Raw genomic sequence first — 60,930 nt, forward strand, 5'->3', positions numbered from 1 at the left:
GGCCAATTTTGAACCGATGGTTTATGAAGGACAAAGATAATTCTCCCTTGGCTTCATTATGCAAAAGAGCATCAAGACACAATAGGCGAAGAGCTGCGTGAGTACTCATGTGAATTTCACGGTGGCTTGCCATGGCAAGATTTGGGGATAAGTACACTATTAGTGCCATAACTTTTATAAGACATTTACTTGAATGTCATAACTTTCAAAACGTTCACTTAAGTGCCATAACTTTCAAAAATCGTTCACTTGAGTGCCATCGCTGATGTGGACGCAAAAAAAGCTGACGTGGCACACTAGAAAGCTGATGTGGTACGCCGAAAAGTTGACGTGGCATGCCGGAAATGTTGACGTAGATGCCGGAAATGTTGATGTAGCACTCAAGTGAACGATTTTTGAAAGTTATGCCACTCAAGTGAACTTTTTAAAAGTTATGGTACTCAAGTGAACGCCGTACATAAGTTATGACACTCACGGTATACTTATCCCCAAGATTTGTGAGGATTGGTATTCAAAGGCAACTATTACGGGGAGTGTCGGAGTAACCGACTCGGATCATTCGTAGCAATTATTTAAACACGGGGAGCAAAGATCGTGGTAGATTATGGCATAAAAAGCAAGGAAGAGAAGAGGGAAAAAGTACACTAGAAGTGCCATAACTTTTGTATGGCGTTCACTTGAGTGCCATAACTTTCAAAACGTTCACTTAAGTGCCATAACTTTTAAAAATTGTTCACTTAAGTGCCATGTTGACGTGGCAGCCGGAAAAGCTGATGTAGCGATCGGAAAAGTTATCGTAGACACCGGAAAGCTACCGTAGCACTCCGGAAAAGTTACTGTAGACTCCGGAAAACCGACGTGGCACGCCGGAAAAGTTACTGTAGCACTCAAGTGAACGATTTTGCTCTAACGTAGCACTCAAGTGAACGATTTTTAAAAGTTATGGCACTTAAGTGAACGTTTTGAAAGTTATGGCACTTAAGTGAACGCCGTACACAAGTTATGGCATTTCTAGTGTACTTTTCCCAAGAGAAGAGCATAACTTTATTAAGGATTATTTGGGTACAAGGCTTTCTTTGTAGAGTTAAGAAGGTTACAAAGTATATACTCAAATCTCCTATTGTGGTTAATACTAACGCTTCTGGCACAACGTCACTCTACTTACGCTTGTGCCATCCGAACACGGCCGGCCCGTCTCTTCTCTTCTAAAGAGGCAAATGACGCCTTAAGTTGTTCTTCAATAGAGGATCGATGAGAGAGCATGGCTTACCATTGGTGTTGAGTCTCTTCTATTTCCCTCTCAATTGCCAACTTCTATTGTTCAAGAGCGAGCTCTTTCTCGTTCAAAGCAATAAGTTCGTTGACGATAGATTGTAGGGATTGTTGCCCTTGATTCACAAGCTGCTCCACTTCTTGAGTCTCAGAGCTAGGCGAGAAGAGTTGGTTGGCGAAATTAGACAGAGCAATCACCTTGTCTCGATGCCGTCGAAAGTGCGAAAAAGTTGAAGGAAAGTGCTTCGAGAAGATCTTTAGTTGTTGGACCAAGCTTGCGGGAAGTTTCACGCTGACCTCATCCTTGACCAACCCTTCCATCACGGATATAATGCCTTGGATAGCTGATGAATCATTGATGAAGGAAGCAACCCCCGAATAAACAAGATCTAAGGAGTAGGATAGCGTAACCTCTAGCTTGTTAAGGGCCTCTACAGCAAGAGAACTATCTATTTGAGGCATGTTCAGGCAATCCGAGGAATGAGAAGATTTAGTAAAGTAGGTTTGAATGTCTTCTATAGATGACGAGGAGATAGGCGCAATAGGAGGATCTTGAGGAATGTCGGCAAACAAAGGATTCGATTGCTGATACCGGGACAATGGCAAAGGCTAAAGAAGAAGGTTCACCCGGGTCTCTAGGGATAATGAGGCTACGATCGAAGCAATATGGGCAGATGACTTTTCAACAACAGAGATATCATTGAGCCTTTCCAAATCCTGGGTAATACTTTCCACATTGTCTCTTGAATAAGTAGTCCGAGAAGTTTTAATATCGTGTGAGACCACGGGAGACCCCATTGAGGGCTTATACTTTGTCACTCTTGTCTTCCACCGTTTAAGCAAGCAAAATGTTTGTTCCTCGACTCCATTATCCGAGTCTTCACCCGATAGAGAAGGCAAATAAGTTAGTCCAAGTAGACAAGTTCAAAAGATATAAGGGAAATGGAAGCTCACCTACGGTAAAGGTCGTCGAACGTTTGGGGTTGCCAATCTGAAGGGCTTTCGCTACACCCTTTCTCCTAGTTTTCTTTGATATGAAGCTGAAGGGCTTTATTCGGCTACCTTTAAGGATCGATGAAATAGCCTCCTCGAAGGGACTCTGGAAAGAAAAAGACATCCACTAGGTTGTGAATCTAGATATTACTCTAGGACTAGATCGAAGAGCTGTAGGAATATCCCCGAAAAACCGTTGATACATCTAGATCGTGATCCGAGCACAGCAAACGAAAGGTCCATCGGCCTTAATGTTGCAAGCCCTCTTGTCCATCAAAGGAAAGTCCTTGAGATAAAGGATAGGCATAGGCACTACTTGTCGAAGGTCGAATTGTCCGGCACAATACTAAGGAGAATATGGTTCGAACCCGGGGTAGAACCTACCTCTGATATAAAGCCGGATTGGAAGATCTCTTGGGAAAAGGACAAAGGTCCAGAAATCACGATGGTTAAATCGTTTCAACGTTCGGGAATCAAATAGGGAATTGAATTCACCCGAACGGTAAGGGAAAAATTCTATTCGGTCGGCTTCACGAGACAAAAGCTGTTGAAGGAAGAAATGAAGAGGCTGAACATTAGTGGGGACTTTCGATGGAGTAGCTCGAAGCAATCGTGCCCGGACTAGAAGGCGCTCCAGTTGATTCGTATTCAGGTACGCTTTCAAACATAAAAGGAAGATAGAATGCCACCCCGGCTTGGAGAATCCAAAGCGGACTTGACAATACACCACCCTCCTTAGAAGTTGCCATCAGCGGAGCGGCGTGGGAAATGCTTCTATACAATGATGCCAAGATGAGAGGGCTGAAAACAACATTCTTCCCTTCTACTAAATGAGAGGCAAGTTCGAAGTAATCTTTGGGTACTTTAACAATTGAACAGATACTTCGACAGCTAGAAATGAAGGAAGGCCGTTCACTCATCATGTGTAATAGCTCTAGAGGTTTTACAATGAGTGTCCAAAAACTTTCCATAAACAAGAGTGTCGTTAGGGATGGAACGATCTTTGATCTTCTCGAGATTGCTAACGGGGGTCCCATAAGGAGTGAAGCTAGCAATAGCAAAACCGTCGAGAAGGGTTACGGACATAGGGCCCCACGAAAAGAAGAAGTAGTTGGTCGAGGAGGACCAGAAACTTATAACAGACCCTAGCAAAGCTCTATTCAGGTCATGAGACAGCAAGCTAACCTCAAGCGCCGACCTTACATGCGTCGTCGCTCAAAGGGAAATGGTCGACATATCATTATGGAGTCAATGAAACCAAGTGTAGAATTTATCATCGAACAGCGGGAAACTCTTGAACCATTGAGATGGGGAGGACCAAATTTCCTTCGGAAGAGAGGCTTGGATAGGAAGCTTTTTGTCTTGTCGCATTGGAAAACATGATTGAAGAGATGGCGGGACACGATTGTGATCTTGAAGGCTCGATCCGAGGATAAACCCAACGTATTCCTGATGAGTATTCAGCAATCTGAAGAAATAGTTGCAAGCATCTTCACTGTTAATCAGCTTGTTGAAGCGGCCAACGAGTTGGTTAGGATCGAGCTTAGACGCCTAGGTCGTCATGTGTAAACTTAGAAAGCTCGAGAGGGTTTAGGGTTTAAGGGACGTTTCGAAAAAAGGAAGACGACGACGTAAACCTTTACCCAAGGATTAAAAGGTGGATCAAAAGGCCAATCCGTCGTATAAAATTTGGTATGACTGCGCTTTGGGAAAAGTAATCAAAAGGCAGAAAGGCGTAATCATTAAGCTACCATTAATAGCTGTCAAAATCGAATGATATTTTTAAAAAAGATAAATCTTCGATTTACCTCTTTTAAAAGGGGGCATGTATTGACATCAGAAAATTATCCAAGGAGAGGCGTGGCGAGCACATGAGGGAGTCATGATTAGCTATGGAGAGGTGTAGTAGAGCTAGATACGGATCGGTAAGAAAGACGCCACGTGTCATGGTAAATTCTAGCGCCATTCCTTTCAGAGCAAGAAAGAAAACGCGTGAAAAGGAGATAAACTTCAGAAGATGGCACGCAAAGTAGGCAACCATTGATGATGACATCAGCATAAACCGTCGAAAGACAGGAAGACATGTATAAAGTGGAGCAGAAAGTGGAGAGCCAAAGGAAATAACCGTTCGACGGTTACCCGAATCATTCTATAAATACTTTGTGTTAGACACAAAAAAAAAAAAAAACACAATACAACAAACAAATCATTATCTTTTCAATTAATTTTTAGCCCTTTAGCCTAGATGTAGTTTTCGGATTCCCGTCGTTGATTCGATTCCGGCGAGTTTCATATTCGGAGTTAGGTGTCGTCAATTAGATTCCGGCGTCTGCTCATCAAGTCCAGTACCGTCGATTTAATTTTGGTGTTGTACCCTTCATCCATCCTATCCAAGACCGTCAATTAAATTCTGGTATTGTGTCCTACATTCCCCCGTCCAGTGCCGTTGATTAAATTCCGGCATTATATCCTACTGTCCGGTTCCGCCTCGCCGATTCAATTCTGGTGTCGTGTCCTAAGTTTTAACACGTCGAAGGTTGTCATACACGGTGGACCATTGAAAAGTGTTAATTATCGAATTATCAAGAGTCTGTATTACGCCTCTAGCGTTAATATAAACATCCCTTGCATTTAACATTATATGTCCAAAACTGACCTGAAACTCCTTATTGGAAAACGAATAGCTTGAGTTTGATAAAAAATTTACACTTTAGCGATCCTTTTGGGCTTCAACCCTTTTAGGCCAAAACTCAAAAGTTTGCTTGGGCCTGGTTGAAGGATTTTAACGCTAACAGCAACAGAGCAAAGTAGTTCACCTGTCCATTAATTTCACTCCCAAAGTCAAACTTTGCATCTTTTTAACCAGAAAAAAAAAAAAAAAAAAAACTTGGTCGAAACTAGTGCAGCTGCAATCTAGGACGCCCTCTAACATTTCACAAGATAGCCTGAGAACTATCATTTCTAATCAATTTTTTTTTTTTCAATTAGAAATTCGTCCTCCCACCGTCTCTTTGGGGATCAGACTGTGTAGCCAGTCCTGGTGAAGCAGTACTTTGTTAGTTTGATTTATCTAGTATTCAAATGGAGCAACCCACACATCATACCCCAGATACTGCCTCCCTCTCTTTTGTCGAACAATATCGCTGTGGACCGACGATCCGAACAGATATCACCCGAGTAAACGATTATCCGTAAGCTAAAACTAGTTGATTCGTGAAAAGCTCTGATAACATATATCGCCCATGAAGATTTGTTTTTCTGAGTTATGGTAGCCGGTAGCACTTAAAAACTAGATATGAAATTTCATTTTGCTGTCATTTTGTTTTTTGTGGTCATTTTTGTGTAGGGTTTTGTTAGCATAACAGTTTTCAGGTTATTGTGAGAATAACAGCATATTGCGAGCTACAAATTCTTGAATGAGTGAACCCCACCGCGATTTATAATTATTTATTTTACTTTTTTGCAGTCCAAAATAGACTATTATTTTCACAGTAGATTAAAAGACTATCACTCTATCATTTCTCACAATTATTTGTTATTATTTGTTTTTTGCAACCCAGAATAGACAGTTATATTCTCACAATAGATTAAAAACCATCACTTAATCATTTCTCTTTCTCATAATAGGTCGATAGAACCGGTGGTGATGAAGAGCAATCTGAGGAAGCTTTACATCAAGTTTTCGAAGCTACGCAAGAGAACATATCGAACCCTTGAGGGGTTAAGCATAAACACGACAGATCAGAGACTCTTCCTTTTGAGTTTGTGGCCTTAGAGGCATGCCTTGAAGCTGCATGCTCTAGTTTAGATGATGAGGTAAAGGGCTCTGGTTTTTTATCTGCATTATCTGCATTATAGAGCAGCATATTGTCCTTATCGTTCTCAAATTATTTGCTGGGGAATTTAGGCAAAAGCAATAGAGCAAGAGGCTAATCCTGCTTTGGACAAGCCAATTTCGAAGATTAGTACCCGGAATCTCGAGCGTGTCCAGCAGATTAAAGCTCAATTGGTCGTGTTGACGGGATGAGTTCAAAAGATTTGAGTCTTCCACCCTGCAGAATTCTGTAGAATTTTCCTCACTACCAGTGAACTTCAATTAGTCTTGGTAGGTGTCAAAAAAACTATTGGTAGAGAAAATGATCGGCAACTTTCCAACCTGAATTAGAGTGACTTACCAACTTTTGTAAGAAGTAGATGATCAACTCTCATTTGAGTTACTTATCAATATCTCATGTTTTATTTTAAGTTACCAGTTAATCTAGCATGTTACCAAATTTCATGTGCCTAGTAATTATTTTTATGGATTATCTGCCGAAATCATATGACACGCCAGCTTTTCTAGATATATGAAATTTGGTAACTCAATATATTGGTCAGTAGCTACTGTAAGAAAAGTAAATAAAAGCGGATAAATCACGAGAATTTTTTTTGTTAGAGACCAGAATTGTCAATGTAACCCATACAAACATTTGCACAATTTAAGTAAGGGTACATCTTAGTTGGCATCTCAAAAATAGGTCATCTAGACACTAGTATTAGTTCATCTAAAGGAGTAACTGAGTTAGCTTTTTGAATTTTGTGAGATCACGACTAGCTAATCTAAATATTTAAGCTGTTAAATGAATGCATTATGTAATATTGAATATCATAACTCTTCCCATCGCTTTTTTAGTCTATGAAAATATAAGATTGGGTTCGGGGAGGCATATAGAGGCCGCCTAGAAAGTGCTATGATACAAATGCAAAAGAGTCACAATCAACTAATTTGAAGTTTAATCTGCTAAATGACAACGTGATTTTGATACTAAATTGTCCGTGACACGATTAATCGGCAAAAGCAATTCACCGTGGATCATTTTTTATCTCTAGATAAAGGACGAGATCGAGCATCTTCTTGAGAACGATGGAGACATGGCAAAGATGTATTTGACCGGCAAACCACTCCAGGATGAAAAAGACAAGTCGTCTTCTTCTTCTTCATCGATCACCGTAGAGGAAGATGAACTTCATGAACTATACGAAGAAGAAAGGCAAGCATTCTACATCTCTAGCATCATGTTGTTGATCACGGCCGAATAATTTCGAATCTTGTTCTATTTCTTCAAACCCTTTTCCACTTAATCATGCAGGAATCGCGACGGAGACGATATAATCATGGCAGATGAGAGTGTGAGTGCTTTGCGCAACTCTGCTGAATGATTATGAAATGGAAGAGGGGATCAAAGTTAGTAACTCACATGGTGGCTTGAGCATGAGCAAGCGCTTTGATGGCTCGAGCAAGCACCTTGATGTGGCCGAATTGGAAATGCTCCTAGAGGCATACTTTGTGCAGCTTGACGGCACACTCAACGAGCTATCTGCGGTACAAATCTCAAACTTTACACTCGAACGCGCGCGCGTGCACGAAGTCTTAACCACGAATCCTATCCAATTCCTTAAAAACATCTTCATCTTGTCTCTGTTGAAAGTTAAGGGAATATATTCAAGACACGGCGGACTATGTGAACATAATGTTGGATGACAAGCAAAACAATCTGCTGCAAATGGGAGTCGTCATATTGACGGTGACGTTATTCGTCACCATGTTCATTATTGTGACCGGGATATTTGGTATGAACGTCAGAATTGCACTCTTTCAGCCTCCGAATCCGACAATCAACAATTTCCTTTGGACAGCAGGCGGATGCACCGTCGGGACGATCGTCTTGTACATTATTGCAATAGCATGGTACAAAAATAAACGGTTTATATAGCTAGCGGGTTGAGTTCAACATCGCTTGGAGAATGTTTTGTGTGGAAACACATATACGGACAGTATGTGGTATGGATACAGGAAAACCATCTGTTTTTACAGTATTTGTTTAAGTTGCAAACACTCATTTAAAATCCACGCATCAAAATTTATTTGATCGATTTCGAATTACTTTTTCTGTTAATGTACACCTTATATTGAAGTTACTGAATTTCATATCTGTTTGTTAACTTTATTTGAGTTATTTATCAACTAGTTACGATTATTGTTTGAGACACTTACGGATTTTGGTTAGTTCGTTTTGATTTGCAACTTTTCTAATAAGTAATAACTTTTTTTGAAATTACCAACTCATATATCAAAATTATATTTGAGTATCTACCGTGTTCCTTTTAATAAAGTTTAACTAATTTAAGGTTTTTAAATCCTTTTTTGTCTAAGTTGTTCTCGAATTACCAATTTTTCTAACAACTTACCAAGTCTCATTGAAGTTATCAACTTTTATACGAAATTACCACTTTAGTTTGAATCACTAAGTATCATAATATTATTAGTTCTACTTTATTAAAAGTTGGTAGTTTCAACAAAATCTATTGAATAACTTATAGTGAGCGGCTCAGATAAAAGCGAGTAATATTAAAGTAGTCGATAGATTCACTAACAGAATTTGTTTAATAACTCAAATTGTTACTGTCATGTAATGTGGCTATACTTCAACTTAGGGAAATGGGTACAAAAAGTTATGAACCTTTTGCATTTAAGCCAATTTAGTCCTAAACATTTTTTATTGCGCTAATTTAGTCCCAAACTTTTTACATTTGTGCCAATTGAGACCATCCGGCCAATTTTGTCTGGAAATTGCTGACGTAGATGTTGGTCGTCCTACGTGACACGGCCGGAACACCAGCGCTAACATAAACATTTTTTAAACACATAAGTAGACACTATAGAATATGATAGGTCTCGAAGCTGTGAGATATAAAAGTGAGCCAATCATGCTGTGATAAAGATTTGGGTCAACTTCTTTTCCCTGTTCATCTTTGTCAAGTTTGGAAGAATGTGACATAGGAGTTTCTGTCTTTTTGCAATTTTTCAAACCAAACTTTTTGACAATTTTCAGTGCATATTTCTCTTGATGAATAAATATTCCTTTCTTTATTTGATGTATATGAAGTCCAAGAAACAATCTTAGTTTTCCCATCATGCTCATCTTGAATTCATCCCGCATCACTGTTGAAAACTTCTTGCACAAAAGTTAGTTAGAGGAACCAAAAATAATATCATTAACATAAATCCGAGCAAGAAGAATATCCTTACCTTGCTTCTAAATAAAGAGAGTAGTGTCAACATTACCTTTAATAAACTTTTGTTCAGATAGAAATCTACTTAACCTCTCGTACCAAGTACTTGGTGCTTGCTTTAATCCGTATAAGGCTTTCTTCAATGTATAGACAAGATCTTTCCTCTAGGTTCTTCGAAGCCAGGAGGTTGCTCAACACAAACTTCTTCTTTAATATATCCATTTACAAACACACTCTTCACACCCATCTGAAAATTTTTAAAATCATTGTAACAAGCGTAAGCAAGATGTAGCTTTATGGCTTCTAACCTAGCAACCGGTGCGTAAGTTTCGTTGTAGTTTATTCCTTCTTCTTGGGAATAGTCTTTAGCCACTAATCTTGCTTTGCTTCTGATGACTTTTCCTTTGTCATCCAGCTTATTTCTGAATGCCCATTTTGTTCCTATTCTTGGACGATTCTTGGGTCTTGACACCAATTCTCGGACATCATTGATTTTGAATTGATGAAGTTCTTTTCGCATTGCGTTGATCCAGTTTTTACCAGCAGGAGCTTCTTCAATCTCTTTTGATTCAACTTTATAAACAAGTGCTATGTTACTCATTGCTTGCTTGAACTTCAATCTGGTTTTGATTCCATCATTCAAGCTTCCCATTATCAGCTCCTTTTGATGACTGGATTTGTGTTTCTAGTTTTTGTTGAATCTTTCATCTTGAGTATCACTCGGATCTTAAAATTCATGATGCATCTCCTCCGGTGTTTCTGTGGTCTGATGATCTGTCTCTTGATTTTGAACTTCTTTAGAACCAACATTCTCTTTAGAAGTTTCATTCCCTTCAGATTCTCTCAATGGTTTTGAACTATGAAAAAATGTGAAAACTTGTGCATGTTCATATTGACCATTCTGATTCTAAATATTCTCATAAAATTTGACATTCGTTGATTCTTCGACAACCCGAGAGTTTTTGTTATATACTCTATAGGCTTTGCTTGTCATTGAATATCCTAAGAATATACATTCATCTGATTTCTCATCAAACTTGCCAATACGATCGTTAGCATTCTTCAGAATGAAGCATTTGCACCCAAACACGCAAAAGTATGTACTATCGGGTTTTCTTTCTTTGAAAAGCTCATAGGGGGTTTTCTCAATAATTGGTCTTAAAGAAATATGATTTAATATGTAGCAAGATGTAGAGACTGCGTACGCCCAAAAAATGGGAAACAATTTTGCTTTCTATAAAAAGAATCCTTGTCATTTCTTGCAAACAACGATTTTTCTTTTCCACTACCCCATTTTGTTGAGGTGTGCAAGGAGTAAAGAAATCATGCTTAATTCCAAACTCACCATAGAAATTCGAAAAATTTTGATTTTCAAATTCTCCCCCATGATTAGTTTTTATGCAGGAAATAATATATCCTTTCTCATTCTGAACTTTCTTAGTAAATTTTGAAAAGGATGAGAAAGCATTGTTTTTGTGTACATGTAATAAAATCCATGTAAACCTTGAGTAATCTTCAACAATCACGAGACAGTATTTCTTACCTCCAAGGCTTTAGGTTATGTTGGGTCCGAAGATATCCATATGAAGCAGTTGTAATGCATGTTTGGTCGTAACCTAGTTAATTGACTTAAAAGAACTTCGTACCTGTTTATCGAGAGTGCAGGCTGAATAAAGTTCTAATTTTTTAAACTTTGTCTATGGTAAGCCTCAAACTAGCTTTTTGGCAGATAGCTTTGATATGTGCTTGATACCGATATGGCCTAACTGTATATGCCATAATTCAGATTCATCTTTGATGGATATAAGGTACTTCATTTCTTTAGAATCAACATCAAGGAGATAGATGTTTCCATGATGTCAACTAGTAAAACTCTGCTTCTTGTTTTTGCTAACACTTGAGCATTTTATATCTTCAAAACAAATTTGATAACTAGAGTCATAGAGTTGCCTTATAGTGATAAGATTGTAATTTAGCCCTTTGATTAAAGAAACAACATTTATTGTTAAGTTTCGAATCCTCACAGTTCCTTTGCCAATGACTTTTCCTTTTTTATTTCCCCCAAAGAGGACATACTTCTACCATTGTGTTATGATAGTTGAATGAACTTTTCTGGATCACCAGTCATATGACTTGAGCATCCACTGTCCAGAAACCATTTGCCCTTTTTCTTTTTCGGTACCTGCAAATAGAAAGAAGCTTACTATTTCTTTGGTACCCAAACTTTCTTGGGTCCACCTAAGTTAGTCGTAATTGATAACTTTCTATTATTAGGTCTCCAGAATTTCATACAATTATCTCTGATATGATCAAAGCTGCCACAATTTATGCATACTTTTCGCACATAAGATTTTGTAAACTGTTTATGAAAGTGCTGTTGATACGCAGATCTGGAAGGTCATCGCAAAATTCTGTAATTTGTTTTAGGAAATCTATTTTTGAAATTGCTTTCCTTTTTGAAACCTAGACCAGATTTGTCGTTGAAAGGAACTTGTTTGGAAATAATGTTTTCAAAATATTTTGAGCTCTTTCAAAAAAATTTTTGGAATGCTTTCAATTTTGATTTTCAAGGAATCATTTTCTTTTGAAATCAAATCACGATTTTCCTTGATCTAATGCAATTCCCTCTACAAGAACTCAATCTTGTCTTTTTGGGAAGTATCTTGTTGTTTCAAAGAGGAAACTTCTTTTTTCAAATAGAAACCGTTTTAAGAGCTTCTTTTTAATTCTTGGATAAATCATCAATATACTCTACAACTTCATTAGGTCTTTCGGAAGAACGAGTCTATGTCTGATTCTAAATCTGATTTTGCCATTATTTGGACAATCATCCTCACTGCCTTCAGAGTCACTCAGAGTTTCTGCCTTCAACGCCTTCTTGTATTCCTCGTACTTAATTTTGTCTTTCTTCAAAAGTGGGCAATTGGGTTTGATGTGTCCTGCCTTCTTAAAATGAAAATATATTACATCTTTGTTCTCACGTTTATCATTGCTTGATTGTCTTTGATCATTCTGTTTGAATGATTTCTTTCCTCTAAAGTTTCTACCTCTTCGAGCCATTTTTCTAAATTTCTTTACCATGAGCGCAAGCTCCTCATCATCTTCATCTTCATTATCCGAGTCGGACAATTCATGGGTAATCTCAGATTTTAATGCAATTGATTGTAGAGTTCCAACAAGCTCATCAATGGACAAAGGTCTGATTGTTTGACATTCCTGTATTGAAGGCTTGATGTAGTTTCAGTCATCTATAAGTCCTCGAAGGATCTTTCTGACTTGCATTGGTTCAGCAACTGGAGCACCTTGCATTGCAAGACCACTTGCTAGTATTTGAAACCTACCTATCATTTGAGCAATCGACTCATCAGGCTTCATCTTGAATGGTTCATAATCACTCTACAAAATGCTTAGATTCATTTCTTTCACTCTATCAGTTCCTTGAAACATGATATGAAGTTTGTCCCATATAGCTTTTGATTATTCTTCTTCTGCAACTCGATTATATAAGGGAGTGGATAGTGCGTAGAAAAGTGTGTGAACAGCCTTGGAATTGAGTCCTTGTCTTCTTGCTTTATCAGCATCTAACAATATTGCTGCAGCATTCGTATTGTTATTATTCTCATTTCCAATAGAGGGAGTTGCTGTAACAGTAGAAACTACTCCATTCCCACATCAGATCGTCTGATGCCTTGAAGAACCACTTCATTAATAACACCACATGTTGTAATCTTTTCCATCAAAGTACGGTGGTTTCTTGCCATAGTACAGTGGGCATGCCAGTGGGCTCATACTAGCTTCCATGTAACTGGTTCTTTGTCAACATGTATTGGTGCTCATTCTCTGGCGGAGTTCTGTCTCATTTTACAAACTTGATAATCAATGCAAGGAAATTGTCTCCTTGTGTCCATATGCTTCAAGATTGATGAGCTACAAGTTCAAGATTATAGTTTTGCAGTAGTAGTAGTCGTAGCACACTATCCATGGAGCGTGTCTACCTAAACCAATCCTGAACATTTCGCGTATTTTGCTGGTGACACTGAATTTCTACGTGCCCTTAATTTAACAATCCTTTGTATCTGTACCATACAACTATGCTGACATACAATATGATGGTCCCGATGGTGCAAGTGCCGACGGTCCACAAGAAGTGTTCCTGGGACTGATATGGGGAGATGGTTATGTTCATGCCCATCACGTCGACGATAGTTATGTATGAGCTGATCACCAGAATAGCGGTTGTTATCAGCACTCCCATCTGCAGAAGATTGTTCTGTTTGTCGTCCAACATTATGTTCACGTAGTCTTCTGTGTCATCGACGTACTCCCTTAGCTTTAAAATCAGATAAAGTAAGGAGAACTAAATTAAGCTATCAATTTGCAACGAAAAGGTTGTTATGGTATCATAAGAATATTCAATTGTCACCAGAGAGTTAGTTTGAGATTCATACTGTAGACAGCTTGTTAAGTGTGCCATCAACTTGTACAAAGCATGCCTCTAGGAGCATCTCTAATTCTGCCACTTCGAAATGCCTGGCCAAGGCGCCGCGAGAATCGCTGCTCGTGACCCTTTCAATTTCATCATTCAGCAAACCGTGCGGAGAATTCAAGCCGTCATCAGGTAAGATATCAGGATCTCCATTGTGATGTCTATATAATTCAATGACAAGACAACAGTAAGAGGATTGAGATTAACACAAAGCAAGAGATTCGGTATGTGCCTGTCATTGTTTAGCTCAGGAACTTCGTCTTCTTCATCGACGATAGCTGAGGGAGAAGAAGAGTTGTCATCTTCTTCTTGAAGTAGTTTGCTGGTCAGGTACATCCCCGCCATGTCCCCATCATTTTCGAGAAGATGCTCAAGCTCATCCCTCACCTAGAGATACATGGAAAAGGCCCGTCCTATAAAAAGTAACCACTGGAGATATGTCTTTAACACAAGCAATATTTGTATGATGATTTAGTTTGTTGAAATATCCCACATCACTTTCTATTAGAATTTATATGCTCTTTATATATATGTGGTCTCCTTCTACTTATTGATCTAAGTTTTTGAATAAACTTTTCTACACAGTATCAAGGCAAGACGCATTCATCCTTTTGTGTTGAACTTTCTAACATAGTTATTAGGTGACTAATCATATGTAAGTGTACTTCTTTTCTTTTTTGTTTTTTGACAACCGACGGACATGGGCATGGGAATAACGGCAATCGGGAAGCACATCATATACCCTGTAAGCCCAATGAACCAATTAGCTTAAGGCCTTTGGTTGATAGTGGTGGCCCTCACCCAAAAGTAGTTTCTCTCTGATTGACGTGACTACCATTCTATGCCGAATCCAAGTTTCAAGTTAGAGGAGGAACATAGAATTTAGGATAGATAGGGAAGAAAAGTCTCAAACCTTTCGAACGCGTTGAGTTAATGCAACCAAACGGCCCTTAATTTGACGAACCCTTTCGAGGTAGAAGCTACTAATCTCCGAAGTTAGCCTATCCAACGCGGGATAAGCCTCTTGCTCTAATGCTTTTGTCTGCATTTTCACATACGTTGATCGGTTTTGTGAGAATTAAATACTGACTAATCACATAAAGAAACCCTAATGATGGAGAGACTGTGCACCTCGTCGTCCAAACTAGAGCAAGCAGTTTCAAGGCATGCCTCTAAAGCAACAAACTCAAAAGGAAGAGTCTGTAATCTGTCTTCTTGTTCCTTCAGCACTTGACTGCGTTCCACACTCTCTTGTGAACCTTCAAGGATTTTTGCCACCTCTTCCGCAGTTTGCTCATCGCCGCCATTTCCGCGAATCTAATTAGAAAAGCAAAGGTCAATCATTTCTTACTAAGCCAAGCATGGCATGGCTAGCTGAATAGGATGTTAATTGTTGAGAATATCCCTCTCCACAAGTTTCTCACTTTTTTAGCTACCCATGTATCCCAATGACAATTTTGTTAGGATTCAGCATAGAACCACAATGAAATAGAGCGTGAAAGCGACAAAGAGAGGAAAATGAAACGCGTACGTAGTTCAACTAATATAATCTATTTGTGACTCAGATCTCTTATTATAGTTTAATTTATCTAATCAATTTAACATGCACTAAATAGAATTCCAATATTTTATTGATATTAATTATTTTCAAAATAAGCTATACTCCTCTAAAAATATTTTTTGAAGATATTTTCATTTAATATGTTTTTTCTGATTTTGGGCTCAACAAGAGGTGAATGGCTAGACACAAATAAGTTCAAGATTTTTGTTTTTTCGGTATGTCCTATCTCTAACTCTCCTTTCTTTATCGGATTTTTGCTTTGCCTCTTTGCAGAGCGTGGAGTCGAACCCACACCGTTTATTGAGTACAGTAACCACACAAAGATACCACACACTGTCAATAGTGAAAATAAAGACACTTAAAATGAAAAGAGAAGTGAAAGGAAAAAAGGTAAGTTTAGATTATTTGATTATTTGCTTCATTTGTGGAGGGTATTTTTGTTTTTATAATTTTCAAGAATCCTCATAGAGATTGTGAATGAATTGTTAAAGGAAGTATTAGTCCAATCAAAAGAGGATAGGAAAAAGTTGTCGAAGAAGAGTTTATATGTATATATATTTAAATAAGGAAAAATTTAAAAATGACGTAGAAATATAATTTGTATATTTCAATTAGAATTACGTTCACTAAAATAAACTTACCACCATATGTAATTTTTTTAAATAGTCATCTAGTTAATTTTAAATCATTGCTTACAGAATAGTTATTTGATATGTTTGTTCCTATTCTAAAATTAACATACATGTTAAGTTAGTGGTTGAGGACAATAATGCAAAAAGCATGTGTCACCCTGTTTGATGTAGGAGAAAAGATCATTGGACATCGCATACATGAATTTGGAACATCAGACAAAAAGGTACGTCCATACTCCGATTTTGTAATCGATTTTAATTTAATATTCTTATTGATGACATACAATTATATATACAATAAACAATACACATAAGCATATATAATTTTCATTATAAGTTACACATTTACACCAGCAACATTTTTTTTTGTTATATCTCTAGCTCTAGTCTCTCTGACTTTTATTCTACCTATCTGCAAAGAACGGAAGTTGACCTCACACCTATGATACTAGCATCCCTATCCTTGCAATCCCTTACCAGCAGGGCCACATGCATATTGGTACACCGGCAGTTCTTCATACAAGCAACAAATGCGAAGATTTTATGCCAATATATTATCAGCATGAATTAATATGCCCTGACTATGGAAGGATATGTAGTCCAACTATGTCTTGTAAAAGAATTTTCATTAACGTGATAAATACATCAATTAATCCAAAATGAACACAATACTAATTCAACTAAATATAAATATCTATTTTGATGCAAGGAAAGATGGAAAACCTTCATTGTGTTGGCTTCATGATAGTGCAAGAACCGTCGCTTGAGCTCCTCCACGAAAGGAACCACCGCTGGGTCCCTAGAGTTCAGCAACAAAACATCATGTGCAGTGATTATCCCCTTGATGTACTCCAACTTGATCACAATCGCTCTCTCGCAGCCCGTGATGGACGATGGGTACGAGAGAAACGGGTCAAGGATCCGGAGGTTGCGGGCTGAGAGCCCCGTCCGGCGCATGATTGACTGCTTCCCGGCGTCGATCTGCTGGACCCGGCCAATCGAGTCAATAACAAGCCAGGTCTTGACCTGCACTGCCTTCTTCCGGTGCCGATGGTCATTCATGTTTCCTACATCGATCGGCACTGGCTTCACTGCCGGGTCATTTCAGGGCATTGTCGAAGGATGATCGCGCGACGCTCCCATTAAGGGAAGGTTGCTTTGTGAGCATACATTGATGGAGAAGGTTCTATTCAACTCTCTTATGAATAAACTATAGAGCATGACTGTTAGGTGCTATGGATGGAGTGGAATGTGCTTAACGAGCCAGGTGATACGCAGTGACGGCCCTCACTGGGTTATCCATGAACACTGTCCTAGGTTGTCTTGTTGGGTCACTTTTTTTAGGTACAGAACAGTACGCACTGTCAAGGTCATGCCAAAAAACTCAATGGATAGAATTATTTTACAAGGGATTTGGCGGAAATAGCTTATCATGTTGTTGTAATGGTGCGACAATATTCAGACGATACATGATGGATCTCTCGCGGATAGGAACATTACTATAAAAGTCCTAAGCTTATTATATTTGTGCCTATTCAGTCTTTCAATTGGGCAATTTAGTCGTTAATCTTTTGATAATTTGTTAATTTAGTAAACCTTTCAATTGTGTCAATTTAGTCTTAAAACTTTTGATGCTTTGCCAATATAGTCCTTCCGGTCAATTTTATCCATAAATCGCTAACGTGACGGTTTAGTCAGTGCCGGTCATCTTACGTGGTATGTTTGACATTAACCTAGGCATTTTTTTAATAATAACTTATTATTATTATTATTATTATTATTATTTCAGCTTTTGAAATAACTACAGTCGTGGAAGAAGAGACACGGCGTGCTTTGACTTCCCTTAATGCCTGTTCATCAAATTGCTAAAATATCCGTCATAATTGAAGTGACCAAATTTTGATGAAGTAGAAAAAATAATATTACCATGCTAAGTGATTCAAGATAAAGTGGTAATTTTGTGTAAGAGTTGATAACTTCAATAAGAATTGGAAGTTGTTAGAAAAATTGATAATTCGAAAACAACTTAGTCAACCATGATAAGTGACTAAAAAAACAAATTAATAACCTCAAACTAGGTACGATGTATGCACATCCTCCGCCTCTCCACCCTCCCCAAATCCTAGCTGCCAGTAAACATTTTTTGAGGGAGAGGTCTCTCTCCCTCTCTTTTTTCTTAAGTTGTTTAGATCTTCTATATTTTTTCGTGCTTTCCTCCCATTTGAGAGTTTTCTCTTCCAATTTAGTCTATATCCAGAAGCTTTTTTCTCTCATTTTTGGAAGATTTCTATCCTGATCTAGTTTAAAATTGGGGTTTTCTGCGTGTATGTTTATGGGGATTCACTCTCCTCAGGTTGCGTTGGTGAATAAGTCCGATTTCGAAGGAGATCAGAGGAGTTTCATGAATGTTTTGCTGTTATAGATGCCAAATCTATGCTCATTCAACCTTTTTACTTTGCTCAATGATGGTGTTGGGGACTCCAAACTTAAGTATGCACCACTGAAAGGCAAAGCCGTAGCAACAGATGGAGCTATCGGTGTGTGCTCATTACTGAAGACCGATTCGGTAATCGGCCGCCGATTATGGTGTGAAGAAGTCATAGAAGTGCTCTTTAAGCATGTAACCCATCATCTTGTTCTGATGATTTCTCTTGATATTTGGAGCTTATTTTGTTTTGAAGTTGTGTGGGATGTATTTTGGTTTGTAGTGGGATATTTCTTTCTTGTATCCCGAGGAAGTGAATGAAATGAAATGTTATTTTTTACAACAACAAAAAACCCCCCTTAAACTAGGTAGTAACTATAATAAAAAAAGCACTGGTAAATACTCAAATACAGTTTATAGTTTGCTATAAGAATTGGTAATTTCAATAAAAGTTACCTGAAAAGTGTGTATATTATTACAAAAAGTTGCAATTCCAAATCGATCAAATAAATAATTGCTGCGCGGGCATTTGTCAATCAATTCAATGTGAAGATGCCGATTATGCAAAAAAGTCATCAATTTGGTGGACAAGTCGTTGATTTTATGATTCTCGATTGGCTACCTAGATGTCAATTTACAAGATTGTTGTTGATTCCGAGACTACCAATCAACTACCTAGAAATCGAAAGTTGTTCTGGACGATTTCATTTGCTATTTGTTGATCTTTCAAGGTGTTTATGCGTCTGTCAAGGGTGGTGAACGAATTTAGAGTCTAAGTTTAATTACTTTGCATTTGGTCAAATGTATTTAGTTCTAACTTTATGAGTCTTAGGCTCCGTTCATTTCGCAGAAAATGAAGTGTTTCTGGAATTATTTTTCACAAAATCATATTTCAAGTAAAAGACAATATTTTTTGGTATTTGGTTGAAATCTGAAAATAAATTGAAAAATATTCCTCCATTCGATAGGGAAAATCAATTTTCTCCATACACTCCTTTTAATAATTTTCTACTATCAATTTTTATTTTTAAAAAATTTTGAATTTTTAATTATTTTCTTTTTTTTCCCTTTTCTTTATTTTCTTATTTCCTCTTCTTCATCGGCCATAGGCCGGGAAGGCTAGCCTTGCTAGGTCCAGCGATGCTCGACCTAGGTCGAGGCTCGCCTCGCTTGTGGCCAATCACCGATAGAGGAAGAAAAAAAAGAAAAGAAGAAAATTATATAAATAAAAATGTTAAAAATATAAAAAAAAATTGAAAATAAAAAGAAAGAAAAAAAATTATCAAAAATAAAATGAATGTGAAGGAGTGGAGGGAGGAAATATGAGGGAAAATGTTTTCCTCTTCTCGTAAAGAGGAAATCAAAGAGGAAATCATTTTCCTCAATTTCGAATGTGTTTTTCCCTTGGGAGGAAAATATTCTCCTTAACTCATTCATTTTCCATGAAATGAATGCTGAAAAATCTAAAAAATATTTTTCTGGAAATTATTTTCCGCTAAATGAACGGAGCCTTAAGTGTGTTGTAGGTTTCAAGAGTCAATGTTTAACTCTTTTGGTGATTCAATGAATGTTCTAGTTCCTTAGACTTTATTGTGTATTCTAGTTCCTATGTCAATAATGCTGGGTAGTTCTCATGTCTTTAATGCATAGTCTATTTCCTACATATTAGTTCTTTTATAAAAAAAAAAAGGTGAAATCTAAAATGTAAGGAAGTCAACTTGGATATTGAGAATATATGCAATTCATCTCTGTGTGAAAAAATATCTATCCCAATTTATGTATTCTTGGAAGGTACGCTCTTCCTTATCTAGTGATTTTTTTGTAGACCCTAGTAGTGAGCTTCTCCTATCTTGAGTCCTGTATCTTATGCAGGTGGATCACCCTATAAGCATTGTTGGTGAACTTTGTCTATCCTGATATTGATTCTTGGTTGGTGTTACATGTCTTGTATGCCTCGATTCCAATTGTATTTTATCCCACATTTGCATCCTTCTAACAACATCCATTCTTATACACTCTAATCTATTTGTACTTCCTTCGACATCACTCAAAAGATCACCGGCTCGCCCTGGCAACACACAAAATTAGTAGCAGAGCCCAAGGTTGAATTCATTTTGAGTGATTCCATCTGTAACCTATCTTGCATCCCATTTGATACTTCCATTAAAAGAAGGAAAAAGAAAAGAAATGGCTGGTCATTGTCAATGTGGGTCAAATGTTGAATCTTCTATAGCTCGAGAAAGAGATCTACGAGATGTGGAGTTGGATGATTTAAGGAGACAAGTACAACAACTACAGGAGCGTTTGGAATGCTTCAAATTTCAGAAACATGATGTTTCATGTCATGATTCAAAAGATGCTCTATTTGATAAAGAGGATGTCAACCCTTGGTAATCGAAGTCATGTTTCAAGTCAAGAAGGACTACCTTGACGTTAGTATAAAAGGCCCCATGGAATTCGACAAGATTCTTATGTGAATGTTGATATTCCTGAATTCAAAGACAAAATGCAATAGGAATAATTTATGGATTGGTTGCACACCGTAGAAAGAATATTTTATTACAAAGACATATCAAATGACCGAAAGGTGAATCTTGTTGCCATTAAGCTAAAAAAATGCTTCTATTTAGTTGAGCACTTGAAAAAGCAAAGAGCTTGTGAAGAAAAGAGCTTATCACAACTTGGGAGAAGATGAAGAAATAATTGAAAAGGAGGTTCTACCGGGGAACTACCTTCAAGATACCTTCTTCAAGTTTCACAACTTCAAACAAGGAACTGTTCGTGGAAGAATATACGACAAAATTTGATCATCTCATGATGCATCGTCATGTTTCTAAGCCAAAGGATCAAACTATTGCCCGCTAACTTGGTGGACTTCAATCAAAAATCGGTCATGTTGTCCAACTACAACCTTATGGGACTTACAATAATGTTTGTCAACTTGCACTTAAGATGGAACGACAACTTTAAGAAGCACAAGGTAGTAGCTCTTGGTCTTGGAACAAAAAAGGCTATTACAAAGGTGAAAATGCCTCTACTCCAATATTAGGGCAACCGTTTCAAATTCTGTTTTCTAAGAATAATGGAGCATCAAGTTCCAATCACCCTAACCCTATTGGTTTACACAAGTATTCCAAATGCCAAGGGTTTGGATATTACATTTGATTGTCCAGCTGACAAGATTGTCTCTCTATTGAAGGAAGAACTTGGAGAAGAGAAACATGAAGACTCACCTAGCTCCAATGATGGACTAGAGGAGGGAGATGAAATTATTTATGCAGATCAGGGAAAGTCTCAATCTTTTATAAGATCTTGAATGCTACTCCTAACATGGCTCCGAAACAACATTTTTCACACTAGATGCATTTCTTATGGAAAGGTGTGTGATGTTATCATTGATGGACGAAGCTGTGAGAATTTAGTGGCTACAATAATGGTGGATAAATTGCACCTCAAGACAAAGAAACACCCACAACTTTACAAGCTTTCTTGTCTTGGCAAAGGGAATGAGGCAATGGTCGATAAAATATGTCTTGTTCAATTTTCCATTGGGAAAAAAAATATAATGATGTAAGTATGATGTGATGTTGTTCCCATGGATGCTTGTCATTTGCTTCTTGGGAGACCTTGACAATATGATAGGAAAGCTGTGCATGATGGCCCAAAAGACACCTACTCATTTAACAAGGACTAGAGACATATCACCAGTGTTCCATTAAATGTATCCACGACCCACAAAATTCAATATGGGGAGGGAAACACGATTGAGGAAAACCTTTTCTTGAGTGAAACATGGGTTGAGAAAGCCATTCACAAACAAAAGATTGCTTTTTACTTGTGGTTAAAAGTAAAACAAGTGAGAAAGAGAGTTCTCTATGTCATGAAATGTGTTCTTTAATGAAAAAGCTTGAAGATGTGTTTCCATCATTGAAGAATTTCGTGGGGTTCAAGCTAATTATCTAATTCATTGGAGAGGCCGTCCAAGAATTTTATCAGAATTAAGTTCCTTTGATAATGATAGTTATGGCAACTCATCTACTTTCAATTCTGAAAATGAAGCAATGACAACATTTGAGGACAAATCTTCAACGACCTAGGGAGATTGATGCAGGAGTGCCGGCTTTGTAGACTGATTCAAGTTGAAGATGCCAATTATGCGGAAAAACTATCGATTTGGTGGACAAGTTATCAATTTCATTGTTGTGGATTGGCTACCTAGATGTCGATTTACAAGGTTGTTGTCGATTCCAAAACTACAAATCGATTACCTAGCAACCAGGAGTTGTTCTAGACAATTTTCTTTATTGTTTGTTGATCTTTCAAGGTGCCTATTGGTCTGTCCAGAATGGTGAACGAATTTAAAGACTAAGTTTAATTACTTTGCATCTGGTCAAATGTATTTAGACATAGTTTATGAGTCTTGAGTATCCTGTAAATTTCAAGAGTCAAAGCCAAGTCTCTAAGTGTTTTAATGCATTTTCTAGTTCCTAGGACTTTATTGTGTTTACTGGTTCACATGTCATTAATGTTGCGTAGTTTCCATGTCCTTAATGCTAATTGTATTTCCTATGTATTAGTTCCTTTATTTCCTATGCAAGGAAGTCGACTTGAATATTGAGAATATATAAGATTTATCTCTATGTGAGGAAATATCTATTCCGATTTTTGTATGCTTGGAAGGTGGGTTCTTTCTTGATGGTGTGCCAAGAAGTATTGTATCCTCGGCTGGTGATTTTTTCCTAGTGGTGAGCTTCTCCTATCTTGAAGCCTTACATCCTTGGCAGGTGGCTTGTTTTGTCAGCCTTGGTGGTGAATTTCTTCAATTCCAATCTTAATCCTTGGTTGGTGGCACGTCCTGCTTGCCTTGGTTTTACTCGTTATCTATCATGTACTTTCATTTATATTCCAATCACTCAAAACAACAATTGTCCGCCCCCACAACCGCATCAATATTGACACGTGATTTAAACAAGTGTTGGCAACCTAAAGATAAACACAAATGGGAAAAGCATTCTCCGAGCCACGTTGATCTTGACCCGCCAGCTATATAAACCGTTTATGCTTGTACCATGCCATTGCAATAGCATACAAGACAATCATCCCGATGGCGTATCCGCCTGTTGTCCAGAGGAAATAATTGATTGTTGGATTTGGAGGGTGGAGGAGGTTAAATCTGAAGTCCATGCTGAATACTCCGGTCACGTCGATGAACATGGTGATGAATAACGTCGCGGTCGATATAACCACTCCCATTTGCAGCAGATTGTTTTGCTTGTCATCCAACATTACGTTCACATAGTCCTCCGTGTCTTGAATGTGTTCCCTTAGCTTTCAACAGAGACAAGATGAAGATGTTTTTCAGGAATTGAATGAGATTCGTGGTAAAGAGTAAGCAGGCGCGTGCGTTCAAGTGTAGTTCGAGATTTCCTACCACGGATAGCGTGTTGAATGTGCCATCAAGTTGCACAAAGTATGCCTCTAGGAGCGTTTCCAATTCAGCCACATCAAGGTGCTTGCTTGAGCCATCAAAGTGCTGGCTCATACTCAAGCCACCATGCGAGTTGCTATCTTTGGTTCCTCCTTCCACTTCATCATCGTTCAGCGAGTTGTGCAGAGAACTCGAACACTCATCTGCCGTGATTCTGTCATCTCCTTCACGATTCCTGCAAAATTAAGGGTAGAAAGCTTGAGGAAAAGATTTGAAATTATTTGACGGTGATCGATGACATGATGCTAGAGATGTAGAAGGTTTGCCTTTCTTTATTATCTAGTTCACGATGTTCATCTTCCTCGACGGTGATCGAGGAAGAAGAAGACGACGACTTGCCAATTTCATCTTGGAGTAATTTGTTGGTCAAGTACATCTCTGCCATGTCTCCGTCATCCTCAAGAAGATGCTCGATCTCGTCCCTTATCTAGAGATAAAAAAAAAAGTCACGCTGAACTGTTTTTGCCGATTAGTTGGGTTACTGAAACGTTTTCTGATATTTAGATCTTTGAAAAATAATTCAGTCTCATGACTTTTATCTCAAGAAAAAAATAAAAATCATATTTTTAAATATTTTATATATTCTTTTTTCATTTTTTTCTCTTTTCTTCTTCCTCCACTGTGATGGTTAGCGGCGGCCAAGGGCGAACTCATTGGCCAAAGGCGATGTCAAGGCTTGCTAGATCCGAAGGGCTATAGCTTGGCTTTGGCCAGTGAGCTCAGGCTTGGCTTCGACCGGTGAGCTAGGGGCTTGCCTTTAGCCAGCGAGCTCGAGCTCACCCATAGCCGCCGCAGGCCATCGTAGCGGAGGAGGAAGCAAAAAGAAAGCAAGAAAAAATAAAAAATAAAATTCAAATATTAGAACATTAAAAGTTCAAAAAATTTAATGTTAAAATACAAAAAGTTAAAAAAATCATGAGAACATATCCGGAAAATATTTTCACCTCTTTAGGTTTAGGAATTTTTTTTTTTGTTTGGGTTGGAAAATTTAGGAATTCACTTTCCTAATTTCATCCATGAACTTCCATTGACTAAATTATTTTCGAGGAACCAAACGGGAAAAAGTGTGGAAAACTACTTCCAGGAAAAACCTTTCCCTGAAACTAACACACCCTGATTGAAGTTTACTGGCATAGATGACAATTATATAGAATTCTGCAGGGTGAAGAACTCAAACCTTTTGAACTCGTCCAGTCAACCCGACCAAGCGAGCTTTAATCTGCCGGACCTGCTCAAGGGAACGGGTACTAATCTTCGAGGTTAGCTTGTCCAAAGCAGGATTAGCCTCTTGCTCTAATGCTTTTGCCTAAGGTTATTCCAGCAAACAATTTGAATAAGGATAATTACAATATGCTACTCTGCAATGGAAAGGAAAAGCTTATAAGGTTTATAATGCGGATAAAAACAACCAGAGCCCTTTACCTCATCGTCTAAACTAGTGCATGCAGCTTCAAGGCATGCCTCTAAGGCCACAAACTCAAAAGGAAGAGTCTCTGATCTATCATGTTGTTGGTTAACCTCTCGATGGTGCGATACGTTCTCCTGGGTAGCTTCAACAACTTGAGGTAAACCTTCCTCAGATTGCTCTACATCACCACTGGTTCTGTTGACCTATTATGAGAGAATGAGAACCAAAGAAAAACGACAGAAAAATGAAATCTCGTATCTATTTTTTAAGTGCTAGCGGCTACCGTAGCTTAGATAAGTAAATTCTTCACGGGCAGTACCTGTATCAGAGCTTTTCACGAGCGTACTAGTTTTAGCTTACCAACACTCAGTTTTCACAAGCGATATGTGTTCTGATAGTCGATCGACGCCAATATTGTTGTACAGAAAAGAGATATCTGGGGTGTGAATGTGATGTGTGTGTGGCTCCAGGTGAATGTCACGACCTAAAAAATAAACGAGTTAATTTTCGGGCTAATGGATTATTAGGTTAATTAATTAACTAACCTAACTCGGATTCTCCCAAGTCCATACCAAATCGCAACTTAAGGTTCAAATAATTAACATGCAACGTGTTTTGAATTTGGAGTCGCCACTAATCATTTTCGGTAGGTTGATTAGAAACCTAAATAAAATAGCGGGAGAAAACTATCTTATTTCCGCGAACCAGAGATTTTGAATTCGGGGATTTGGTTACGCTAGATTACTCTAACGCCCTTTCGGTACCATTTTCATGAAAAATATTTGATTTGGCAATTTTGATGGATTTTACTTGAAATTCAAAGATGCAATTTTTTTGGTTTTTTCTTCTTTTTTATGGGGATGTAAAACATTGAACTTTGTACGATATACACCATGGATGATTTAGAAAGAAAGAAAACGCAGCCAATCACGAGTATTTACAAAAATAAATTAACATGTAATAATGCTAAATTTTGGGACACGTGACATGTCTAAAATAAACAAACAAATGTTCACACCAAACGATTACATTTTTGTAGATCGAGATGGAAAGGGTTACCTTCTATTCCACAAAATCTTACTCACGTACACGTTATGGCTTCCTTCAAGATCTCGGAGTTGGAAGAACGTGGCTATCGTCGAAAAAAAGGCAAGCAGTGGCGTTGTTGGATGGTGAGAGGCGAAGTACGTGCCGGGACTCGTCGAAGATGATGCTCGACTAAAACTCTTTTCTTCACTCTCAAATTTTCTCTTACGATTTTTCTCAAGAACTCTCTTTTTTCCTCTCTAAAGAATTTCTCTCACAAATTCTCTCAATTCTCTTCCACTCTAAAACTATCTCAATTCTCTTTCACTCCCCCCTTCAATTCTCAAGAACTCTCCCCCCTTTTATAGCCAAATTTCTCCATCATCTTCCCTTCTTCATCTTCTCTTCATCATCTTCTCTTCATCACCTTCCCTTCATCATATTCATCTTCTCTTCTTCATCTTCCCTTCACCATCTTCCTTTCATTATCTTCTCTTCTTTATCTTCTCTTCATCACCTTCCCTTCATCATCTTCCCTTCATCATCTTCCCTTCTTCATCTTCTCTTGGTATTTGCAATGCAGTCCCTGAAGTTTCAAGTATTTGCAATACAGTCCCCCGAAGTTTTAAGTATTTGCAATACAGTCCCTGAAGTTTCAAATCTTCTCGGTATATTTTTCCATCCCGTGCCTAGTCTAGACGCATGCTAAATTAAGTGTTCTGCTTGCCCAATTATATGCCAATGCAATGTACGCTAAAAATAAATATATGAGATGATTTTTTTATAATTTTTATGCAAAAAATAGATTAGTCAAAATTTAGGCGTCAACAGCTGCCCCTCTTTGAGTGGAGGCTCGTAGAGGTTCCGCTCAAAGACAAAATTGAATCCTAAATTTTGACAAGTGCAAATTATGGATGAACTTTTTGGCGGGAGTTTTAATCCCATTTTTTATGTAATGAAGTGATGCATGATATGCAAGATCTGTAAATAACATGTGTCAAAACTTCTCATTTTTCATGTTAGAGAAACTCGCACATGGATCGCATACAAGAATACCTGTTTTACCAAATTTCTCGTAAGCTAATGGTTCTCTTAATTTCCAAGCTTCTTTTTGCAGATGCAAGGATTTTAAGGTATCGGTGCCTTATCCGTTATCAGAGACTTCTCCCTAATGCAAGACAGCGCAAGATATGTGTGTCGTTTGAGATCACAAGAGCTACGTCGTTGTGAGTCGAAAGAAGTGAAATCAAGTTCACAAGAGCTACGTCGTTGTGAGTTGATTAAATGTCGAAATCGCCAAGTGCATATGTCTTCACGATTCGACAAAAGGGAATCAAAATCATAAGAGCTACGTCATTATGATTTGGTTTGGATCAAAACCATGGGTGCTTATGTCTTCATGATTTGATAAAGGAGCCGAAAATCATAAGAGCTATGTCATTATGAGCCGACTAAAGGTCAAGATCACCCAGTGCATACGTCTTCGTGATTCGAGACCGAAATCATAAGAGCTACGTCGTTATGATTTGATAAGATGTCAAGATCGCCAATGCATATGTCTTCACGACCTGACTGAAGAGGCATACCGCCTGAATTGAACAATGTTTGATAGGAGCACCATTGAATGGAATCGATAAGTACAAAAGGGGCATATTGCCTGAATTGAATCATAACAACTATCATCAGAAGAGTTGTTAATTTGAAAAGGGGTTCGGAAAACTTACCCGGGTTCTCCAAACGATTAATCAAGGAACGAAACAGATTGTTTGTATCGTACCTGGTAGGCATTTGCCAGCAAAACTTGCTCATTCAATAATCCTTGGATGAATTTCGAGACCTTGGGAGGGAACTCGAACATCGGGAATGTATTACGTATCATAGAATGTCGGAGGTAACATACACAAACATATTCAACAATGAGTATAATGCAATCACTCATACTATGGTTCATGCATAACCATTCCGTCAAGTTTGCATTACCAATTTTGTCCAGGGAGGTTCTCACATGACGAATACCTCGAATGTGAGCTGAATGGGGGGACTTCAGTCCGAAAGGGCTTTCTCTCACTCTCGAGAAAAGCTATTTATCCTGTCTGCAGGATTCAAGAGAAATCACTCAATCTTTCCATCATCGCATTCGATAAGGATCCAAGTAATCTCGCAATTGATACGACCGAGCCGATCCGGGAGGTCTTGATTAGGACCGTAATGAGGGCTAGGTCAAAGGTTTACAAAGGGGACTCTAGTTGAGTCAAGGTTGCTTGAAATGAATTTCTTCATCATTTGCTCCGGATTTACAAGTCAAGAATCCTGCAAAAATGAGAGAGAAATAATCTTGCTCGAACTTCTTCGAGTGATGCTTAAAATCATTTAACTCTACGTTAACTCAAGTGCCCTAATCAGAAGAGACTTTGGATGGTTATAACGTAGGCTAGGATTGGGGACCGAGGAACGAAAAGGCTCGTTTTGGCTCATAAATTAAATGAGAAGGGGCTTGACGTTGGTGATCGTCGCCGACTAGTCACCGATCATGGTCTTCCTGGAAATGTCTTCGTAAAGAATTCCATCATTGAATGAGGGATGGTAATTTTCTATTGAAAATTGCACTTTACAAACCGATTTCTTGGGGAGTCTTCTTCACAACAAGTGTCTGTCAAGGATTTGCAAGAGACACAATGCAAACATATACATGGAATTTACAACTTAACATGCAAAAATGTACATTCAAAATTCAGAAGTACTTTACAAATGAATGTGCATTGGCCTTACTTTTGGTAGGGACTTTGCTTTTCCTATGCTCGAAATTTTCATATGAGATCGGCCTTTGCTTTTCTTACTCCCGACTCTCATTTTTCTTTTTTTCTTCTTTTTTTCGAGAAGAGATTTCTTTTCCTTTTTCTTTGAGAGCTCTTCGACATCTCTTTATTTTGCTTTTTTTTTTTTTTTTTTTTTTTTTTTTTTTTTCGAGAGCGGGCCCTTCTCCTTTAAGTTGAGTTTGCCTTTTTTTTTTTTTTTTTTTTTTTTTTTTACAATCCAATGATTTTTAACCAGGAATTACAACAAACATAAACATTTACAAAGAAAAATTATGTAAACATAAAAAATCTAGCATACAAGAAATGAGTCCATTCGGGAATTCTCTGTTGACCCGACCATCTCCAATTCTAATCCTTGGGAAAATGCTATCTTCGTCTTTGGAATGAGCAAATGATCACCAACAGGGGTTTAAGAAATGAATTTGCAGGCTCAAGTGGGCTATGCAAAGAATGAAGTGTATAGATAGAGAAGTGAATGCTCTTCATCATCCTAAGGCACTTGAACTAAAATTCGAGTATAAATGCAAAGAAACACCCGAAGATTAATGTTAGTCCGAGCAAGAAAATTTCTAACCATTTACCTCGTGTTGCTGCTAGAATTAACCCGTCCGGACCCCGATGTGGAGTGGTTCTTGACGGGGGTAAAGAAATGAAACCATCGCTCAAAAGGGGTAATCAATGGATCACCCGTAGTGTTTAGATAGAGAAATGAACGCCTCCGTCACTTCGGTTATCGTACCTTTCGCGAGAAAACTCTTTACCTCGGGGAATGCGGAATTTTGCCACCGTTCATCTCGCCTGAAAAAAATTGGACGTGTTTGGGAAATGATTGCCTTTCATCATCCTGTCATGCCCCATTCCATACATCCGATGTATCTTATGTAGTTCATGTTCCTTATTCAGAGTTGGTAAATTAAATATGAGGAACAGTCATGCACAAACTATGCAATGTATGAGTGTTTTTGAGCATATAAAATGTAGCAACTTTTTATCTTGGTGCAAGCACGTAAGAAAATTTTTAGGGGCGTGGATCGTGAGTTGCCCCTGCTCATGCAAATGAGTTGCAAAACTTTATTGTCTACTTCGAGACATGAGATTGTCAAAGGCTTCAAAAAATTTCTCGGTTCATTAATTTTAAAGAGAAGGGATACTTCCCTATCCGGAAAGGCAAGTGACCCCCGTAAAAATCAAAAGGGAAAGCGTCAATGTACGTTCTCATGTTCTAAACGAGTTGAAACGATACCGCTTTACCCTTGTACGAATTTCTTGTGAACTTTGAATTGAAAAGATTAACTCATCTGGATCAGATTGTATGTCCGGGATGTTATATCTCCGATTTTGTAACCATTGGGCTGAGCTTCAATCGACATTGAACTGCGAAGCAAAAAGGTTTTTATTAATCTTTGTACATTGATGCCAAATCCCAGGATCGAACCCGGGACGCCTCGGACCACTGTCATTCCCCCAACCACTAGGCTATGGTGATGTTGGCGTCCATGGTTGGTTCGCTTTTTGCTATATTGTCCTCAAAACAGTTGACAATCCCCGTTGAGAATGAAATAAGATTAAATTAGAGTTTGAAACGACTAAAAGCCAATTGGGACGATACGGAGTTACCCATCTTTGAGCCCGCTTGGTCTTTTACTCGTATTCTCCCAAGTAAGGCTATTCGGAATCTCTCTTTACGGATGTTCAGGGGCGTCGTCCACAAATTGATTTGCTACAGGCCTAGCTTAGTAAGGAACTTACGCATTTGACAAGAGAGGAGAAAATTCGTCCTTTAACTCTAGGCAAATTCTAGACAGTTAGAAAGTAAAAAAATATCCCACGTAGGGGAACTATACATGGAATTAAAGGAGTATTCATGCGAGATTGGTTCCACCTCTCTTGCTGGCCACTTCAACGATCAATCGATTCTGTCTTGGACTAAACACCAACAATCGTTGTTTGAAGACCCATAATAACTTGCTTCGGATCACGGCTCTGGAGGTCCTTCATTTCCAAACAGGCTCATCAAGGTAGCAAGCTCATCATCAAAGTAATCTTCTGATTTTTCGAGCAATTGATACTCGAATTGGGCATTGTTACTTGCTAACACCGGTGACAGATTGCTTGTGAGCGATCGACTCCTTAAGCTTGAGCCTCCGTCGTTGCTCGGGAACTTGTAGGGATGATCAACTCGGTCCGCTACTAGAACCACCAGCGGAAGGTTGGTATGACCTGTATTCTTGATTGGGAAGTGGCCGGGTACCTTTTGCTCTGTAGATTTTCCCGAATTGATCTTCCAGCCAACTGCGGTCCGGTCGCCTTGGTCCCAAGCTGCATCGTGCTTCCTCGCCTTATCTCTAACCCTTTGAAGGTGATTTGTGACACTTTGCATGGTGAGTCCGTCTATATTCATCATTTTATGTACAGCCGGTGGTCGTCTTGAATTGATTCCTAGCTGTCGAACCGCCTCAATGAATATAGAATGAAGCTTGGCGGACCAAAGGGGCCTTTTCTTTTGGACAAAATCGTCGTCGTCGCCTTGGTCGTGGTTTTTTTGTACAAGTAATTGCTTTCCTTACAAGCATGCTGCCAAATGTTTTGGAGCACTTGAACGCAGACCGGCTTCGCAGACGTCTCGAGCACCATGCGATATGGCCCTCGTTATGAACTCGCTGATCATTACTTGCCGATACTACGATGACCTGTATGTCCAACTCGGAATCAATGATCTTTAAGAGATCGAAACCGTCCATGTCGATCCCTACGACGGCTGTGACGACGATGTCAAAATCATATTTGTACCGCCTCGCACTTGTAAGGCATCCGTTGCTTTCGCATTAGCAAAAACCCCGTACATGCAACTTCTCAAGCATAGCAACGAGGATTGAGAGGGAAACGGGGTTGCCATCAATGACCATGACTCGCATGGATCTTCGGGATAGGAAGGTTCCCATACTTCCTTTGGAATGAACGTGTTTTTCTTTTAAAACCTTCCATATGTAGATCAAAAATGGCTGTTTCGACCGGAGACCGAGCTTTAGATGTTCTCGGACTTGCAAAACAATCTGTCCGAAAATCACAAAAGTGATGGTGGTCTTTCGTGACGAGTTCGGTGGTCATTTATAAATTTTTTCTGATCTCGTTAGTCTCGCATATAGGTTCTCGCTTTTTCTACGAAAGAGGACAACTTTTTCTCTCCTTTCCGGTCTTAGTGCCTTGGATCCATTTCGTAATAACTCTTGCCTCTCACTCAATCTGTCATCTTTTTCCTTTTCTGATATGTAGGAGCCCTCAAATCTTTTCGCTTTCTCTATGAACGAGGCGGTTATTTCCTTCCTCGGATCTTTTCGGTTCCCCCTACGAACGAGGCGGTTATTTCCCTCCTCAAATCTTTTTGCATCTATCTATGTGAAGGCTTTTAATGCTTTTCCTTTCGGCGTTCATCAAATCGACAAAGAATTCACGCATTTAAGCATGAAGATATTTGCGGATAGTAATCTTGTTCTTTGCCCCTTGATTAACTCTAGGCGTAAAAGGAAGAATGTTTCACATGGGGACTTTGTAACAAACAGTACATTCATTCACGCATGTCTCTACTTCTTTTGAGAATTCATAAGGGCTAGCTAGTAATGCTCAAAAGAGTGATATTTTGAAAGCCCATAATAAAAACTCAAGCTTCATGTAGGCTACGATTCGGAGTTTCATCGGTGTTGAATTGGCCGACGCGTGACATCGTGGAAACTCCAATTGTAGTGATGCATGTCACTTCCCTCGAAGGGCATCGGTTCTGTCTCCGCAAGGCCGACTTTCCGGGATGTATCCCCAACGAAATCCGATTGTGCGAGAACTTGCTCGGGGGGATGAATCGATAAATGAGCATTTTCAATGCTCGGATGTGGCTCATCAAGGAACATGCCACCAAAGGTGATGGGGTTGCTTGCGAGACATGGCAAATAGCGATGTTAAGAGCATCCCTATACCTCTTGATCTCCGCGCGAAGCTCTTCATTTTCTTCCTTTAGAGACGCAAGTTCATGACTTTCACTTTGAACCTTCACTCGGGCCCGCTTATTTTGAAACCAAAACCTGACCTTCAAGGGCTCCATTCCTAGCTTCCGGCTCAACTCATTTTTTCGTTTCCCGTTCACGTAAGGGCACTCCTTGAATGCAGCTTCGAGCTCTTTGATTTGATGTTTTCTTTTTCGGGGTTGACTACGGCTGCCATCGCTGCTATTGTTGTTGCTGTTATCGAGATCTTGAACTTCACCGCCAAGGGAGTTGGGTTTTACGGCTGTCGTTGGATCCGGCCTCGAAATTCAGCAGTTCATTCTCGGGCATGTCTAGGTTGGTTGCCTCCAAGTAAGTCTTGGTAGCCTCCAAACATGTTGGATTGAAATACTTCTTACTTGCTTTTTGTTCACTCTACTCTCCCGTTGTATGCTTACTCTCTCCAAATTCTTTTGAGTAAACATGCATGTTCCGTAGCCTCCCTTTTAACGTGGATGAAAACCACTAAGCCGAGTGCTTCTCCCAAGATTTTGTGTTTCCCGCTCTGTCTTCTTCATTTCCTTCGACACGGTGGGACCCTCAAATCTTTTTCGCAGTATGCTTGTCCCTCTTTTAATATGGCGGAACCTTTAAGTCATTTCGCAACTTTTTCGAATTCGTGAGCCTCGAGATGGTAGATCCGTGATTCACGGACGAAACGTCCGTAGTTTCACCCGGATAATTAACTCGGCCCCCACAATAATTATTGCTATGACTTTTCCTGCCCTTTAAATTAGGATTTAACGCCGAGATGATCATCGCTTTCATATCTTCATCTCCAACCTTCTAAGCACTCTTTCGCATCCATTCTTTTTCGGTTGCTTCAACAACAATGGCCTCCCTCCCCGCACACGTCTTCTCGGGCTGAGGTTTTGGCCAAATGGGAGAAACTTTATAATCTCCTAGGCCAGGGCTACTCTTATATAGCCAATCATCCGGAGGTCGAAACTGAAATTCGTCTTATGTTTAGGGATATGGACACTACTTCTATTCAAGGTACCAAGTTAGAAGAGGAATATAGGATCTTCCCTACCCTCTTTACTAACTTCCTGGAGGCTTACAATCACGCTCATCAAGATGTTACTTTGGCCTATCTTGTGAGGGCACGCTATCGGGATCGGACAGATAACTTGGTGTTGGCCGATCTTGTAGCCGACAATTATAAGAAGGCCCTTGACTACGGTAATGATCAAGTCTCCTTGCTGGTTCGTGAGAGGGGAAACTTGGTGGAACGTTTGGCCATGTCTCGGACCATCTTTGAGCGTGATCCGCTCAATATTGTTTTGAAATTCCAATGCACATGGCTGGAAGAAAGGATGGACGATCTGACCCTGGATATAGCCCGCGGGAGAATGCTGATCCATGACTTGGAATCTGCTGTCGAGTATCACGAGGACAAGGTAGCCGAGCTTAAAGAGAAATGTGAGCTCCTCCTCTTTAAGGCGGCGGATCTTGATTCTCGAAGCGATCGGTGTAGGCGGAGCATCAATTGTATGGAGGACCGGTTAAGCTCCTTTGTGATGCTCATTAGGGCTCGGTTTGGCTTTTCGTTCCCACCTCGATGATCTATTTGTAAGGCTTTCTGATGGATGAAACGAATGCAAGTTTTTACTGATTTCATCTTGGTCATCATATTTTTTCGCAAGATAACCCCTTTTACTACGTGAATATGTAAATCTCACGCTACCGATGGCTGATTCAATTGGGCCGGAGAGACCCCCCATTCGAAACGATCTCTCGGCGAAAATTGGTAGCGATGAAACAAACGAATGCCCAAATGTGAACAACTTGTGAATCTATATTAATATTATAACTCGATTATGAAAACATCAGAGTAAATCAAGTATAATATTTCTTTACTGAGTCGAATTCACTGGGTTGGTAAATACACGACCATCCATCTCGGCCGAATCAAAGCACCACCAGGGGAGCACCTTCTTTACTATATATGGACCACCATAGTTTGGAGCAAACTTCCCTTCCGGGGAGTGGGACTATTGGCAACAATTTTCGCAAGACCAGGTCATTGATCCGAAAATATCGAGGCCGAACTTTTTTGTTGAATGATTTAGCAACCCTCTCGCTGATAACACCGGCCATGACATACAGCCTTAAGTCTCTTTTCGTCGATTAGATTCAATTGGGCCGTCCTCTGCTGGATCCATTCGGCTTGATCCAACTTAGCTTGAGACAATATACGTAACGAAGGAATTTCCACTTCAATTGGTAGAACAGCCTCCATTCCATATACTAGAGAATACGGGGTTGCTCCCGTAGATGTCCGGATCGAGGTCCGATATGCCATAAGCGCAAATGGCAACTTCTCATGCCAATCGCGATAATTTTCAGCCGTCTTTGCTAAGATTTTCTTAATATTCTTATTGGCGGCTTCTACCGCTCCATTCATCTGAGGACGATATGGGGAAGAGTTCGGATGCTTGATCTTGAATTCCTTGAACAATTCGTCCATTAACTTGTTGTTCAAGTTTGAGCCATTGTCGGTGATTATGGCTTCAGGTGAACCATATCGAGCGATGATATCTCGACGGATAAATTTCACGATATTTCGTGCTGTGACCGCTAAATAGGATGCGGCTTCGATCCATTTAGAGAAATAGTCAATTGCTACCAAGATGAATCGATGCCCATTGGATGCTTTAGGATTGATAGGGCCAATAACATCAATGCCCCACATAGAAAACGGCCATGGTTCGGATAATCGATGCAACTCATTCGGAGGGACATTAATCTTGTCACCATGAATCTGACATTTGTGACAACTCCGGACATGCTGAATACAATCTCTTTCGAGCGTGAGCCAATAATAACCCATCCTCATAACCTTCTTAGCTAACATGTGGCCATTCATGTGTGGACCACAAATCCCTTCATGCACTTCCATCATCGGACGAACTGCTTCGGTTGAATCAACGCATCTTAGCGGGACGTAATCGAATGATCGCTTGTATAAATTTTCTCCATTTAAGAAGAACTTCGAAGCCATCTTCCTTATGTACTTTTGGTCGGATACGGTACTTTCTTCGGGGAACCGCTGCTTCCGAATATAAGTTTTGATGTCATGGTACCACGGCTTACTATCGGGTTCATCGATCACGGCCATACAATATGCCGGCTTTTTTAACACCTCGATTTTCAGTGGGTCAACCTCAAGTCCATTGGTGATTTGTAACATTGAAGACAAGGTAGCCAATGCATCAGCGAATCGATTATGAGTCCTGGATAGATACTCAAATGAGATATCCTCAAATTCCTCCACCGGTTTATCCAAATACTCATGGTAGGGTAGCAATTTAGCATCTCTCGTCTTCCACTTTCCAACGATCGAAGGATAATCGGAGCGGAATCTCCGAACACCTTGAGTCGGCCTATCCCCATTTCAATCGCAGCCTACGGACCGAGGATGCATGCCTCATATTCCGCTATATTATTTGTGCAAGGGAATACCAATTTTGCGGCCACAGGATAATGCTGACCACCTGGAGATATCAGAACCGCGCCCGTGCCTGATCCCGATAAATTGACAGCTCCGTCAAAATACATAGTCCAGATGTAATCTTCCACCGACATGATCCGATCCTCAGAATAATAGGCATCATCATCTCGCCCCGGATTTTCAGCTAGGACATCCGCTATAGCCCGTCCCTTGATTGACTTTTGGGACAAATATTGAACATCAAATTCGGAGATGAGGATCTGGTAATGCAAGGTATATTGCCGAAGCCTGTGCAGTACCCGGACTAACGCCGCACATGTTTTCTCTGCTTCGGTGTATTTCATTTCGAAGCGGTGAATTTCTTGCTCGGATAATAAATGGCTCGTTCTTTTCCATCCTCCCCGCCTCTCTTGTGCTAACATAGCACCCAAAGACTCACTAAGGATTGTGAGGTAGAGGATTAAAGGTTGCCCCGGTGTTGGAGGAATAAGCACGGGTGGACTCATGAGATGCTTGCTTCGGTTTCCCAAAAGCTTCTTCACATTCGCTATCCCATTGGATTAGCGCATTCTTCTTTAACGGCTTGAGGAATGGCTTAGCGGTTTCTGATAACCGAGAGATGAATCGAGCAATATAGTTTAGCCTGCCCATCGGACTTCGAACTTCTTTAACCGTCGTCGGCGGCTTAAGCTCACGAATAGCCTTGACTTTAGAAGGGTCGACTTCAATACCCTTATTGCTTACCACGAATCCGAGCAGCTTGCCCGAGCTGGTCCCAAAGACACACTTGGCGGGGTTGAGGCGTAACTTGTACTTTCGGAGTCTATCGAACAATTTCTTGAGCGTTTCGACATGATCTTCTCCATGCCTTGTTTTTGCTATCATGTCATCAACGTAAACCTCAATCTCATTATGCATCATGTCGTGGAAAAGGGCAACCATGGCTCGTTGGTAAGTAGCTCCAGCATTTCGAGACCGAACGGCATCACCCGGTAATGAAACATTCCCCATGGTGTGGTGAAAGTGGTTTTCAACTTGTCATTGACATTCATCGAGAATCGATTGTACCCGGAGAAACCATCCATGAATGAAAACAATTCAAATCCTGCATGATCTTGTCAACAAGTACGTCGATATGCGGGAGGGGAAAATCATCTTTGGGACTGGCCTTATTCAAATCTCGATAATCGACACGGACCCGAATACGCCCATCCTTCTTCATGATCTGGGACTATATTGGCAACCCAATCGAATATTATGTAGTCTCAAGGAATCCGACGTCAAGCGACTTCATGACCTCCTCTTTGATCTTCCGGACCAGTGCAGTCCGGCCCTCCTTGACTTTTGCACCACGGCTTAGCCGAAGGATCTATCGGCAAACAATGTTCGACAATGGAACGATCAAGACCGGGCATATCCGCATAGGACCAGGCGAAAATATCCCGGTAATCCTTCGGGAGCTTAGTCAAGCGATCGGTCATCTCTTTGGAAAGGTTTGCCCCGATCTTAACTTCTTTAGGGTTTTACGCATCGCCTAGGTTGACCGAGACGGTTTGTTCACCGGTCAAGGGCTTGATCTCCTCATGTCGTTCGAAATCCCGACGAATTTCCTCATAACTGGATCGCACTCATCTAGGTCGTATACTTCGAATCCACTAGATTTCCCTCCTCATGTATTCCCCTGAAACATAAAGTAACAAAATCGAGAAAAACAAACAAGGTTTAATTGCGGTGTTTTTTTTTTTTTTTTTTTTTTGAAGAACTTTATTTATTTATTTTTTGTTATTATTTTTTTTTTCAAAACCGTGGGACATGAATTCTTGAAGAAGCCCAACCCTCGGTTCTTACCATGATGACAAACTTGTTGGTCGTTGGTTATCGTCATCGGGTTGGTTTGGGATACTTCAACAAGATTCGAAAAATAGTGCAATTTTATTGATATGAAATTACATCTTCTAGGAAAAAATTCAAGAGTGCAACACGGAATAGAAATCCCAATGTGATCCAAAACCTAAAGGAAACGTAAAAGGTCCCACGCGGGGATTGCATAAACATAAAGATGTTACTCGAATCTAAACCCTCCAAGTGGATCATCACATATGGCATTGACGAATGATTTGGAAGGTTTAGGTGCTGGGTAAGGTTCCTCCTCATGCGCTCCGTCTTCGGATATAGCAGCAATGGTTACATCGTCAAAACAACCAGCGATATCGAAGACTCCTTCATCTTCTTCGGACTCTATGGGTTCAACTGGAATACCTCGATCCTTCGGTGTGTTGGGGAACACAATCCCCAAGTCTTCTTCGAATTGGGTCAAATTATCGTAACCTCCAACCACTCCAGCTGATCGGAAAGTGGTATATAGAGGTGGGGGTAAAGGATCGCATGCCCGCTTACCGCGACCCATTACGCCTCTTTTATGTCCACGTCCTCGACATCCCGCACCGGCTGTATGAGATTGGCCTTTGGGTTCAATTGGGGTGCGAATCCCTTGGCCATGTCGACCTAAACCCATACCGGGTTTGAAGTCATTGCCAACCATTATCTTAGCCACCATAAGAGAAGTGGCTGATATTTCGGGAACCGGCAAAGGACTTTCTGGTGATGCATGGATAGTGTGTACTATCTCAAAAGCGTGGTAGGAATCTTCTTCAACATGAGTCGGCTCGATGTAAGGGATGGCCGTCTCATTGAAAATCCGGTGATCTTCCTCCCCATGGACAGTCACCAACTTCTGTTCGACCACGAACTTAATTTTCTGATGAAGGCTTGATGGGACAGCTCCGGCATTATGAATCCAAGGTCGGCCTAAGAGAAGGTTAAAGGCCGAAGGAATATCTAATACACGGAAGAGAATGTCAAACAAAGAAGGCCCGATCTGAATCTCCAAGTTGATCGCTCAAAGACATCTTTCTTTACGCCATCGAATGAGCGGACGGAAGTCTTGGCCGTCCGCAACCTGGCCGAGTCGATTCCAAGACGATTCAATGTGGCTAATGGGCAAATATTTAGTGCCGACCCGTTGTCAATAAGTACCCGAGCTACGTGAGTTTGCTTATGTTTGATTGTTATGTGCAAAGCTTTGTTATGACCTCGCCCTTCAAGAGGAATCTCATCGTCGCCGAATGCAACCTGATCCTTTAGAAGGATCGTCCCCACAAAGTTCTCTAGTTTGTCATGTTCAACATTCTCGGGTACGTGAATTTCGCCGAGTACCTTCATCAAGGACTCCCGATGCTTCTCGTGATCGTAGAAGTTCGAGTAGGGATACCCGAGCCGGTGACTTCCGCAATCGGGTCGACAACGCTGTACTCACTCGCCTTGATTACAGCCAAGAATTCCTTAGCATCTTTCTCGGTGACTTGTTTAGTCGGTTGGTCATCACTATAAGCGCGTCCCGATCTTGTTATCGGGGCAAGATCGTAGGACCAAGGAACCGCCTTGTCATTAGCGTACGGAAAAGGCCGAGGCGAGGCAATGACTATTCCAAGTTCGTCATCCGCTACATCTTCCAAGGCGGGCATGTCTCGCTACCTCGGGTCATTTTTGATCAAGTTAGTCATATCAGCATCTTCCACCCGAGACTCTTGAAAAGTCCCGGGTTGGGTCAAAGCCGCAAGCTCCCGATCCCGATCCCAATGACAATGGGATATAGTGGCCACTGTCCCGGTTTGACTTGCCCGGACTATGAATCCATTCTTCATGAGAGCGGAGACCTTTTCCTTCAACCGATCGAGTGATATTGGTTCACCGACCTCATAATATCCTCGCCCGATCAGAGCATTGAGAACATCGGCTACTTCAACTTTAACAGCACCAACCTGTCTAATCCCCGGCCCGAATATAGCATTAACTTTACTTGAATGATCTGGCAAAGGATTATTCTGGACATTCGGCGGTTTGTTGCCTTGAAACGAGAATGCCTTAGAATCAAGAAGATCTTGAATCCGATGCTTCAACACGAAACAGTTGTCGGTGTCATGTCCAGGCTCCCCGCAGTGGTAATCACATTTCTTTGATGGATCATATCTTGGCGAGCTCGTGTTACCGGATCGTAGAGGCTCGGAAGTCAGTAAACCTCTCTTACGTAGAACCGCGAGTACTGTGACGGGGTTCCTGGTAGAGGAGTAAATTGCCGAGGGGGCCGTTGATTCCCTCTTTGTCGTTGCACGCCGAAATTAGCCTGCTGCTGATTAGGAATCTGCACTGGCGGCGTCCGGGTCATGGGTTTCGGCTGTAGGTCATGTTAACTCGTGGAGCCGGTTCCTTATCTTTCCTTACCGCAAACCTCTTAGTCATCGTGGTGACATCATCGTACCAACCTTTCTTCATACCGTTTTCAATTTCTTCAGCCATTGCGATGAGATGGCTGAATGACGTAGCAACGGATCCCGCAATTCGGGTTTTCATAATTCGCGGCAGAGTGGAAACAAACAACTTCATGAGCTCCCTTTCCGGAGGGACCGGTTTCAGTTGAGATGCCACGTTCCTCCACCTGGTGGCATCTTGCTTGATTGTTTCTCCTTTCTTCATCTCAAGCTGTTCAAGATCTTCTCGGTGGTGAGTACGTCCAAGTTAAAGCTAAAATGTTTGATGAAAGCATTAGCTGCCTTCTCCCAATCATCCATCCGATAGATCTCGTAGTCCGTATACCACCTCATGGCGGCTTCTTTTAAACTAGCCTGGAAAGTCTGGACCATTAGGGGGCCATTGGTCGCATGCTTGTTCATTCTTGCCTGGTACATCCGAACGTGCTTTGAACCGGGTTGGAAGTTCCATCATACTTCTCAAAGTCGGGCATCTTGAACTTCTCCGGCACTTGTGACCTTTGAAAAGACAGACAAGTCAATCGGGGTATGTTGTGAGTCCCCTCAACCTCTCGGATCCTCTGTTCCATTTGGGCCAACCGCTTGGCAGCCGTATCACCATTCAACCCGGGGGCCACGGGGCTGGCTTGGGGGATTGGGACTACGGGCGGCGTGCTCGTGCTCGCGCTCACGCTTGTGAAGATCACATCTTCTAGCGGCATTGTCGATAGGGAGCAGGTTTCCGGGGCTTTACCGGAGTTGTCCATAGGAGGAAATGGAGCGGGAATAGTTAGCGGTGGGCTGGTGGTGGATGATTGAAGTTTGGCGGCGAAGGCAGCCATCATTTCTTCCATCTTTCGGGACATCATCCCTTCGAAGCGCTCGGTCAAGGAGCCAAGTTTCTCGTCTAGGGCAGCACCGACGGTGGCGTTGATGTCGGCCATCTTCCTCGCGGCCCGATCGAGTAATATGTGGAGGATCCGTGATAAATTACCTGTACGTAGTAATAAACGCAAAATGAGTACAGAGAGCAAGAATATCGAGCCGGTCCATGGCATCCTTCTAGACTCAAACGAACAAAGTGATTATAACCAAAGGATTGAAACATGTAATTTTCAGTTTGTCCGCTTTTACGAAAAAATCCGTATCAATTTGCGCGTTGATCAAAACATGTCCAAATTTTACGAGCTTATAGTTGAGAAGATGATGAACAACTTTTATGTTGGCCAATCGGATTAGAAATGCACGGATCAAAGCAGTTTAATGTGTCTTTCCAAAAAATCACGTTCAGAAAACTATTATAACCGCATGTTGTTGAAAAAACGAAGGGCCATATTAAATTATGAATTTAATTCTGAAATTTTGTAAGACATTAGTTCAAACATAGGTCTACAACTTTCGTGTTTGGCACTTACTCAAAACTCGATCATAGAATTTAGTAAAAATCGTACAACAGGAACAAGCCAAATCGAATTAAGGACAAGCGATGAAATTGTAAAAACTACATAAGCAAAGTGTGAAATTGGAAATAAGACGATGAGATTCCTAAACAATCAACCTATGAAAGTAAATACATGACTCAATTTAAGCAAACCAAGAAATCAAACGGTTTTTCTTTTTTTAGAGGCCACGTGATCTATAGACGAATGGGCCTTCAAGGCGCGCCGCAATCGTGCATTCTCCTTTGCCAAAGCATCTGCCTTTTCTTGGGCCTTCATCGCCTTCTCTTCGCTGGCTTTGAGTTGAGCTTGACGGGTATGCTGCATTGTCACGATCGGGATCTTCGGGAGTATCTCAGCGGGGATGGCATGAAACCGAATATACCGAGTTGTGGCAAAGTGACTCCTCATTTTTCCGGTGAGCTCCTCTATGGGCCAAATCAGCTTCTGATTAGAACACTCTCGCCAAGCCTCGGAATGACGTCTCGGTTCCGCTCTGTAGTTCTCGTCCTTCTCAAATTGAACTTGGAATTCGTTGGGCCCAAGTGAAGGCGGGATATCCTGCAGAACCCGAAATTGTCGTGTAACCCGAAGAGGCCGATAGCTGGTTGCTCCATAAATGCCCATCAAAGGCACGGGTTTCGGGTCGCCATGGCACAATCGAGCTTCTACCACTCGGAACCATACAGCTTGCCAAAGGAAAATCTTAGGATTTGGATTCTCGAATAAATGGACCCACCGCGTATAGTGCAAGTTTTTAGTTCGATCCTGTATTTGTTTAAATCTTAAAATAGGGTTGTTAGTCATACCCATTTCAAATACGATCATGTTTTCCCCGAATTGAGAAAGGTGTGAGAAAAACCAGATTTGTAAAAGCTCAATTGGGGCTCGAAAAGTCTTATCTTTTTCTTTCTTGTTTTCTTTTTTGGAATGAGCGAAACATGTTAGTGAAATGAAAGTTTCAGCAAGGATGGTGTTTACAAAATTGACCCCACCACAAACTTGTTTTACCGTCCATGCTATCACGGGATCTATAGCGTTCTGACGGAATGGAAAAATGATAAGTCCAAAAAAGGTTAAGATAAAAATCTTAGATCTCATGAGGTCGGAGTTATTTTCAAAACATTCAATGAGGAAAGATAATGGGCATGCCCCGTGATTACCCTTGAGCACTTTTTCAATTTCTTTTTAGTCGAACCCAAAAATTCAGCAAGCACTACCACCGGATCTACCCGAATAGGTGGTTCAACCACATCCAACTCAATTGATTTTCCGATGGCAATCTTGTATTCTTCCGAGTGGGTGTGAGCTCAAACTTACCTCCGAACACAAACGTGGTCGTCTCGGGGCACCAAAAATGAGCAAGTGCTTGCATGATCCCGCTTTGAACATCAATCTCAAGAATTGGCAACATGAACCCGATACGCTTGAGCACGTACTGCTGGCCATCCGACTTCAACTTACCCCATAGCTTCTTGAGCTCTAGCTTCGGAGTAGGCACGAAACGGATATCGTTGCGACCCATTCGTATATAGATCACGTGCCAATTAAATCAACCTAAACCATGGACCAGCCCAGAATAAAAATGAGATAACAAGGCATAAGAGACAAGAAATTACCGCTCGTAGGAAGAAAATGTCAATCACAAAGACATGCACATGAAGTGTGGATTCAGATTTTAGTTCTTTTAGCAAAATGAAATGAAAGACGGAACGACATGTCGCGGCCTCGCGTACGTTCATCATGACTAGTTGCTGCCTCGCATACATAGTCACGACTAGTCGGGTCCAATCATCTCGGCTTGGTTCGGTCGACAAGAGCAACTCTCATGCATCATAGCCTTACGTGCATGAGAATAACTCTCGAGCCATTTTTTTGAAGAATTCGGGATCCAAGCGGGATAACCTTTAGCGAAGCCTTACCGCCAAGGTTAAAGAACCACATAAATACCATCCTGAAACTATCGGGTGACCCGGGTTCGGTCACAAGTCAAGGTGGTGTAGTGCAATTATATAGAGGCATGCACGACATTTTAAAAGCAATCAGCACTCCGATAGTTCAAAAATTAAAATTCTCATCACCAAGCTCGCAAAACAAAGATTAGCCACAGACTCCTCCCCTTATAACTCCCTTTCCTGCAAAACCATTTAACACCTAAGGATTAAAATTCAAAAAAGATTGCCGGATCAAGTGATTTTATTTTTCATGAAATTATTCTGGCCTAAGTCCTCTTTAGTCCCCGGTGGAGTCGCCAAGCTGTCACGACCTAAAAAATAAACGAGTTAATTTTCGGGCTAATGGATTATTAGGTTAATTAATTAACTAACCTAACTCGGATTCTCCCAAGTCCATACCAAATCGCAACTTAAGGTTCAAATAATTAACATGCAACGTGTTTTGAATTTGGAGTCGCCACTAATCATTTTCGGTAGGTTGATTAGAAACCTAAATAAAATAGCGGGAGAAAACTATCTTATTTCCGCGAACCGGAGATTTTGAATTCGGGGGATTTGGTTACGCTAGATTACTCTAACGCCCTTTCGGTACCATTTTCATGAAAAATATTTGATTTGGCAATTTTGATGGATTTTACTTGAAATTCAAAGATGCAATTTTTTGGTTTTTTCTTCTTTTTATGGGGATGTAAAACATTGAACTTTGTACGATATACACCATGGATGATTTAGAAAGAAAGAAAACGCAGCCAATCACGAGTATTTACAAAAATAAATTAACATGTAATAATGCTAAATTTTGGGACACGTGACATGTCTAAAATAAACAAACAAATGTTCACACCAAACGATTACATTTTTGTAGATCGAGATGGAAAGGGTTACCTTCTATTCCACAAAATCTTACTCACGTACACGTTATGGCTTCCTTCAAGATCTCGGAGTTGGAAGAACGTGGCTATCGTCGAAAAAAGGCAAGCAGTGGCGTTGTTGGATGGTGAGAGGCGAAGTACGTGCCGGGACTCGTCGAAGATGATGCTCGACTAAAACTCTTTTCTTCACTCTCAAATTTTCTCTTACGATTTTTCTCAAGAACTCTCTTTTTCCTCTCTAAAGAATTTCTCTCACAAATTCTCTCAATTCTCTTCCACTCTAAAACTATCTCAATTCTCTTTCACTCCCCCCCTTCAATTCTCAAGAACTCTCCCCCCTTTTATAGCCAAATTTCTCCATCATCTTCCCTTCTTCATCTTCTCTTCATCATCTTCTCTTCATCACCTTCCCTTCATCATATTCATCTTCTCTTCTTCATCTTCCCTTCACCATCTTCCTTTCATTATCTTCTCTTCTTTATCTTCTCTTCATCACCTTCCCTTCATCATCTTCCCTTCATCATCTTCCCTTCTTCATCTTCTCTTGGTATTTGCAATGCGAGTCCCCGAAGTTTCAAGTATTTGCAATACGATCCCCGAAGTTTTAAGTATTTGCAATACAGTCCCTGAAGTTTCAAATCTTCTCGGTATATTTTTCCATCCCGTGCCTAGTCTAGACGCATGCTAAATTAAGTGTTCTGCTTGCCCAATTATATGCCAATGCAATGTACGCTAAAAATAAATATATGAGATGATTTTTTTTATAATTTTTATGCAAAAAATAGATTAGTCAAAATTTAGGCGTCAACGGTGAATGTTGGATAAATCAAACAAATGAAGTACTGCTTCACTAGGATTGGCTACACCGTTTGCCTTTGAAAGTGAGATTAATAGACAGGTGAACTACTTTACTATGTCGCTGATTTCACATATTTAAGAGTTGTATGTCTAGTTGTTTCTCACTTATTTTCCTTCTTTTCTCAATCACTTCAAATAGGACAATATGAACAAGAAAAGTAGACATTAAATCCCACTAATTTATGAGCTGTTTTTTTTTCCGGGCATAGTAAACAATCATCCATCCATTCCAGTTCTAACACAATCTCAATTTGAAACTTGAGTAAGACGATGACATTACTCGTGCTAGACGAGTGATTCCGTCTCTATTTTGGAAGCTTTTTTTAGGGTTCGTTTTTTGTTTGCAAAAAATAAATGATGGGAGAAGCATTTTTTTAAAAAATGATTGCTCGTGTCGCTTACAATTGAATTTCACAAAAATATATAGACATAAATGTTTACCTATAATAATACATTTTTTTATCAAATTATTATTATAAACGATACAAGTCATCATTTTTATTTTTTTAAATTATTTATTTTCCTTGAAACAAATGAACCTTAAAGTAAAGTTTAGACTGGACTAATTAAAATCACTCGGGAACTAAATCAAACCAATTAAAAGTTCAGGAAAAATATTGTATGCTGGACAAAAGTCCAAGGTATGATCCAGAGGCAATCGAAAATTCAGATGCAACATTTAGTGTTAAACCAAAGGACAAGGACGTCTAATATAACTCCAAACCTTCATGGCGTTGGCCTGATAATGATGTGAGCACCGGCGCTTGAGCTCCTCCACGAAAGGAGCCACCGTGGGAGCCTTGGGGTTCAGCAGCCAAACGTCCCTGGCCGTGATCACTCCCTTTATGTGCTCAAGCTTGATCACCAGTGCCCTCTCCCGCCCCGTCACGGTGGACGGGTAGGACGATGACGGATCCAGGATCCGCAGGTCCCGCGCCGATAGCCCTGTCCGCCATATGATCGCGTGCTTCCCCATGTCGATGATCCGGGCCTCTCCTGTCGAGTCGACCACAAGCCAGGTCTTGATCCCAATGCCCTTCTTCCGGTGACGATGGCACGTCAAGTGGGCCACCGGCGTCTGAGGCGGGTTCGGATTGAGGTCCTCTTTTGGGCTGGTCGAAAAATGACTCCTCGGCATTATGTTCTTTCTTCCGTGTAGGATCAGAGAGATGATAGATTCGAGATTGAAAGAATGTTGATGTTAATTAAAAATAAGAAAGGGCTTTTATATGAGAGAGAATAACTCATCGGAGAAACGACACAAAGACGGTCGACATTGAAATGCACGAATTAAGATTAGCTTTTGTCGTAATTGCTGAGCCTGTAACATGCTTTGCACGGCAGGTGATTCTTACGGACGGCACTCCTTGTATAGGCGTGGAGAACCACGATGCATTGGAAGGACTTCCATAAATGGTGAAAAATTTCTTGCACGAGGTGTCTTTGTTAAACTCAGAGGAGCGCCTCAGATACCAATAGTTGAGTAAGACGCACAAGAATATTCTTAACTTGCATTTGCATGTTAGGAGCGCTTTTCATTTAATAATATCTGTTAAATCATGTCTCACGAAACCCGATCTGATTGGAAGATGTAAATTGATCCGTATTGTGAGGAAAATAAAAGAGGCGCTTAAGAAAGTGCAACTTTGGACTTTGTTTTGATGTATCCTTGTTTGCCTATTATAGTTTGCTTTATTCTTGGATGTATATAAAATCCAAGATCCGGTCGACAAAGTTTTCAAGGCCGTGGTTTGTTTAAACTTGGAGATAATCGTTGAAGATTGACCGCATCTCTTAAGATGCAAGAGGACAGCTGCACAGGACTGTCTCAGGGATCGGCCGCACAAGGAAAAACGGAGAAACTCTTTGGTGACTTCTTGGGTACTCTATTCATGCAGTGATTTTTTTCTAGCCGTCCAATATATTGAATACCATGATTGAGTGCTGTGAGTTTTATATCCAATTAAGTTTGTTTATTTGTAAACACTTTGATTTCGGTATAATTTAGGCATGAGAAACACTCGAGCTTGCTATCTATTGTAACTCTGATTCTTCAGTTGTAGTAGACTATATGTTCTTGGCTCTCCCTGTGGATGTAGGTACCGATACTTAGATCGAACCACACCGAACCACATAAATCTCTGGTGTTCTTATAATTCTTTGTTTTTTTTTTTTTTTTTGGTGATTCCCACTGACTTATTTATAATATCCATTAGTAGTTCCCCATTAATATCTCCAATTGGTATTATAGCTACGAGATAGCACTATCTGGATAGTGATTTGGGGCTTTCACTTGTTCGATTATTATCTGAAAATTTTGTTGTTGCAATTTTGTCTAGAGTAATAGTAGAAATTGACAAGTTTAATGGGAGGAACAACTTTAGGTGGTGGTCCGTTAAGATGTGTAAGCTGTTGACAACTCAAGGTATGGCCCGGGCATTGGATGACAAAGATGAGTTGCCGACTTCGCTGAAGGAGGCTGATAAAGTAGAGCTAATGGAGAAAACAAATGGTATAATCCTATTGAATTTGTTGGATGATGTGTTAATAGAGATGGCCGAGGAAACGGATGCTATGCGTTGTGAGCAAAACTTTAGGCACTCTATTTAACGAAGGTTTGAACAATAGTTTTACATGTTGAACATGATGTTCAGTTTAGATATGATGAAGGTACATCTATCGGATCCCCTAAACCGATGACTGATTTAAAGAACATCGATATGACGGTTGTGATGAAGGACATGGCATGATGTTGTTAGCTTTTTTGCCGGAGTCATGGGATTACTTTAATGATTCATTGCTGCAGGGGTGTACTATAATTACTTCGGAAGAGGTAAAGTCCGCCTTGCTCTCTAAGGAGTGGTAGAGAAAGTTCTGAGATGACGGACTAGCGCGGGACGTAACATGGAGACTAGTGATTCTAGGTGCGGATAAAAATCAAGGGTCCGGTAGCAGCAAAGGTAAAAGTAGGTTGAAGTCACGCTATAGAAAGTCCGAGGGACGCGTAAAGTGCTTTGAGTGTCATGAGAAAGGGCACATCTGGAGAGATTGTCCTAAGCTGAGAAACAGAGATAATAGGCATAATGCCACAAGCAGTATAGCGAGTATTGCAAGGAGAGCACTAGTGATATAGAGGTATTTTTTGTGTATGATAATGGGTTCATCGGGAGACGAATGTGTGCTAGATTCAAGGTACTCTTATCATATGATGCCTTGTAGGATCTAGTTTATTACTTACCGGATCGTAGACGGTAGTAGAGTTTTGATGACAAATAGCATGGCCTACAAGGTTCAAGGGATAGGGACAACTTGGATTCGAATGTAAGATAAGGTGGTGCGCGCACTACGGATGTGAAGCATGTACCAGAGCTCAAGAAGAACTTTATTTCTCTAGGGATACTTGATGATATCAAGAGAAAGCAGGCCATCGAAGGTGAAGTATTAAAAATCTCTCGAGGTGCCCATGATAGTGATGAAACGAAAGAAAGTGAATATTCTCTATCATCTACTAGGAGAGACCGTGACGGAAGTTGCTACGGTTTCATCGGGTGACTCAAACACTACCTTGACTTGGTTTAGCATATGCATTTAGGACACATGAGCGAGGTAGATATCACAATGTTGAGGGAGAGGGGTGGTTGAAGGGTCGGAAGATAGGGGAGTCGGACTTGTGTGAACCTGCATATTTGGGAAGTAACGCCTGATTAAATTTACCATAACTATTCATTCTACCAAACAATCGGTTGAATATATTCATACGGACGTCCGGGGCCTGTCTCCGGTTCAGTCAAAAGGAAGTGTTCGATGCATGCTGATATCTATCAACGACTATCCGAGGAAGGTATGGGGTATAATTTTTGAAGCACAAATCTAATGTGTTCGTTCGATTCAAGAAACATGAGGCATTTGTTGAGAAGCAGCCAGATAAGCAAATCAAGTGTCAAAAAATCGATAACGACATGGACTTATATGGTAAAAATTTTACTGGATTCTACTAGAGATAAGGGATTGTCATACAGCACTTGTGTCAACACCTAAATTTTAGCCACCATTTTTAGTCATTAATCGCATTTTAAAATCAGGGACTAACCTTAATCCCTTCCAAAAATATTAAATCATTTTCATATATGATAATTTAATTTTCAGCATCCTTGCATTGCATTTGCATTTGCATTTAATCGGACTAGCAGCGGAAACGAACCCAAAACAGACACACGGACTAGGTCGGAACTCATCAAATAATTCAATAAGCCATAGGGAGTAGAGTGGCCGAAATTCACAAGGCACTTGAACTTAATTGAATTAAATTAAGCCCATTAAAGTTCAATTAGTGAATGGCCTTGGATTATTACTACCCATGACATTAATAAGGCCGATATTTAAGTCCATGATATTAAGATTAGAACTAAGATGTTCTCCTATACAAGCATCACTAGGTCTTCACAGCAGAAAGAAATCGTGAGAGAGAGAGACATCGAGAGGGGGGGAGGGGGCGCGGCCTTGAAGGCTTTCATCGAAGATTTGAAGGAAAGAGAGAGAAGTCCTCTCTTTTCATTAAACGTCCCCCGGGTGCTCAAACTCGACTTTTCATCTGCATTTGCTGTGTCTTTGTGCAAAAGTGGGTATCTCCTCGCCGCCATGGTCTTGCCTTCCCTCCGTGAGCGACGAGCACCACCGGGAAGTTCCCCCATTGCCGCATCGAGCTCCATCCGCGAGCTGTCTGATATGAACCGTTGAGTTCAAACGGCAAACATTATCTTGCAGAATATTCAAATTAGGTAAGAAATTCCTATCCACAATAATTCAAATATTTTGCTTTCTATTTTGATTTATTCGATATCATGCATATTTTATTAGAATTAGAAAACTAATCCAAATTGGGTACTATCCCCTATGACAACACATGTATTCAGACTAATCTTGACCATGAGATTTGTCTCGATTGTGTGGGAATCGAAACGTCTAATCTACAACCACGTATATATGATTCCTCGATTCAATTTGTTACCAAATTTGGATTGGATAATAATTTCAAAATCATGCATTGCATATTTATCAGATTATTTCCCTACTTGGAAAATTAAAAAGATTTAGAAAGACAAGGTTTATTAGAAACCTTATCTCATTAATTCAATTGCCTTCGTTATATCAGATTTTCTAGAAATCTTATCTAATAGGATATGTATTCATTTGGAAAGATAAGATTTCCTAGGAATCTTATTTTACAGATTCGATGTATTTTAATTTAATTTGCATGTAGATTAGGATTGCATTATCGTAGAATAGGGTTAAAGATTTTCAAGATATTTTTAGGATTTAATTCAAATTATTTTCGTGACATTTAGGGTATGTTTGGCAACGATTATGATTTTCCGACTCTATTTCCTAGAATAAAAAAGGATCATAAACATGTTTGGAAATATAAATGATTCTCATTCTAATTCTGCTCCCGAAACTGACTTTGGAGCAAAAACAATAATAAAAAAAATTGATTCTTAAAAAAAGAATCACTTTTGAAAATCATAAAAAAGAACAAAGTATCGGTTCTTTTAAAAAGATAAGTCCAAGTGGGCTTCCACGTCGACTTCTGAACTTTTAAAAAAAATTAAAATTAGATTTGAAAATTTACTAAAAACTAATTTTTAAATATATTTTTTAAAATTAAATTTAAAAATAAGTTTTAAAATTTAACAAAAAAAGAGTTAAAAGGGGGTAAAAATGTCAAAAATGAAAACAATTAAAAAAATTAAAAATATAAAATGGGGAATTTAAAAAAATTACAAAAATTAAAAAAAATATTTAAAAATATTTAAAAAATATGAAAATTTTATAAAAAGAATCCTTGACACCTGGTTGTTCTCGTGAATAGAAATTTTGTATAGTTCTTGAATGCATTTCTGTTCTAGAAACAAAAATTTTATGCGATTACCAAATGCATTCTGATTATCTAAAAATCATTAGGGAACAGAATCATAAAATATGATTCTAATCAAAATTACTTTTTTGGATAAGAATATTTGCCAATAGACCCATAAGAAAATCTTCATTTAGGATAGTTTTAATTTCATTATTTATTAATTTCAAAATTCATTAAAATACCATAAATATATCATGCATATGTCACGCCCCGCACCCTTCGGCACGTCAACATCCCTACGTGGTCATTAAGTTGTGACGTCCCAAGACACGTCACCGACCCATTTAAAATTTTATGTTTCAATTAAAAGCACGTGGAAGTGATTCACTTCCCCAAACAAAAATAATAATATGGATAGATAGCAAGACATCCCACCAATTCACATCAGCAAAAGTTTATTTTATTAATAGTTACTCATTAACCCCGAGAAGTACGTTTATACATATAAGCCGGCTTAAGTACACCCCAAGTGTCATAAGTTGTGTACGGCGCTCACTTTAGTGCCAAAACTTTCAAATCGATCACTTTAGTGCTAAGTTTTTGTAACTTCGATCACTTTAGTGCCAAAACTTTCAAAACGATCACTTTAGTGCTAAGTTTTTGTAACTCCGATCACTTAAGTGCCAACTTCTTTTAAAAACGATCACTTTAGTGTCAAATTTACCGAGCCACGTCATCTCAAATATTAATAAAAAATACCAGGTGTCGAATTTTCAACAAGCCACGTTAGCTCTGGCACTAAAGTGATCGTTTTTAAAAGAAGTTGGCACTTAAGTGATCGAAGTTACAAAAACTTAGCAATAAAGTGATCGATTTGAAAGTTTTGGCACTAATGTGAGCGCTGTACACAACTTATGGCACTTGGGGTGTACTTAAGCCCATATAAGCCCCACTTTAAGGTTACTTCCACAACCCTCAAATGTACCGGATCAAGGTTAGGAGTTAACACTATTCTCAACTACTCCAAAAGAGATCAATGTCCTTTTCAAAACCAAAACTGCTCTCCCAAGCTAAGGGCCTGAAAATTTGTTAACAACAACGAGTGAGATATAAAATCTCAGCAAGTTAACGGCCTAAGCCTCGATTAGGAGGTCAAGTCGGCTCGGATGCATTTAGAACTTGCAATGCAATACGGTATATATATACAAGTATTCTATCACACAATTATAGACAACCTTACGTTACTATGGCATGCGTCTTGTATGTTACAACTTACTGTATGTAATATAATGCAATACATAGGTGCATGGTTAGAAGACATGCCAACTCTCTCGTGCACTATGCGCTCAAGTATACTTTCATCATTATGGCCACTTATGGCACGTCCGTTCTCACATGGAGGTCTTTCGGTTCTGCCAGCATCTATTCGTTCAATCAATTACGACCGATCGAGGACACGCCCGTTTTTCTACGAAGGTCTTTCGCAGGAATTTACCCAATTGATCAATTACAGCAGATCGAGGGCACACCTATCTTTCTACAAGGGTCTTCCCGCTTATCCGAGAATATTTTCAGTCGATCAATTACGGTCGATCAAGGGCATGCTCGTCTTCATACGAGAGTCTTCCGACTCATTTGAGTAGTTGATCGATCGAGGGCACGCCCATCTCGTTCGGTGGTCTTCTGGCTTATCCGGGAATTCTCGAATTAATGCAACTCTCATGTCGTGTATGCAGTAAATAAATTGCACGTGATCACATACATACAATTCAATCACCAATTCAGCATACTTTCCTATGCTTACATCATTGAGAATTGCCAATCAATTAATTACATAAATCAATTTATATGACTATTCTCAATATCGATATCTACAAGAGTATATTAACAAATAAAATGTCTAATTATCGAAAATTAAATTACTTAATTACAGAATAATATTAGTCAAAGTAATTCGATGGCTTATCATAAAAATACCGATAACTTATCATAAAATACTTGATAGCTTATCATCTAAACCTCAATAGCTTATGGATAAAACTTCGATAGCTTATCATTAAAACCTCGATAGCTTATCGCCAAAACCTCGATAGCTTATCGTCCAAACCCCGATAATTTATCGTCCAAATCTCGATAGCTTATCGTCAAAACCTCAATAGTTTATCTTATAAAATAACGATAGCTTATCACATTTTCGATAACTTATCAAGTCCATTTATCACTTATCATAATAGCTTATCGACCAAGGTTAATTAACCCAACCATGATTAACAAAAGTAACTATGGTTAATTAACCTAACCAAGGTTAGAACTCAACCATGGTCAACTAACCCAACTATGTCTAATTAGATTATTACTAAGCATATTTAGACTAATCTAAATATATTCTAATTAAGTTTAACATACTAATCAAGGGATTAGGGTGATAACTCACCCGATTACAAATCCGAGGACACCGGTGTGATGGCGACGGCGAGGGTTACGCATGGCTTGGTCCGAAATCAACACGGAACCACCGAGGACCACAAAATAGCAGCTACAGAGATCCGGTTGTGCTGATTTTGCTTGATGAAGCTCGAATCAAAGCAAGAATGGACTGGGTCTCCACCGACCAGCCTCCGTCCAGCACAAATTCATGAAAATAGAATGGTTTCTTCAACAAATAGTCTTCAAATCTGAGTTGCCCTCAATCTTACGATCGCGTAGGAGAAAACATAGCTCAATTCACCATCCGAACGAGCTCAAACTAGCGATTTTTCCTCGGAGGCATGCAGAAAACCGGAGAGAGAGAGAGAGAGAGAGAGAGAGAGAGAAAGCCATAAGATATTATCTCATTTTTTGTTTCTTGAGCAAGCCTAACTCAAGATAAGAAACCCTCCATAAATGCATGCCCCAAAGTCTTCACCTCATTAAGACTTCTTATCTTTTGCTAATAATGCAAGAAGGACAATTTGGTCATTTCACAAGGTAAGGGTATTTTGATAAATTCACCAAGTATAACATGATGTACTATACGTGTATCGGAGCTAGTATTTTGTACGAATTCGTATAAATTGAAATTGGGCTCAAATGAATAGAGTTTGGGCATTATAATGGCTTAATGGGCTTTAGAAAGCTTATTGGGCTTGCCTTGGGCCCAATGGCCGAACCCTAGTTGGACTTGAGGCCCAATGTGTCCTTGTCCTACTCGCTTCCTCGTAGGCTCCAAATCTCGGCCCGTTGATCCTTAAACCGAGAGTCTCCGGAAAATCGATAAATTGACATCTCAATAAGGAGATGCCCAAAAGTTTAGTCATGAGACTATCGAAGATTCGATACGCATATTCGGATTCTAACTCATGGTCAAAATCGATTGATCGCAACTATAGTTCATCTCGAGATAACGGGCTGCTTCTAGGAGTTACACATAGTTGACCCGTAGTTGATTCGATATCAATCCACGTTTAAGCTCTCTCAAGCTATGGACGACTTCGGTTGTCATGTAATTATGAGAGTTCAATCACTAGTTCCAATGTACACGATCTTTAGGAATTGGTTTAGGGTTGTTCTTAATCCCTACAACGGTCAAGTGGATTCACCCGCTATTTGATTGTATTCTATTGTCGAAACATTCTATAACCGTTGCTTGATCGGTCTTCAATGGCTTAGAATTGTCCGTCGTCAATCTTATGGTTGAATTATCAGTCCATGGTTGAGTTCTCGGGTCGAGCGTACTTATATCCTTAATAGCTTTTCCCTTTTGATCAGCCTATCATGAGTTATCAATTCAGAGCGAGATTTACTAACAATGCATCGATTAAAATCGTTTATTCGTTACATCCCGAATATGGTTGAATTTGAAGATGTCACAGCATATGCATATCATTTTTCCATGTCATATTCACATGTCATCCAGAATCATGTTTAGGTTCATCCATATAGTTTGCATGTCTAGGTTCATTGATCTATTGGTTTGTTTAATTAGCCAAATGTTACATGTCGTTTAAGTTAAATTCATGACATTTTTGCATGCCATTTAGACTAGCTTCATTTAGTGAATTTGCATTTCATTAAATCAAAATTGCATGTCGTTCTAGTTAAATAAACATTTTCAATTAACTCAAGCTATAGTTTGTAACAGCAAAATAGTTAGTAATTTAATCAGAGAAAGTTGATAATTACACCAATATAGATTGGTGATTTCCAAAAAGAGCCGATAAAATTAAGAAGGCGGCAAGCTAAACAAATAGAAGTTGTAATACTAGTAATAGGCAACTCATATGAAAGCCCGCAACGTACTAGTCGATAACTTAATCAGAGAATATTAGTCATTCGAATAAAAGTGGGTGATTTTCTTATAATAGTCGGTAAATTTAAGGTGGGCAAGAAAAGCAAATAAAGCATGTAAATGACCTGGTTTATAGTTCTATAATATAGAGTTTGCCTCTCTTTTCTGTCCTTCCTCATTCCCATGGATTGCAATTGAAACGACAACTTCCACTTTACTCGCTTGAATAAAGTGGATGAACGACTTATTTCCTGCGTACGCTTGAATAAGTTTGATTGGAGTTATGACGTATTTCAACCAATATCTTCATTATTGAGTGTTCATAGCTAATTATAATGCAGTGTTTTGGGTAGATTTGATGTCAATGTCCTATACATTATTAAGTGATTTGGGTCATATTCTTGTTGATAGATTTAGTTATTGAATCTGCCCACCACCTGTCTGTGTTTATTCCTAAGATGGGCAACTCCCTTTTCTTTCCTTTTGTTTTTCCATTGGGGTTGACTGAATTTATTCTCTTTTTTAATCCTCCCACCACCTGATTGAGTATATTCATAGTCCTGTCAATTCCATTTCTTTTATTATATTTTTGCATTGAAATCGACCGAATTTATTCTTTTATTGGATCTGCCCTCCATCTGCTTGTGTTTATTCCTAAATGATAGAAACACGAATCTCTCCATCAACTACTAGTCTTCGTGCAAATCGAGCGCATAGATCCCAATCCGCTTGCGTAAGAAAACAACTAAACACTTGGGTACTTGTTCATGAATAAGATAATAATTACGTGGAGGAATACGATGGCAATAGTCGTAACAACTTTAAGGGTGTTTCTTGGATTTGTTTGGGTTTCAAGCTTACTACGTGGCGTTAATACCTTGTGGTTATCTTTTCTTACTGATTCATGATCCGACAAGATCACTTGTTCGTAAGTTGAAGCCCTCTCATATACCGCCAAAGTCAACCGCCAAGTGGTTATGTATCCAAGGTATGATTAATCACATGCTCTGATGTGCTATTTTTCAAAGTTACTACTTGTTGCTTTTTGACTGGGAAAAGACGGGAGCAAGTTGGAAACTTCTTCAACCCATCAGAAAAAGGACATAACAAGTGTTATAATTTTTGTACGGTATTGACTTGAATACCATGACTTTTTTTTTATCACTTGAGTGTCATAACTTATGTATATCGCTCATTTAAATGTCACAACTTTTTAATAACATTGACCACAAGACATTGCATTTGTGGTGAATGTTTTAAAAGTCATGATACTCAAACGATCCATTGAAAATTATGGCGCTTAAATGAGTGTTTCTTAACAATTATAGCACTCAAATGGTCGAAGAAGAAATTATGACATTAAGTAATTATCGTACGAAAGTTATGATACTTGCGGAGACCTCATCCCCTAATTCGTCTTATAATTTGTACAATTTTACCTACTTTTTAAGACAATTTACTTATAAATTTCGAGGACAACATAAATAGTAGAGTTTTTTTTTTTTTTGTATGATTAGACCTCTGTTTTGTTGAACAATCTCTTCAAAGGACGAAGAATCAATAAGTCAGCCTTATGTAACTATAAAACTGTTGAAGATGTTGTTTAGCAACTGATACTTCGGCATCTTTCTTCGTAAGGGAGTTGTCAATGTCATTTTACTTTGCAAGGCTTTTCGGAATTTGTATTGCGAAGAAACTTGGTACTATATGAACATTCTATTGTTCCTTACATAGGCACATCTCAGAACTGACCATGGACCTTGAATAATGAAGGCAAAGAGTTGACTACTATGTGTAGCTGCAGTACAGCTATTGGAAGATAATTACTTACCAGCGTGAATGATTCTTAAACTGTGTGATGCATGTGCAGGATGGGTGACTGAGTTTTCAGTGATAATGATAGGATGTATGATAGAATATAATCACCACCAAGGCATAAGAACAAGCCACTAGCCAAGAATAAAGATTGAGATAGACAAAGTTCACCACCAAAGCTCAAAGGATTAGTCACCTGCCACGGATAGGAGAAGCTCACCACCAAGGCCTAAAGGAAAGCCACTACCCAAGGATAAGGGGCTTCTTGGCACACCATCAAGAAAGAATCCACCTTCCAGGGATAAAGAACTGGGTAAGATATTCTCTCACATAGAGAAAAACCTCATACACACAATATTTAAGTCGTCCTTACATTTAAGAATCCGCCTCTTTTTATAGAGGAACTAATACATAGAAATTAGACTAAGCATTAAAGACATGAGAACTACCTGAATAAAGATATAGTAACTAGGAAACACAATAAAGTCCTAGGAACTAGAACATGTATTAGGGATAATGATACAAATGGTCCTTGAACTTTTATCCAACGTGCAATGCGGTCCCTAAACTTTTAATTTGACCAATATGGTCCTTAAACTTTAGCCCAATGTGCAATATGGTCCATAAATTTTCAATTTGTTCAATGTGATCCCCAAACTTTTGGAACGTGTTCAACTTATTCCATAAACTATAAGAAAATACATAAAGTTATCCTTGAACTTGAATTAGTTGAAGGACTACATTGAATATCTTCCTATAATTTAGGGAATAAGTTGAATATGTTTCAAAAGTGGGGGGACCATTTTGGTCAAACTAAAAGTTCAATGGCCATATTGCACATTAGGCTAAAGTTTCTAGGACCATATTGGTCAAATTAAAAGTTCAAGGATCACAATGCACATTAGGCCAAAGTTTAGAGATCTTTTGCATCATTTTCCCAATGCATTAAAAGACATAGAAACTTAAACTTGGCTCTTGTCAACTACAACACAGTTAAAGACTCATAAAACTATAATTAAAGACATTTGACCTGATAGAAAACAGTTAAAGTTAGACTCTAAATTCGTTCATCAATTTGGGTAGACCAATAGACATTTTGGAAGGTTAACAAATAGGAAAATAAAATCGTTTAGAATAGCCTCCGTTTGTTAGGTAGTCAATTAGTAGCCTCGAAATTGACAACAAGCTTGTAAGTCGACAACTGGATAGTTGATTGTGGTAGAAATTAGATCAAATTCATGAATATTGTCAATGTTCATTCATCTACCAAGACTTGTCTTTATTGCAGTGTCGTTTTCAATAGTTATTATTAGGTGAGTCTTTTTACAGTCTTTTTATATTTTGATGTCTTGTAAATGAGGTGTGATTATTCGTGTTTGTAGGCATCTATTTATGAATCTTTTAAAAGGTACATCAAGGGTCGTATAACATAACTATATAAAGGGAAGTCTTGTAAAAAATTTTGTATGGGTGATCTAAGGTGAATACATGAGAAAAGCCTATTCGTCTCCTTCTTGAGTTTTCTTGTGAGTGTTTTTGAGTGCTTCAACTTCATCTTATACCCATCCAATTGGTATCAAAGCTTATGATTCATGATCATGGCCTCCACAAACAATCAGCTTATTATTGAATACCCTCATCTTACTATAGAAAATTATGGTACCTGGGTTGTTAGAATGAAAACCCTACTTGGTGCATATGGTGTCCGGGAAGTTGTCAACTAAGGCTATGATGAGCCCGATGATGAAGCCATCTTGACTCAAAATCAAAAGACTGCCTTGGAGAAGGTTCTATCAAAAGATTTTTGCACTAACTCTTATTTGGATCAGAACTACCAAGTTTTCTAGAGATTTACCCATATAAGTTGAAGGGAAAAAGTATCCAAAAAGTCCTAAACCTTTTGTATTGATACCAAGTCAATCATAAACCTTTTAATTATGCCAATTTAGCCATAAATATTTTGCATTATGTCAATTGAGTACATTCGACCAATTTTGACTGGCGACTTACGTGGCACTAGCGAGGGCCTACACTAAGATTGGGCGACGGCTGGTGAGGGGCCCGTGCCATCCAACACGAGCGAGGGTCACGAGCCCTAGCCCAAATTTGGGCCAGGCGACGACGCCACGGCCCTTGCGCACCCTAGGCGAGGGTGTTGCGGCCCTCGCCCGCAGGCGGCGCCCTCGCTTGGCCCAAATCTAGGTGAGAGCTCGCAGTCCTAGCATCGACCAATGAGGACTCCGGCCCACTCTCCAAAACCAAAACCAAAGTAAAAAGAAAAATAAAAAATTTATTATAAAATTTCTAAAAAATTGTTAAAAAATGTAAATGTTAGGCCCGATGTTCTGGCCGTGTCACGTAGGATGACCAACATCCACGTCAGCAATTTCCAAATAAAATTGGCCGGATGGACTCGGTTGGCATAAATGTAAAAAGTTTGGGACTAAATTAGTGCAATAAAAAAATGTTTAGGACTTTTTGTACACATTTCCCTAAGTTGAAGTATAGTCACGTTACAAGACAGTAACAATTTGAGTTATTAAACAAATTCTGTTAATGAATCTATCGACTACATTAATATTACTCGCTTTTATCGGAGCCGCTCACTATAAGTTACTCGATAGATTTTGTTGAAGCTACCAACTTTTAATAAAGTAGAACTAATAATATTGTGATACTTAGTGATTCAAAGTAAAGTGGTAATTTCGTATAAAAGTTGATAACTTCAATGAGAATTGGTAAGTTGTTAGAAAAATTGGTAATTCGAGAACAACTTGGTCAAAAAAGGATTTAAAAACCTTAAATTAGTTAAACTTTATTAAAAAGAACACGGTAAATACTCAAATATAATTTTGATATATGAGTTGGTGATTTTTACTTATTAGAAAAGTTGCAAATCAAAACGAACTAAT

The 60,930-nt window shown here is 39.4% G+C and overlaps 2 protein-coding genes and 1 pseudogene across 2 annotated transcripts; 1 reads left to right on the forward strand and 2 right to left on the reverse strand.

Annotated features, from left to right (window-relative positions):
* Nucleotides 1–3,717: 3,717 nt before the first annotated feature.
* On the forward strand, nucleotides 3,718–8,018 carry LOC125315217 (annotated as a pseudogene).
* Nucleotides 8,019–13,118: 5,100 nt separating this feature from the next.
* On the reverse strand, nucleotides 13,119–17,059 carry LOC115746619 (magnesium transporter MRS2-3-like). The gene is made up of 6 exons (XM_030682450.2): nucleotides 16,721–17,059; nucleotides 14,936–15,121; nucleotides 14,718–14,846; nucleotides 14,037–14,191; nucleotides 13,767–13,965; nucleotides 13,119–13,648 (listed from the first exon to the last, which is right to left on the reverse strand). The coding sequence occupies exons 1-6, from the start codon at nucleotides 17,057–17,059 to the stop codon at nucleotides 13,373–13,375; spliced, it is 1,284 nt and encodes a 427-aa protein (XP_030538310.1). The 3' UTR covers nucleotides 13,119–13,372.
* Nucleotides 17,060–23,465: 6,406 nt separating this feature from the next.
* Nucleotides 23,466–47,217, reverse strand: LOC115746618 (magnesium transporter MRS2-3-like). Its single transcript, XM_048279652.1, has 6 exons — nucleotides 46,804–47,217; nucleotides 25,333–25,521; nucleotides 25,088–25,216; nucleotides 24,177–24,337; nucleotides 23,854–24,085; nucleotides 23,466–23,750 (listed from the first exon to the last, which is right to left on the reverse strand). Exons 1-6 carry the CDS (start codon nucleotides 47,215–47,217, stop codon nucleotides 23,466–23,468), a joined length of 1,410 nt encoding a protein of 469 aa, XP_048135609.1.
* Nucleotides 47,218–60,930: the final 13,713 nt, after the last annotated feature.

This window comes from Rhodamnia argentea, chromosome 5 (assembly GCF_020921035.1).
Source record: "Rhodamnia argentea isolate NSW1041297 chromosome 5, ASM2092103v1, whole genome shotgun sequence".
NCBI lineage: Eukaryota > Viridiplantae > Streptophyta > Magnoliopsida > Myrtales > Myrtaceae > Rhodamnia > Rhodamnia argentea.

Excerpts from the sequence above, each read along its gene's own strand:
- LOC115746619 (XM_030682450.2), bottom strand. The coding sequence starts at position 17,059 with ATGAATGACCATCGGCACCGGAAGAAGGCAGTGCAGGTCAAGACCTGG. Across the intron at positions 15,122-16,720 it reads ATGAAGCCAACACAATGAAG|ATTCGCGGAAATGGCGGCGA; the intron begins GTTTTCCATCTT and ends TTTTCTAATTAG. Across the intron at positions 14,192-14,717 it reads TAACTCAACGCGTTCGAAAG|GTGAGGGATGAGCTTGAGCA; the intron begins GTTTGAGACTTT and ends ATGTATCTCTAG.
- LOC115746618 (XM_048279652.1), bottom strand. The coding sequence starts at position 47,217 with ATGCCGAGGAGTCATTTTTCGACCAGCCCAAAAGAGGACCTCAATCCG. Across the intron at positions 25,522-46,803 it reads ATCAGGCCAACGCCATGAAG|GTCAACAGAACCAGTGGTGA; the intron begins GTTTGGAGTTAT and ends CTCTCATAATAG. Across the intron at positions 24,338-25,087 it reads TGACTGGACGAGTTCAAAAG|ATAAGGGACGAGATCGAGCA; the intron begins GTTTGAGTTCTT and ends TTTTATCTCTAG.